This window comes from Nicotiana tomentosiformis, chromosome 2 (assembly GCF_000390325.3).
Source record: "Nicotiana tomentosiformis chromosome 2, ASM39032v3, whole genome shotgun sequence".
NCBI classification, from domain to species: Eukaryota; Viridiplantae; Streptophyta; class Magnoliopsida; order Solanales; family Solanaceae; genus Nicotiana; species Nicotiana tomentosiformis.
In genome coordinates this window covers 105604039-105676127 of record NC_090813.1, presented here as the reverse complement: position 1 = coordinate 105676127, position 72089 = coordinate 105604039, and positions in this window count along the sequence as shown.

Genomic DNA, 72089 nt, shown 5'->3' with positions numbered 1-72089 from the left:
GAAGGAGCTAAGTGGGCATTTCAAAAGAATGGTGAAATTCCGGATAAAAGTTTTATTTTATTTTTTCATTTGAAAATTAAAGTTATGTTTGGGCATGAACATAATTTGGAACAGTTTTTAAACTTTTACGAATTATTTGAAGTGAAAACTTTAAACAATAGTTTTTTGGAGTTTTTCAAATTCCGAAAACTTTTGAAATTTAATTTCAAAGTGAAATTTGAAATTTTCTTTCCCAAAACACTGATTCCCGAAAGAGTAAAAATTTTCGAAAAAAAGTACTTTAATATTTTTTATGGTCAAATAAGCCCAAGTGTCAGCCAACATTAATTGCTGATGTGATTTAAAAATTATGCTGGTACTATGAATGGGGAGAATTTCGGTCACTAGTATGCCTCTACTTGATTAGTTTTTCTAGAAGGATTTGAAAAATATGACTCTTCTTCACCGAAAGCAAATTGATGAAATAATCACTTCGTGCAAATCATTCTTCACTCGGGCAGTCTCCTGGTTTGTTGACTTATTAGATATCTGCAATGTAAAATCAAATTTAAAATATATGTTATAAAATAAAAGTAACTTAGTAAAACATGAACAAGATATGTTGTTATGAAATAAAAGCAATTTAGTAAAACATGAACAAGAAATAGAGATAGAGAGAAGGAAGAGATTTTCTTCTTCAATTGTGTGTATTTTCCTACTTATTACAAGTCCTTTATATAGGCATGAAAAGTGAAGAAAAATATGTCATTAAGCATAGAAATATGTCATTGAATATGTCATTAAACATTTGAGAAGATCATGGAGGAAGAGTAGACATCCACCATAATTTGATTTTTCTTATAACACTCCCCCTTAGATGTCCATAGATAATGTGCCTCGTTAAAACCTTATTAGGAAAAAACCCTATGGAAAAAAAATCTCAGTGAAGGAAAAAGAGTATACATGTTTAGAAATACGCCTTTTGGTTGCCTCGTTAAAAACCTTGCAAGAAAAACCCAGTGGGACAAAACCTTGTAAGGAAAAAAGAGTACAACGCGTATTAACTCCCCCTGATGAGAGCATCAATTCACATCCTTGAGCCTTCGCATCCCAATCTTGTACACTAGTTTCTTGAAGGTTGACGTCGGTAGAGATTTGGTGAACAAATCAGCCATATTATCACTTGAACGGATCTGTTGCATATTGATATCACCATTCTTTTGAATGTCATGTGTGAAAAATAACTTTGGTGAAATGTGCTTTGTCCTATCCCCTTTTATGAATCCTCTCTTCAACTGGGCTATGCATGCTGCATTGTCTTCATACAAAATTGTGGGTAGTTTGTCACACTTCAAACTACATTTGTCTCGAATAAAGTGTATTATAGATCTCAACCATACACATTCTCGACTTGCTTCATGAATAGCAATTATCTCAGCATGATTAGATGAAGTAACCACGATTGATTGTTTAGTCGATCGCCAAGATATGGCAGTGCCTCCATATGTAAACACATAGCCTGTTTGAGATCGAACCTTTTGTGGGTCATATAAATACCCATCATCGGCATAACCAACAAGATCAGGACTGCAATCATTGCCATAAAATAATCCCATACTAGTAGTCCCTTTTAGATACCGCAATATATGTTTGATTCCATTCCAATATCTCTTTGTAGGAGCATAGCTATATCTTGTTAAGACATTAACTGAAAAAGTTATGTTAGACCTTGTAATATTAGAAAGGTACATTAGTGTACCAATTGCACTAAGATATGATACGTGGGGACCAAGAAGCTCTTCATTATTTTCATGAGGTCGGAATGGATGTGCTTTATCCATATAAAATTGCTTTAAAATTATTTTAGTGTATGTTGATTAATGGACAAAAATTTTATCTTTCATATACTCAATTTGTAGACCAAGACAAAATTTTGTCTTTCCAAGATCTTTCATTTCAAATTCTTTTTTTAAATAGTCTACTACTTTAGGAAGCTCTACTGCTTTAGGCAGCTCCCTATGAGTTCCAGTGATATTTAAATCATCAACATACATGGTGATTATAATAAATTTAGATCTAGATCTTTTTATAAAGACACAAGGACAAATTGAATTATTCTTGTACCCTTCTTTCAACAGGTACTCACTCAGGCGATTATACCACATGCGCCCTGATTGTTTCAATCCGTATAAGGATTTTTGAAGCTTTATTTAATAAATTTCTTGGAAACCTTAATATGCTTCAGAACAATTTAAATCCTTCAATGATTTCCATTATACGCATATCATGTTTTTCTTGTATTGCCAGATTAAAACCTAAAATGGCGACATCCACCACAGGAGAACATGTCTCTATAAAATCAATGCCGGGATATTTACAAATCTTCTTGTGACACAAGTCGTCTTTATGTCTATCGACTTGACCCTTTTTTTTTTGCACAAGAACACATTTATACCTCCACTGGCTTTATACTTTCAGGTGTTGGGACTATCCCTCCAACTTCATATTTTTCATGTGAAATCAATTTTCATTGCGTATTTTTCATTTGGCCAATCATTTATCTGTCCAAATTTCATGACAGATTTGAGCTCAAGATTCTCGTCAATATTAATAATATTGAGTGCTACATTATATTAACAATATCGTCGACGATCATTTTGTAGCGGTTCTACTATTACCCAATAAAGACATAACTTATTGAGATCTCTTTATCTTATTATTTTCAGGTACCTGAGCCTCTCCCATGAGGTCTTATCAAGTGTTATGTCATGGTGCTCTTCTAGAGCACTTGCCTCCTTATTATGACCATCTTGAACATTTGCTCCTCTCCTTCTTCAAGGAGTTTTATCTTTAGAACTGATTAGTCTATTATGCTTTATGCATGCCATGAACTCTATTCATTATGAACATTTATTTTATTTGGAGCATTAGCAGCTGAATATGATATTTAGCTTTGGGTCAGCAAATACGCCTGGTAATATTTTACAAATGAATTATCACTTGAACTTCAAGTTCACATTTTCTCGTACGAGGATCTCGGTGTACTCATAATAATTCATTATATACATTACTTTTTCAGCTGCCCATTTTCTCCCCTATTGTTGGGATCACCAACACATATCCCTAGCCTTATTTGGGGATCCATCTTTGTGCATTGTGGTGGAACAATTAAATCATATAGCACATTCATATTTCTAGATGGAAATTATTTGGTTCCTGGCCCTGAACCGATTGTGATAGGAAGAACTTATTATAACTTGGCTAGATGCGTACAAGTGTTGTTGTATATTAAATAATACATTACATACCAAATTTTATTTTGGCAATTTTGTTCTCATAACCAATGGTTTAGATATAATTTGAGGCATACAATTTCTGTTAAAACCAACTTGGATTTAAACCAGTATTATCAAAATAAATCATCATAATTTATATTCTAGAACTCTGCTCTAATAATTTAAGCAATCAATCTTGTAAAAGCCAAACTACAAATTGATAACAAATGCACATGTGACCATAGAATAGATGCATCTATTAAAATCATATAATAGTAAACGGTCCACATGGAAGGTGACAGGGCCCATATATTTATCACCTTTTATTCGTTCCAAAAATCAAGGGATTCAATCCCAACCTTAACTGGTATATCATGAGAATAAGCAGCACAAGAGAATTCTTGAAGAATCTTATATTTCTTCAGTATATGCCATTGTAATTCTCAATTAATTTTTTCGCATCATAATTGAACTGAGATGGTCAACCGGTCATGCCAACTAATATTTATTTCATTAAACCTCTAGTTTACTTGTGGCTTGTGATTGCATCATAATGCTTATACTTGTGTAGTATAAATAGAAGAAAAGTCAGGTAACCTTTCATATTTACTCGGTATGATTATAGTAATATAAAGATATTCAATCTTCTTTTTATTTATAGTCTCAATATGCCAACCACTTTGGCTAATATATTTGTAAATCAAAATATTTCTTTTGAGACTTACTACAATATTAATGTCATGAATAATTTCATTCATCCGGGTAGTAACAAATTAGTTTTTTCAGAGCTTTTAACTGTTTTTGTATTACAAGATCTTTTGTCACACCATCCATATAATGAATGTCTCCTTCACAAAGAAAATCATATCATAATAATTGTCATGTTCAAAATCATCACAAGCAAAATAATTTCTTACTTTAATTTTGCTTTTAATAACTTTCATAAGGCATGACAAAATATTTTTGGCGTATCATATGCATGCGACCAATGATATATTCATGTAACTACACAATAATATTCTTTATCTTTCTTTGTCTCAAACCTCCCTTAGAGGTGAGTTGTAGTATTTATCCAACTATGCACAAGTACATTATTATGCATAATCTTTATCATATATATATTTTCACATTCACTTTCAGGAATGAGTATACAATCTCAATGTTTATCACAAGTCACATTCTCTTCAAAGAATTTCTCCCTTTTTATAATTACCATAGTGATAACTACTATTATTTTGGCCTTTCGCACGCCCACATTCATTGGTCAATCACTTGTCTTTATTTAGACTTATCATGCACTGCTATTACATTCACTTCAAGAATGGAGCAAATCAAGTGGGACAAGCTTCATGCTTTTTCATGAAAATTACATTATTTTTTCTTTAGTTATTATTATTATCAATATGGTGCATTAGGACTCAAACCCAATGCCTTACCCATATAAAGGCATGCTAGGCCATAATGTGTTGGAACTTGAATCCAACGTCTTTTCATCAACATAGTGCGTTGGGACTTGAACCCATCGTCTTACCCTCAATCTTTGGCATAATAGGCCAAAATTCACTAGGACTCGCACTCGAGCCTTAAAAATATTATTACTTCATAATTATAGGCATAAGTAAATTAACTTTCAAGAAGACATATATAACTATTTCAACCTTGAAACAGTTCCTCTGCAACAAAAATGCTAGTTAGGATATATGCCAATTTTGCTTTCAATGAAATACATCATGTTATGGTAAAAATATTATTACTAAATTACCTTAATAATTATCTATCATAGTATGTAAAAGGTCAGAACATATATATGTTGGAATATTATCGTTTTCCTATAAGAGATATAGAAAATAAAGACATACCTTTCCAATTCTTTATTTCACTGGATACAATTGAAAAAAATATTTTTACTAAACACTGCACATAAAGTTAATGCAAATATATGAAAGTATGAATGGGTTTAGATGGATATAAAACTTATCTTTGTATTATCATCCAAGATATTTTTTATTGTACTTGATCTCATTGTCTATTTATAATTTACATAGTCTTGATGTAGAAGATCATGAAATGAGAAATTCGTGCTGATAATGTGTTATAAAATAAAAGTAACTTAGCGAAACATGAACAAGACATGTTGTTATGAAATAAAAGCAATTTAGTAAAACATGAACAAGAAATGGAGATAGAGAGAAGGAAGAGATTTTCTTCTTCAATTGTGTGTATTTTTCTACTTATTACAAGTCCTTTATATAGGCATGAAAAGTGAAGAAATATATGTTATTGAATATGTTATTAAGCATAGAAATATGTCATTGAATATGTCATTAAGCATTTGAGAAGATCATGGAGGAAGAGTAGACATCCACCATAATTTAATTTTTCTTATAACAATATAGACTTTCATCAACTGTCATGAATAATCCACTATTTATGAAAAACAATATATGAACGAGAGTATACAATTATACTGACACTCTAAATAATTTCAAAATTCTCTGCAAAGATAATCTCCATTTCTGCAATTCCTTTACATAAACTTGAGTATCCTAATCGAATGTTAGTGTTTTAGGTGTTTACCCAAAAAATCGGATAACAATTAAATTTGTAAGTAGTTTTGAAGATACGCAAATTTGTTTGACACGAAGCAGCAAATAAAGACAAATTAATTAAATAAGGAGAAAGTAAGCTCAAACCACACAAGTATGATGATTTAAGTCTTAATAAAGTATTTGCCCTCGATATGGACTCGTAACAACAAGCACGAACGAAAGCAGAAGAACTAATAACAGAAAGTAATGATATATTGCCTTGGAATGCGTGTTACCATGTGTTTTATGAATTATAAGACCCTCTTTATATAGTAGAGGAGTCCTATTTTAGTTACAACTCTATAAAAGGTAAAAAATTTCTTGATTTACTGATTGTCGGTTCCTTATTGATACGTGCTGAGATTTTCGCCGTAATATCCGATCGGTCATAGATATTTCGGTCTTCTGTTGGCTATGCTAACAATGTTTCTTCGAGCTCGTTCGAGGCTAGGATCGATTCCGGGATCACGGCCTCGATATTCTCGAAGGCAGACGTTCTGCCCCCGGGTTCTAGCCCGGTGGGACTTGGGGTCGATCTTCAGTCCTTTATTGCCATGTTTCGAGCTTGACCTACCATGACGTAGGCGAGCTCGATTTTGATCGTATACAAATAGTCCCCTCATTTTTCGGAGAGTAGACGACGAGAAACGACATGAGATTCCGATTCTTACTTCGATTCCCCGTGACAGAAATGACAAAATAAACGAAACATCTCGCCAGTCAAGTTTTAATGACATTAAATGCATGTCAGTCGCCGGTAGGCCATTCCTGGTGTGAAGTGCCGCTGAAATACTATAAATACCTCTACTTTTGTTCATTTAACTTTACATTCAAATCTTCTACCCTCGTGTCTTTGAAATTTCAATACTTTCCAGCAATTATACTATGGTTTATTTGAGATCATTTGCAAGAACTTTTGTATATCTTCATCTCAAGCCAACAAGTGCACTCCTTCAACTTTCTCTCTTCCTCTATTTTTCCTCCATTTTTTAAAGAAATGGCAAAGTCTTCAAAAACCGTTCCCCAAAAAGAAACACCTTCTACTTCGCGGCCGGCTACTGAGGCTGAAGAAACTGTTTCGCGTACTACCGTCGATGAACCAGTACCGGAACCCCCTTTGAAAATGTTCGTCCCCGGAAGATGCTCAGTAACCACCGATTTCAAGGTCGAAAAACCTTCCTCCGTACAAGGCCGGTGTGAGGAGGTCTCGAGATACATATGCTCGATCACTGAAGAAGTCCTCCCTACAGTCCAGAAAGACTACAACTGGGCTGGTAAGGGCAGAGTGATCCCTGACCCAGATGAAGCCATCACCACCCATGTCGAGGGATACCAAAGTGTTTACACTTATCCATTTACATTGCGCCCGTTGGACCCGGTCATCATTGAATTCTGCAAGAGGTACGAGGTATACCTTGATTTGATTCATCCTTCGCTCTGGAGGATCGTGATCCTCCTCCGGTTCTTCGTGAGCAGAATCGATGGTTGATCGTTCACCGTCGACCATTTTCTACGCTTGTACAATCCCCGAATCTTTTGGGTGAGACTGATGAAGCTCATGCGCCGGGCCAGCAAGGCTCCATTCTCGAGTATTGATGAAGACTGGGATTGGGGCTGGGAAGGCTGTTTTGTCCGAGTGAGGACTTCGGACCTGATCCCAGCTGAGCGCATGCCATTCCCCGATAAGTGGAATACATCACGTAAGTATTTATTTTTAAAATTCAATTTCATATGTATTTCCTTCTTTCTTATCAGTATTTTGTGGTGGTGCAGCCTTCACTCGGGTCCTAAAAGCTGTCCCTCGACTCAAGGAGTGGGTTGAGGGCATCGTATCATAGATGACTTACTCCGAGCGCTCATGGCGCAAACTCTCGAAGGGCTGTTGGGAGGCTCGTTACCATGGTGAGACTCCTTTCGTGAGTAGGTAACATTTGGATTCCTCTTTTATCATTAAGTCCTTACTCCCTTTACTTCTTTTCGAAAGTTTATCCAAGGATGTCGAACTAAGGCCTCCAGTCGGCAGCGAGGACTTACCTACCGAGTCCCCTGCTCCGAGACAGGCCGAAGAGAAGAAAAGAAAGAGGGCTCCGAGTTCTCCGAGCTCGGAGAAGAAGAAAACAAGAAGAAGGCTGGTGCGCAAGTCCAAAGAAAGTACCAGCGCTCGAGCACCATCCTCGGATTCACTCTACTGACTGAGGGATGAATCTGAAGAAGAAAGAGAAGCCTTTGATCTGGTGGTCCGCGTGTTGTCGCATCTTGAGGGGCAAAGGGCATCCAAACTAGAGAGAGGCAAGGTCGATCTGCCTTAAGCTAGGAAGGCCGACGAGGAGGCCGTGGCTGAGGCTTCCCGGGATATGACCAATGCCCCGAAAGAAGCACACGACATGATAAACATAATTGAGTTGCCCTAATTCACTGAGTCCATGTATAACGAGGCTCAGACGGTGAAAGAACGTCAATGATGGGCCCACGGGGCGGACGACCCCTTCCGCGACTTCTTTGATGGCGTGGATTCTATCGCCACGGAAGACGTCACCAGGTTGAGTGACTTAGAGGTGCCGAAGAAGAGTCCATCTTCAGGGGCAAGCAGGCCTTCCCTAAGCCTGAAACTGATCAACCGGTTCCCAGCTCCGAGTGTGGATCCTGCCCAGAAGCGATCGATCGTCATCTCAATTCCGGAGGTTGCCCGGGTCCTCTCTGTCCCCGTAGGCGTGGCCAGTTACCTTCGATGTTTGGTGACCGAGGAAGACCAGGCCAAGATGAAGGAGGTAGATGCGCTATGCCTGTTCAACGATGCAAAACAGGTGCTAAATCGGGTAACTTCAGATATCTCTTGATGACTTTAATTTGTACTTAGACTAATTTATAGATAACCCTAACATTTTTCTTTGTGCCTGTAGGCCTCGGTGCTTTATCATGAAACTTTTCTTCGATATCGGGACGAGCTGAACCAGCTTGAAACTGAGGTCTGAGGGCTCGCCGAGAAGAGAGATACATAGAAACTTCTCAGCGAGCAGCGTGAAGGGGAGGCTAAGAGCCTCCGAGCTGAGCTAAAGGTGGCTCGGAAGGAGCACGTCGACCTGGTCGATCAGGTAAAAATATTTGAAGTTAGTGATAATGAGCTAGACTCGGTGACTAATGGTCGTAATCCGCAGGTCTATCAGAAGATCGATCGGATCGACCAACTCCGAGCTGAGATAGATGTAGTCAAGGCTTAGACCGAAGAATGGAGAGGCAGGATGAACCACATGGCTTCGAAAAAGGAGAATGCTCAGGCGCAGCTGACTTCGGCTAAGGTACAACTTCGAGCGGCAAAGGAAAAGGACGAGGTGGGGACCCAAAATGTTGAGGAGCTCCAATCTCACCTAAGCTTGGCCGTATCTGATCGAGAAACTCTTGCCAAGGAGCTTGAAACGGCCAAGTCGGTGGTTGTGGTGGTCAAAGCCAATGCCGGCAAGATGGTGTCCCAATATAAGGCTAATTCCGAGGTGGACCATGATCGACTGAAGGATATCGTCGAGCACGCGAAGCATCGAGCACACAAAGCGTCAATCCCGAAGGGAGGCCCTCGAGGAAATTCTTGCTCGGGGTTTCGACTTATCAGCCGAAATTGAGAGTGCTAAAGGGCTCGAAGCCGAGGCCGAGGCAAAAAAGTTGGCGTATCCCAAGGATGAAGAAGACTCTGAGGGTTTGAGCGGATCCCAGGGTAGAGGAGACTCCAAAGACCCTGGAGACGATGCGGGCTTCGGTGAAGACCAAGCCATTTAAGTGCCTTGTACATTTTCCTTTGTTTTTTTGTGTTTTTGTACTTTTGTACTTTTTTGTCAAGGCAGTTTGGCGTTTGGAAAGACTATATATATATAAGGCTTCTTTTTCCCTTCGATAATCTCTAAGTTTGTTTTCCTTTGCTTTATTCTTTATGTTTGCAAAAATCAAAATATCGTAACATGAAATAGTTAGGTCATGTTCGTATGTTTGAACAGGCCTTTCCTTCGACATTATTTTGTTTAAGGCATCGCGGGGGTTCGGTATGACCGGAAACTTTTCCCCAAAGTACTTATAATTTTTTATATTATAGTTTGCCTAAGGTAGCCTTTACAACCGGTTTAGAAATTTTGAAGGCCTTATTTTTTTATTTCGGGTCTCGGACGTCTCCAAGCTGTTTTAATATGGTCGTAGACTTTTTAGTTTGGGTGTTTCCCGGTGGGCTTGTTATCCCGAGGTATCCGGGCTTGCCTAAGATAACAGTCCCTAGGTGGGGATCGCCGTAGCCTGTCAGGTTCGGGCGCTGCCTAATAGGTCTTGTGCCCCCGGGCTCTGATAGCCCGGGCCGTCCGAGTTTGTCTTTGGACGGCGGTCCTCGAGTGAGAGTGATCCTTTGAACCCGGATAAAGGCGACCCTTGGGCTCGATATCTTTAGGGGGTCGAATGTAGGAAATTCCTTAAGAGGAAAAGATTTTTAAGGGACAAGATATTTATCTGCAAGGTAGAAACTTCTTCTTATTTCTGTGCGTAATATATACGATTACACATGTGTACAAACTTTATGTCAGGGCTCGAGCAGTCTATGTGGGCACGGTTCATTCAACCATTTCTCTCTTACAGTAAATCCTATCGATCAAGCCGAGACTACTCGGTCACAAAGTTTCTTTCCTTGCTAAAGTTATTGTTCGAGGGTGATGCCCCCCAGTTTTCGAGGTCGACCATGGAAAAGCCTCAAATACTATTGTTATGTTCTTCAACACCGGTTCGTAGTCGGCCTTCAATTCTACGTTAGCATGATTTACTGTTGCCTCGTTAAAAACCTTGCGGGAAAACCCATTTGGGACAAAATCGGTTCAAGGGAAAAAGAGTGCAACGTGTGCTTTCAAGACTAAAAATTGTGTCGTTCTTTGACGGTCACCTGCAAGTGTTAGTTCAAAATACACACAGGTAAAAGGAATGAATGGGGTCATACCTTAGCAGTAATATCGCTTCAAGTGTGTTATGCTCCAGTTGTTCGGTAGTTGCTCACCGTTCATTGTCCCGAGTTTGTATGATCCTTTTCTGGTGATCTCGATAATTTGATAAGGACCTTCCCAGTTCGGCCCCAACTTCTCTTCGTTTGGGTTCCGGTTGCTTATCGTGACCTTCATTAACACCAAGTCCCCAATATTGAAATGTCAAAGGTTGGCTCTTCGATTGTAATACCTCTCGATCCACTGCTTTTGGGCGGTCAACTAAACAAGGACAGCTTTGCGCCTTTCATCCATCAGATCCAGGCTCATATTCATGGCTTTGTCATTTGATTCCTTGGTTGCATATCGGAACCTGAGATTTGGTTCTCCGACTTCGACCGGTATTAGAGCTTCGACGCTGTAAACCAGCGAGAATGGGGTGGCCCCGGTACTGGACTTCGAGGTCATACGGTATGCCCACAGGACTTCAGGAAAGATTTCCTTTCATTTTTCCTTGGCGTCGGTCAACCTCTTTTTGAGGTTTAGGAGTATGATTTTGTTAGTGGACTTTGCCTGTCTGTTCCCACTAGGGTGGTTGGGTGTTGATAGGATCCTTTTGATCTTATGGTCCTCGAGAAACTTGCTTACTTTACTGCCGACGAACTGTTTCCCATTATCGCATGCGATCTCGGTCGGCATTCCGAACCGGCATACGATGTGGTCCCAAATGAAATCGATGACTTCTTTCTCCCTGACCTTCTCATATGCATGGGCTTCCACCCATTTAGACAAATAGTCATTCATAAACAATATAAATTTAGCCTTACCGGGTGCCCAAGGAAGGGGGCCAACGATGTCCATCCCCCATTTCATGAACGACCATTGTGACAAAACCGAATGCAGTAGCTCCTCGGGTTGATGAATCATCGGATCATGTCTTTGACTTTCATCACATTTTTGTACGAACTCCTTCACATCCTTTTCCATGTCGATCCAGTAGTAGCCGACTCTGATTATCTTTCGAACCAATGATCCAGTGCCTGAATGATTTTCGCAGGTGCCTTCGGGAATTTCCCTCAGAACGTACTCGGTATCTCCTGGTCCTATACATATCGTGAGTGGGCCATCGAATGTTCTTCTGAACAGGGTTCCATCTTCGAACAAGCTAAACCTGGGTGCCTTCATATGCAGGTCCCTAGATTCTTTTGGATCCGAAGGCAGTTTTTCGATATTCAGATATTTTATATATTTGTTTATCCAGTCCCAAGTCAGGCTCGTTGAGTTTATATCGATGTGTCCTTCTTCCACTATCGATCTCATGAATTGTACGACCGCCCCCGAGTTGAACTCATCGTCTTCGACCGACGACCCCAAGTTAGCAAGGGCATCGACCTCACTATTTTGATCTCGAGGTACGTGTTGTAGAGTCCACTCCTTGAACCGGTGTAATGTTACCTGCAACTTATCCATGTACCTTTGCATTCGTTCCTCTGTGACCTCAAACATCCCATTAACTTGGTTTACTACAAGGAGGAAGTCCGACTTAGATTCGATTACCTCCGCCCCAAGCTTTTGGATAGTTCGATACCTGCAATCATGACCTCATATTCGGCCTCATTGTTAGTCAATTTTACAGTCCTAATAGATTGTCTAACTACACTGCCTGTTGGTGGCTTCAATACGATGCCAAGTTCAGACCCTTTTGCATTCGAGGCGCCGTCTGTAAAGAGGGTCCAGATCTCCAAAGAAGTCCCCGAGTTCGACAATAACTCTCTTTTGACCTCAGGTATTAGGGCTAACATAAAGTCGTCCACAAAGTTTGCCAAAATTTGAGACTTAATGGCGTTCCGGGGCCAATATTCAATATCGTAACCGCTGATCTCCACGGCCCATTTGGCCAACCGTCCCGAGAGCTCGGGTTTATGCATTACATTCCTCAATGGGTAAGTATTCACAACACTTATGGGGTGACATTAAAAATATGGTTTCAGCTTCTTGGAGGCGCTTAGCAAAGCGAGTGCCATTTTTTCCAAGTGAGGGTATCTAGTTTCGGCCTCGCGTTCGCCTACAGTCCTGCTAACATAGTAAATTGGAAATTGCGTACCTTTCTCTTCCCGGACTAGGACTCCGCTTACTGTTATCTCTGATACTGCCAGGTACAGGTATATCTGCTCATCTGTCTTTAGCGTGTGGAGTAGCGGCGAGCTTGATAGATATCGCTTGAGCTCCTCCAAGGACCGCTGGCACTCCGGGGTCCACGAGAAGTTATTCTTCTTTTTCAACAGTGAGAAGAACTGGTGGCTCTTATCGGAAGACCTCGAGATGAATAGCCCCAGGGCGGCTATGCGTCCGGTTAATCTTTATACGGCTTTCACATTGTCCACAACAGTGATATCTTCGATGGCTTTGATCTTATCGGGGTTGATCTCGATTCCCCAGTTGGATACCATGAATCTGAGGAATTTACCAGATCCGACTCCAAATGCACACTTCTCCAGATTCAGCTTTATATTGTATTTCTTCAATATGCTAAAGGTTTCCTGCAAATATTTTAAATGGTCCTCTTCTCGCAGGGACTTAACCAACATATCATCAATGTAAACCTTTATTGATTTTCCTATTTGTTCTTCTAATATCCGGTTTACTAGGCATTGGTAGGTGGCACCAATATTTTTTTAGTCTGAATGACATCACGTTATAGCAGTAAATGCCATACTTAGCGATGAAGGAGGTTTTTTCTGATCGCTCGAGTTTATCCGTATTTGGTTGTACCCGAAATAGGCATCGTGAAGACTGAGGATCTCGTGGCCGTCCGTCGCATCGATCATATGATCGATGTTGGGCAAATGGAAGGAGTCCTTGGGACATGCCCTATTCAAGACTTTATAATCTACACACATTCTTAATTTATTCCCTTTTTAGGGACTACCACTATGTTTTCTAACCAATACGGTTATTTAACCTCCCGAATTGACCCTATTTTAAGGAGTTTAGATACCTCATCCTTGATGAAATCATATTTGACCTCGGACTGGGGTCTCCTCTTCTGCTTGATCGGGTGGAACTTCGGGTCCAGGCTTAGCTTGTGAGTGGTTATTTTCGGCGGGACCAAGCGAAACAATCTTAATTAGCTATAAGGAATTGAATGATTTTTTTCCTGATCTCGGGGCTTAACCACATGCCCAGGTATACCTTTCACCCAGGAAAGTGTTTGATTAGTACGACTTGCTCCAGTTCCTCGATCGTTGATTTAGTAGCGTCGGAATCGTCGGGTGCTATGAAAGATCTGGGAAGTCCGTAGTCGTCATCCTCCTCTACCCCTTATTTCTCCGGTTCTATCGAGGCTGGTACTAGTAATTGCTATTTGGTCTCGTCTTTAGCCATCGGATTCGGACCCTTCGATGTCGAGAGTGTGGATGTCGGGATCACCTCATCGATCGCAAACATTTCTTTGGCGGCCGGTTGTTCTCCGTACACTGTCTTGATTCCTCCGGGTGTCGGGAATTTCAGCACCTGGTGTAGCGTCGAGGGTATTGCCCTCATGTTGTGAATCCATGGCCTCCCGAATAAAGCGTTGTATCTCATATCTCCTTCGATTACATATGTAGCGATCCGGCCAGTTGTTTTGAGAGTTATAGCCCCGATCCCCTGTTTACTGCTTTGCCCGTATATCTTTCTGCTTATGTGACTTGCCGGGAGGTTGTTGTTGTGGTTTCGGAGTGAATTGAGACACTTAGTCCCTAAACAGAAGCTTAAGTCTTAGTTTTTTACTGTAGTCGGAACTGTATGAAGATGACTCCGAAATAGAGTTTCGCCGGTTCTGTTAGCTCCGTTGGGTGATTTTGGGCTTAGGGGCGTATCCGGATTATGTTTTGGAGGTCTGTAGCTCATTTAGGCTTGAAATGACGAAAGTCAAATTTTTGGAGATTTTGACCGGTAGTGAACTTTTTGATATCATGGTCGGATTCCGATTCTGGAAGTTAGAGTAGGTCCGTAGGGTTGAATATGACTTGTGTGCAAAATTTGGGGTCAATCGGACGTGGTTCGATAGGTTTCGACATCGGTTGTAGAAATTGGAAGTTTCAAGTTCATTAAGTTTGAATCGGAGGGTGATTCGTGTTTTTAGCGTTGTTTGATGTGATTTGAGGGCCCAACTAAGTTCGTATGGTATTTTAGGACTTGTTGGTATCTTTGGTTGAGGTCCCGAGGGCCTCCGGTGTATTTCAGATCATTATCGGATGCGTTTTGGACTTAGAGAAATAGCTAAAGTTCTATGATCTGGTGCATCTGGTTTCCTTATACGCGATCGCGAGAGAGGGGCCACGATCGCTTAGGCTTAACTAGGCAGAGGAAGTTTTGTTCTTCACGTTCATGGGCAGAAGGATGCGAACGCGTAGTAGTATGAAGTGGTGCTTCGCGAACGCGTGGCCAAGGTCGCGTTCGCATAGAGTTAAGGAGGCTAAAGTTGGGCCACGCGCTTTGCTCATCGCGAATGCGTAAGTCTGAGAGTCAGTACATCGCGTTCGCTGGTGTTTTACGCGTTTGCGTAGGGTTAAATCCTGGGGCAGTGAAGTTGTTCTTCGCGATCGCGAGACTATTTCTGCGATCACGATTAAGGAATACTGGGTAGACATATATCATTTCAAAACGAGGGTTTTGCCATTTTTATAAAAACTTGAGTTTGGGAGCTCAGATTTGGACGAGATTTTGAAGGATTTTCAGAGACATCGATTGGGTAATGATTCTACACTCCATTTTGGTTATATCCTACTAATCTATCATTAATTAATTCTTTAATTTTAGATTTAGGTTTGAAAAATTAGGAAAAATAAGAAGTAGTTCTTTAACTAAAATTTAGAGTTTTGAAAGGCGATCTGAGGTCGGATTTGAGTAATTCTTATATGGTTGGACTCGTGAGTGAATGGGTGTTCATATTTTGTGACTTTTACCCGATTCTGAGACGTGGACTCGGGGAGACTTTTTGGGACGATTTCCTAATTTCTTGCTTTAGCTTAGATTTCATTGATTAGATTAGTTTCTTATAGATATGTTTATGGTATGTAATTGATTTAGGCTAGATTTGGGTCATTCAGAGTCGGATATTCGTGGGAAAAACATTTATACCGATTGATTGAGCTTTGTTCGAGGTAAGTGGCTTGAAAAACCTGGTGTGGGTGAAATCCCCATAGGATTTGGTACTGATATTGATATGTGAGTGCCGTGTACGCGAGGTGACGAGTGCGTAGACAGGCTATTTGTTGCAAAACATAATTTTTACTGAGTAATTACCTGTTTTCACCTTAATTAAGTATAATAGCGTGTGTAGTTACCTTATTAGCTTAGAATAACATGTCTATGTGTCTTAATTGATCAGCATGCTTAGTGAATTCCTGCTTTATCGACTTGTACTTAGTCTAAACTGTAGATTCTCTTGTTGTACCTATCATCTGTAATTATCTGTGCTGTGTATTTACTTTGGGACTGCGGGACGGTATCCCGGGAGATCCCCCTGCATATTTACTTTAGGGACTACGGGGCGGTATCTCGGGAGATCCCCCTACATATTTACTTTTGGGACTACAGGACGGTATCCCAGGAGATCCCCCTGCACATTTACTTTTGAGACTATGAGGCGGTACACCGGGAGTTCTCCCTACACATTTACTTTTGAGACTACGAGGCGGTACCTCGGGAGTTCTCCCTGCATATTTACTTTTGGGACTACGAGATGGTATCTCGGGAGATCCCATGTTGTTTATTTTCGCGTGTTGTACTGTTATTTCATTGTGTTTTCCTTTGTTGAACTCCAGTCTCTTATTATACTGTTATATTCCCCTACTTTATTTATTATATACCGGTGGGCCTGACTTGACCTCGTCACTACTCGATCGAGGTTAGGCTTGGCACTTACTGGGTACCAATTGTGGTGTACTCATGCTACTCTTCTGCACATATTTTGTGTGTAGATTCATGTGCTCGTTACCAGCCGCATTATCAATGAGTCGAGATAACTTTGGAGACTTCAAGGTATATCTGCCGCATCTGCAAACCTCGGAGTCCCCTTCTACTCTTCCCCATGTCAAACACTTCCTATATTTCCTTTTATTAGACTCTGGAGTATAGAGATACCATTTTCTTTCTGTAGTTTGTGACTCATGATGTTCCGCGTTTTGGGAAAGCTATGTACGTCTAGCATTTTGGTTATTGTACATGCCAAGTAGTATTGTTATTGGTTATTCAGTATCTATTGCAGTTAGCTGTTAAGATTTGATTCCATTATTGATATTTCCACAATCTGTTAGGCTTACCTAGTCGTAGAGACTAGGTCCAGTCACGACATATTTTGGAGGGATGTTTGGGTCGTGACAACATAGAACTTGGCTTCCTGAATGGTTATGGCAATGTTCATTAGTAATGTTATCTCCCTTTTAGTGGTTCACATACCATGTTGAACCCGTTCAGGACTCGGACCACAGGTACGATCTGATCTTGTAGGCCGGATTGTTCCACGACCCTCGATTTGATGATGTTGGCTGAGCTACCTGGATCAATTAACACATGCTTAACTCGATTTATGAGGACCGATATTACCAGTGCATCATTGTGGGGATGCACGATCCCTTCAGCATCTTCATCATTGAAAGATAAGGTTCCTTCCGGTACGTAATCCCGAGTCTTTTTTCCCTTGTGATGGATACTTTGGTACGCCTCAGCATCGTCCCCTAGGGAATATCGACCCCACTGATGATCATGTTAATGACGTACTGAGGTTCCTCCTGCTCGGTCTGTTTACTATAATTCCTAGAGGTTCTTGGACCGATAACTCATGATCTCTCGGAGATGTCCGTTGTTGAATAGTCGGGCTATCTCATCTCTTAATTGTCGGTAATCTTCAGTTATGTGGCCATGAGTGCCGTGATATTTGCACATTAGGTTAGGATCCCTTTGGTCTGGATCAGACTGTACAGGTCGAGGCCATTTCGTGTGTTTGATGCGTCCGATGGTAGATACGATAGCGGCGGCATCAACGTTGAAGTTTTACTCTGATAATCTTGGTGCTTCTTTAGGCCCGACGAGCCTGTCGAAGCTATTTTTTCTCATGAGTCCCCGGTTGTTTTGACCTCGGTCATTCCTCCTTTCATTTCTCATAGGATTTCACCCGGAGCCACTGCTTCTTCGGTCTTAATTGTATGGCTGATACCAATCCCTATTTAATCTTGGTTTACAATCGATGTCTCTTTTGACTCTGTTGATGGTTCTGACGGGATACACGGACCCGGAAGAGTCCCCAAGTTGATCATCTTCGACCCTGATTTTTGATTGATACTAGTTGTGGAAATAGGCCCAAGTGATAGCTGGATATCCTACCATGTTTTGCTTCAACTGCTACGAGGCCAACGAGCTTCTAATGTTGAGTCCTTGGGTGAAAGCGTGAATGGCCCAATGATCAGCGACCAGCAGCAGGTCCATCCGTTCCATTTGAAACTGGGACACGAACTCTCTGAGCATCTCATTATCCTTCTGTTTTACTTTGAAAAGGTCTGACTTTCTGGTCTTGGCCTTGATAGCCCCGACGTGCGCCTTTACGAAGGAATCTGCAAGAATAGCAAATAAGTCAATAGAATTAGGAGGTAAGTTGTGATACCATATCATAGATCCTTTTGACAGGGTCTCCCCAAACTTTTTCAACAGGACAGACTCGATCTCATCATCCTCCAAGTCGTTCCCATTGATGGCACACTTATAGGAGATCACATGCTCATTTGGATCGGTCGTTCCGTTGTACTTAGGAATATCGGGTATGCAGAACTTCTTAGGGATCGGCTTAGTAGCCGCGCTCAAAGGGATTTTAGCATATTATTTGCTCTCTTTTACTTAGGTTTTGGGCCAAAAATGCGTGAAGGTATTCCCGAAAACTAACTTAATGTGCTTGCTTGCAGGGTTTTGTTCGAAATGAGACAAAGAAGCAATAACCAACTCATAAAGGAGTCAAACTTGAACAAAAACCAAGTCTCGACCAATATTGTGGAACGCGGACCGCGATAGAAAAGGGCGGCCACGAAATTATCATCACTGAGGCAGCCATTATTCCGCGGACCGCGAAATAGAGATTCAGAGAGGCTGTTTTGAGCACTAAAATAGAGCGCTGAGAGCGGCAGAAAGGCGCGACCGTGAAGTGACTGGCACGGCCGCGGTTGGAATTTAGCGGACAGAGTTTGTCGAGTTTTAGAGACTTTGCAAGATGGGCATAAATGAAGATGACGGTCCGCCTCCAAATTACCCGGTCGTGAAGGAATCTCACGCGGACGCGGTGAACATTACGCGGTCTGCGAAACGAAGATCTACCTAGGCCCAGATATGAAGAAATGCGGACCGCGCTCACTATTTTGCGACCGCGAAAGCCCAAGCACGGACGCAGTCAGAATTACGCGTCCGCGAAACCTCCACAGGGGCATTTTTTTCTGGAATTTTCAGCCTAGTATAAATAGATCCCTTTATCAATTTTAGGTTAAGTTTTGTTTAGCAGAGCACGTGAACGGCTGGTTTTTTCCTTTTTTGGGAAATTTTAGTGTAGATTTACCTTCAAACTTTAGATTTCCATCTTGTACTTTAATATTATGGCTTATATTTCATCTTTATCTTTGATTTCTGCTGTTATTATGAGTAGCTAGACCCCATAGCTAGGGTTGTGACCCAACCCTAGTGTGGGTATTTAATGGGTTTTAAATTTTAGGGCTTAATTATTTATGAGTTAGTGATATTTAGCCTAGTTCATGCTAAAATTGTAGAATTAGTGGTTGCAAATACTGACTCATGCCTTTATGACTTAGGCTTTTCTTGAGAAAGAGGGACTAAGTCTAGGAAAATTAGGCTAACAAGGAATTGGGGTGAACTCAAGAGATTGATAGCCTCAATTAAAGGGTTAAACCTAGATATAGTAATGCCCGACTTGAGCCAATTTTACTTGTATTGTATAAACACCCATTTGGGATTGCGAAAGCCAAATCGGGCAAAGTCACTCAAACTACCAAGAGGTATAGAGTGAGCACTTATGTGTGATGGTTATATCACGAACCCAATCATAATAAGCTTGTCCTAGATTCTTGATACCCATTATATACTCACCTAGGCGGAGGTCACTTCCCTAGTGCCTTTTAATACTTGAAAACTTTCACCAAAAATATTGTACTTAGCTTACACTTAGCATACAATAGTATAAAATTGAGTAGAATCAATCGCAACAATGTTTGGAAGTGCAATTAGGAAAAACACGCACATCTAGATTAGTTAGATACCCAACTCCAAGCCAAATTAACTCCCTGTGGAAATCGATCCCGATCTCGTTGGGTAAAATTGCATCGACCATCCTCGCTAATCTATAGTGGTGTAGGTTTAGCCTCGATCACTTTTTGGCACTGTTGCTGGGGAGTTAGACGGTGTTGGCTATCTATCTAACTATTTGTGTGTATTATGTTTCTTTCCTTCTGTTTTTCTAACTTTTGTGTATCAATCGCTTTAGGTACCAAACGACTCATAATGATGCTCTCGGACATGTTCTTCCGGGGGAGGAGGTAGATAACAATGGTGAGGAGGAGGTTAATCTAGAACCTCAAGTCTAAAGAAGAGGCCGTCAGGCTAATGATAACGTTCCAAACCCTTCCCCACCTCCTCCACGGGCAGCACACCGGGTGCTACCCAATGAAGGTTACGCAAGTGCAATTGTCCCGCCCCGGATTCGGGCAGGCAATTTTCAAATTACTAATGTCATGCTGACCCTATTGGAGCAAAGGGGCTTATTCACTGGAGCTCCTCATCAGAACGCATACAAGCATCTAAAGGGTTTTGTAGACACATGCTGGGAGAGCAAGCAGACGAACGTGTCGGAGGATGCTCTGAGATTGAGACTTTTCCAATTTTCACTTAGAGGGAAAGCTTTGGACTGGCTCGAGAGGCTACCAACCACTCCATACACACGTGGGATGAGTTGGCAGAAACGTTTATAGCTATGTTTTTCTCATCGGGTCATATGGCAGCATTGAGTGATGAGATCTTAGCCTTTAAACAAGAACCTAATGAACCCCTACATGAAATCTGGGAGCGATACCGGACAATCGTCAAGGAATGCCCAAACAATGATATGAATGAAGCAATGATTCAGCAGACATTCTATAGGGGCATCAACATGACCAACCAGTGTGTGGTGAATCAGCTAGTTGGGGGAAATTTTATGAAAATACCTTATGCCGATGCTTGTGACATACCTGATGAGATGGTTGACACACCCTCAGCTTGGCAGAGTCGGGAAAATGTTCCTCAGGGTGACCCTAATGTCATCCATCTTCACAAGAAACTTCATGACCACGGACAAGCCATAGCCGAGTTGACAACTACTATGAATCAGTTAGCAAAGGCCCAGCTTCAGCAAGTTCAAGGGACAAAGCAAGTAAATGCCATGGAAGGGGTAAATATCATGGCCAACAAGAGGAGACAGCGTGGTCAACAAGTGCAAAACAATCAAGATCAATATGAGCAAAGTGGTAGTGGTTACAATCAAGACGATTCTTATGATGATCAAAGTGAGGAAGTGTTATATGACAATAACTACCAAGGTCAACGGAGCAATGCTCCAAATCAACAATGGAGATCGCAAGGGAACAATCAAAATTGGGGCAACCAAGGCCAAGGGAATTGGAACAATGGCAACAACAACAACTCGAACAATTGGGAGAACAACAATCAGAATTGGGGGAACAACAATAACAATTGGGGCGGAAATGGAAACCAAGGGGGTTGGAATAATAATAATCAAGGCAACTAGGGGTCGGGCTTTCAAAGGCCCCCGATGTATCAACAACCCAATAATCTGCCTCAATATTCATCTCAAGGCAAAGTTCTTCAAACAATGAGATGGGGCGGATAGAGAGTATGTTCAAATAAATGATGGAAAGGAATGTTGACTCCGATGCCCAAATAGCTTCCCATACTGCCTCTATTCGCAACTTGGAAGTACAAATGGGTCAAATTTCTCAAGCATTGAATACTCGCCCTAATGATGCACTACCAAGTAATACGATAGTAAACCCGAAGGGTGGGAACAATACAGGCCATGCTATGGCGATGACCACAAGAAGCGGTAGAGGTGGAGATACAAGTACCTATAATCCAAAGAAGATTGTGAGTGATGATGTTGTGTTGTAAGAAGATGATGAGATTCAAGCCAATGATTAGAATGTGAATGATGAAGTGAGGATCAATATTGATGACAACATGGAGAAGACACAAAATGATGTGAACCTCTCTAGGGAACACGTGATAGACATACCGGAAACGGTAGTGCCTAAAGCCAAGGCCCCTTTTCCAAGGCCTCCTCAACCGTATCCTCAAAGGCTTGCAAAGAAAAATAATGAAAACCAATTTAAAAAGTTTATTGAGATGATGAAAAGTTTGTAAATCAATGTGCCCTTGGTGGAAGCTCTCGAACAAATGCCAGGATATGCCAAGTTCATGAAGGATTTGGTAACTAAGAAGAGATCTATGAATTGTGAGACCATCAAAATGACTCATCAAGTGAGTGCCATTGTGCACTCGATGGCTCCAAAGCTTGAAGATCCCGATGCCTTTACAATTCCATGCACCATTGGTAGCGCCGATTTTGCAAAAGCCTTGTGTGATGTGGGAACAAGTATTAATTTGATGCCATATTCTGTGTTCAAGACACTAGGTATTGGGCAACCAAGAGCTACTTCCATGATATTACAAATGGCGGATCGGACAATGAAAAAGCCGCTTGGTATTATTGATGATGTTCTAGTCCGGGTCGACAAGTTTATTTTGCCTGCTAATTTTGTGATTCTCGACTGCGAAGTAGACTATGAGGTGCCTATTATATTGGGGAGACCTTTCCTAGCAACAGGGAAGGTATTGGTTGATGTGGAAGCAGGGGAGCTCACCTTCCGAGTGGGCGATGAAAAAGTTGTATTCCACGTGTGCAAATCAATAAGGCAACCAAATAGCAATGAAGTTTGCTCTTTTGTGGATCTTGTGATGGAGGTGATAGTTGATGGCATGAGTGCCATGATCAATGTGGAAGACCCTTTGGAAGTTGTGTTTTTAAACCATGAGGATGATGAAAAGGAAGGCTTGGTTGAATGTGCAAATGCGTTGCAAGGAATGGGATCCTACTCATATGGCCCCCGAAAACTTTCCTTGGACTTGGAAAACTGGAAGACTCTACCAACAAAGCCCTCAATCGAGGAGCCACCAACATTGGAGTTTAAGCCTTTGCCTTCACACCTTAGGTATGAATTCTTAGGCCCTTCTTCAACATTACCTGTTATTCTTTCTGCTTGCCTAACTAACATGCAGGTAGACTCCACCCTTGCGGTGCTTCAAAGAAGAAAAAAGGCAATTGGATGGACTTTGGCTGACATTCAGGGTATAAGCCCCGCCTTTTTCATGCACAAAATTATACTAGAGAATGATGCCAAACCCTCCGTAGAACATCAAAGGAGGTTGAACGAGGCTATGCAAGAGGTCGTCAAGAAGGAAATTATCAAGTGGCTTGATGCAGGGGTTGTGTACCCTATTTCGGATAGTTCATGGACTTCACCGGTATAATGTGTGCCGAAAAAGAGGGGTATGATTGTGGTCACAAATGAGAAAAATGAGTTGATCCCCACTCGTACTGTCACCGGATGGAGGGTATGTATGGACTACAGAAAGCTGAACAAAGTGACCCGCAAAGACCACTTTCCATTGCCCTTTCTTGATCAAATGTTGGACAGACTTGCCGGGCGTGCCTGCTATTGCTTTTTGGATGGGTACTCAGGGTACAACCAAATTCTCATTGCACTGGAAGACCAAGAGAAAACCACCATCATATGTCCGTATGGCACATTTGCATTCTCACGGATGTTGTTTGCTTTGTGTAATGCACCGGCTACCTTTCAGCGGTGTATGATGGCATTATTTACAGATATGGTGGAGGACTTCCTCGAAGTGTTCATGGATGATTTTAGTGTTATGAGGGACTTATTTGAAGAATGCTTGGATAGTCTTGACAAAGTGTTGGCCCGATGTGAAGAGACCAACCTAGTGCTTAATTGGGAAAAAGGCCACTTTATGGTCGAGGAGGGCATTGTCCTCGGCCATAAGATCTCAAAGAACGGTATTGAAGTGGACAAAGCAAAGATTGAAGTTATTTCAAAACTCCCTCCCCTACTTCCGTCAAGGGAGTTAGGAGCTTTCTTGGGCACGCGCGGTTCTACCGAAGGTTCATCAAGGATTTCTCAAAAGTGGTGAACCCCTTGTGCAGGCTGCTAGAAAAGGATGCAAAGTTTGTGTTCAATGAAGATTGCATGAAAGCTTTTGAGCTTCTCAAGTATAAATTGACAATCACTCCCATCATTACCGCACCCAATTGGAGCTTACCATTTGAGCTCATGTACGATGCTAGTGACGTTGCGGTAGGAGCGGTTTTGGGGCAAAGGGTCAACAAGATATTTCATCCGGACTATTATGCAAGCAAAACGATGAATGATGCCCAAGTCAATTATATGGTGACCTAGAAAGAGTTATTATCCATTGTCTTCGCCATGGAAAAGTTCAGGCCATATCTCATGGGTGCCAAAGTGATTGTGCACACCGATCACGCGACACTCCGTTACTTGATGACCAAAAAGGACTCGAAGGCTAGGTTGATGAGATGGGTTCTTCTGCTTCAAGAGTTTGACCTTAAAATCATTGATAGAAAAGGAACTGATAATCAAGTGGCGGACCAGTTATCCCGCTTAGAAGAGTAGGGGAGGCCCCACGATGGCCTCAAAATTAATGATTCATTCCCGGATGAACAACTCCTCTGCGTGTCTTAGAATGGTATGCCTTGGTTCGCCGATGTGGCTAACTTTCTTATGACCGGCATTATCCCGAGTAAGCTCTCTTCTAACCAAAGGAAGAAACTCAAATGGGACAGCTTGGATTATTATTGGGACGAGCCCCATCTTTTCAAGATTTGCAATGATTGAGTGATCCGAAGATGTGTCCCGAAAGAGGAGCAAATGAATATTCTTGATGCTTGCCATTCCTCGCCCTACGGTGGTCATCATGGTGGGGCGAGAACTGCTTCAAAGGTTCTTAGCTGTGGATTTTATTGGCCTACCCTGTATAAAGATGCAAGTGAGCTTGTTAAGAGGTGGGATGAATGCCAAAGAGCTGGTGGAATTTACAAGAAGGATAAAATTCCTCTCACCATTATTCTTGAGATCGATATTTTTGACGTATGGGGCATAGACTTCATAGGGCCATTTGTGAGTTTCTGTCGTAACACTTACATTCTGGTTGCTGTTGATTATGTTTCCAAGTAGGTTGAAGCTGTAGCTTTGCCCAACAATGAGGCATAGAGTGTGGTGGCTTTCTTAAAAAAAATATCTTCTCAAGGTTTGGCACTCCTAGGGCGATCATCAGTGATAGGGGTTCTCATTTCTGCAACAAGGCCTTCGACACTTTACTTTCCAAGTATGGTATCAATCATAAGGTGTCAATGCCTTATCATCCCCAGGCTAGTGGACAAGTTTAGGTCTCTAACAGGGAGATAAAGAGAATATTATCAAAAACTGTCAATGCAAACCGGACGGATTGGTCAAGGAAACTTGACGATGCTTTGTGGGCATATAGAACTGCGTACAAGACTCCAATTGGTATGTCTCTGTACCGGTTGGTATTTGGGAAAGCATGCCATCTTCCGGTTGAGTTAGAGCATAAGGCCATGTGGGCGCTCAAGAAGTTAAACCTTGAATGGGATGTAGCAGCCAATCTCCGGGTAGAGCAACTCAATGAACTTGATGAATTCCGGTTTCATGCCTACTCCAGCTCGTCCTTGAATAAGGACAAGATGAAGTACTTACATGACAAATATGCCCGGAACAAAGAATTCAAGGAGGGTGACTTGGTTCTTCTATTCAACTCTCGGTTACGACTGTTTCCGGGAAAGCTCAAGTCAAAATGGAGTGGCCCTTTTGAAGTAGTGCATGTAACTCCGTTTGGTGCTCTTGATTTGAAAAACAAAAATGGTAAAATCTTCAGAGTTAATGGGCACCGAGTGAAGCACTACCACGACAAATTTGATGACAGCCACGTGATGGCCTTGATCAATTTCACATGATGATGGTAACATGCGTCGTGCCGCGACGTTAAATCAGGCGCTTCTTGGGAGGCAACCCATGTGTTTTTTTTTGTTTTTTTTTTGGATTAGATTAGGCATTATTTTGGACTAACTGGTTGTGAAGTTTGTGTAGGAATTGGTTGTACATTGCAGGACTTTGACAGGGAGAAATCTGACTAAGTGTACGAATTTCGCGGACCGCGCTCAAAATTTCACGGTCCGCGTTAGCATTTCGCGGTGGCACATTTTATCCACGGACGCGTACTTGAAGAGCCCAAAATATCAACTCTCTGAAATTGAGTTCGCGTCCGCGTTCAAAATTTGGCGGACCGCGGTGACATTCGCGGCCGCGCCCAGTTTTTCGCGGACCGCGCCCAGGATTTTGCAGCAGCTCCTCGAAAGGTAAAAAGTGCGGACCGCGGTAGAATTCCGCGGACCGCTCTAAGGTAAGTCGGTGGGTCCCCATCGGTTTGGTATAAATAGAAAGTCCTTAGGACTTTTTACACTTTTCGAACCTCAAACTTTCACCACATTAGAGCATTGTTCATCTTCCTTTTCTTCGACTGTCAATCTCATTTCATATCAATCAAGAATACATTTTCCTCTACAATTTCACAACTGGTATGCTCAAATCTTTGCATTGATTTTATCTCTTTCTTTTCTTTTCTTCTAGTTTTAAATTTTCTTTTTAGTTAGGGTTTAATACATGCCACAATCTCAAAATCATGCTTAAATTTAGGGGTGTTCATGGTTCGGTTTGGGTCAATTTTTCTCTAAAATGAAACCAAACCAAGTAAATCGATTTTCCAAATATGGAACCAAACCAAACCAATTAAGTCGGTTTTTTATTGATTCGGTTTTTGTCAGTTTTTCGATTTTTTCGGTTATTCATCGGGTTTTTCTTAAATACGAGACATACACTACCAAACGCATATTCCGGTGACTACATTTTTAATGTAACATTATCAAATCAATTGTTCTTTGAGAAATCTATCATTTATCAAGATATATTGATGATAATTGAATCAAACAGTGGTGAATAATAAAAATACTCAATTAAAAATCGATTATTTTTAACATGAAATAAATTTTTGTACTAAGCAAAAGAAAACTACCAATCAAACTAGAATGTAAAGGCAAAGAATTAGATTATTATAATAGCAAAGAACTAGACTAAAAATATAAATGACTAATATGTACCATAAAATTTAAGAAACTTTATATAAAAATATACATATATATTGATGTAATAATAAATTTAAATAGCTACTTTTATAGTCGGTTTGGTTCGGGTTTTTTCGGTTATTTTTTAATTAAAACCGAACCAAATTTGATCGGTTTTTAAAATTCAAAACCAAAACCAAACCAAACCTAAAAAGTATCGATTGTTTTAGTCGGTTTGGTTCGATTTTTCGGATTTTCATGAACACCCCTACTTAAATTCATGTGGGTAATTATTTTACATGCGTAATGGGGGATAGAGTTATTAACTATGCATGTTAATTGCATTAATTTTTTTGCACTTAGTAAAAACCCTAGGTTTCAAATGTGCTAGTGCCCGTTTTGTTTGAACTCCGCGGACCGCGGTCCATTTTACACGGTCCGCATTCTTTAATTTGTGAGAACTTACGCGGCCGCGTCCAAAATTCACGGTCCGCGCTCATGAGTTTCAGAGAGTTTGGCAATTCCTTCTGTGGCCGCGTCCATTTTTACGCGGTCCGCGTTTGATCTTTCGCGGCCGCATCCCAAATTTTGCGGTCCGTAAAAGACCATGATCAGAGAGTTGGTAGTATGAGTCCAACCTCCTCGCGGCTGCACCCATTTTTACGCGGTCCGCGATGGCCCTTCCGCAGCCGCGCCCATTTATTCCGCGGTCCGTGGTGCACTATTTTGGGAAGCACTGTTTCATTTTATCTGCATTTCTTTAAGAATTCATTGAACCACAATACTAATGATCTTTCACTAATTGTGTGTGCAGATAATTGTGCGATATCGTGATGGTCCTGACAAATCAAAAGGGAGGGGAGAATCCTCCTGAGGCCGAGGCAAAGGGAAGCAGTCTGCACCCTTAGCAACGCAGAAGATTATTAGCAAAAAGGCCCCACCTGTGACACCTCAAGCTGACTCCTCGGACACTAGTGAATACCTCCCTTCCCGGGAGATTTTCGAGGGAGAATCTGCACAATAACCCGAGGCTCAATCTCAACCTTTCCGTCTCGTCAATCAACCCACCTCCTCATCTGAGTCGTCTGATGGCTCAAAAGGAGGTAGTGAGACTTCAGCACCATCTCCCCCACCTGCTGCAACTCCGGCCTCAACATCTGCTCCTATTGATGTTGATGATGAAGAAGAGGTTCCGGATGACGGGAGAGGAGGTGATACCTATGAGGGGGGTTGATTAGATCAAGGAAGCCGGCAGTGTGGCAAGATAGGTTCTTGAGTGAGAAGGCCTACCACAAATTCCAGGAATGGTGGCCATAAAGGTCGCTCATCCTTGAGCAACATTTCATAGAAAGAGACCTTCTCCCTCACAACCCGAATGTGAAGAGACAATTTGATGAAATATGGGGTGGAAATTCTTCACCAGCAAGCTGCCGGAAGCAAATGAGTACCTAGTCAAGGAATTCTACGCCAATGTTGCCCACATCTAAAAGGGTACCTATTTGACTAACGTACGAAATAAGAAGATCCGATTCGATGGAAAAACTTTGAATACATATGCCAGGTTTGATGATGTAGATGCTGCTCTATACATACAGAAGTTGGAATTAGATGAATCATCCCGTCCATGGGTAGTAGAGGTGATAGCCATACCAGGGACAACACCGGCCTGGCTTACACCGGGAGTCTCAATTTCCAGAAACACCCTTAGCTTTGAAGCCAAAGGGTGGTGCAGCTTCGTCTGCAGTCGCCTTGATCCGTGCCAGCATGACAGTGACATTCCACTCTCCCGGGCGATTCTCATAGCGTCCATCATGGCGGGGTACCCAATAAATGTGGGAAACCTCATAGCCCAGAACATATCTAAGGCAACCAGAAAGGAAGAAAGGTCCTACCCTTACCCCAATTTCATCACCATGTACCTAGAGGACCAGGGGGTTGAGGGGAGACACTTTGACACGAAGGTGAAGCCGAAAAGCCCCTTCTCTTGGTACAGCCTTCAGAGAGCAGAAAACCCGACGTCCAAAGGCAAAGCCACTACCTCCACTGGCCAGTCTGAAGAGCCAAGGGTAGTGGCCACTGGTTCCGAGCCTTCCACATCTGAGGGTTCTTCGGCTGCTATGCCACTTCCCTCATCCGGGCCATCAGTCACATCCCCATTATATGTGCCCTCATCTTTCGCATATCCTTATACTTCACTGTGGGTCTCTCATACGCTATCCAGCATCAACAACTGGTTGCAGATAGCTACATCAAAGTTATTTGTCTTATCCAGTGCAGTCGCAGCACAGGCAGTCCCAGCACAGCTTTAGGTACCTCCATCAGTGGAGGATTCATTGAAGGAGCTTTTGGACAACCAGAAGAAACTCCTGGACAACAAAAAGAAAATCCTGGAGACATTAGATACTCATGGGAAGGTGATCAAGGAATTGGGCAAGCAGGTCAAAAAGATAAAGAAGACTCAAGATTCAAAAGAGTCAGTGGAGCTGCTGAAGAAGGAGGTAGAGAAGTTCACTTCTACCAGAGATATTCCACTGGACCTGCTTGTGGAGGAGACTGCCCCTGCAACACAGACAGCACATGCATCAGAGCAAGAGGCTGATAGAGAGCCGGTGAGAGAATTTGTGGTGCCCCAATCAGAGAACCTGGAGATACAGTTGGAGGACCCGGAGGGAGTTGATGATCCTATGCAGTCCGAGGTCCCCACTAGTGAGCCTGACCCCATGCAGACAAAGACCACATAGGGAGTTTTCTTTACTCTCTATACCTTCCCTAATCTTATTTTTGCTTTTAGCATTGAGGACAATGTTATCTTTTATTTGGGGGAGTGGTCTTATTTTGATTTGATGACTGGCATGTAATAATTATGATACTATTTTCCTTTATTTTTACTTATCGTTATTTTCACTTTTGTTATTTTTCACTTTTGGTATGTATATAACTTTACCATTCCATGTATATATTCATCTTCATTTTATATATATTCGGTTCACTCCATTATTATACATATTCATTTTACTTTCCGTAGTTTACTTTATAACTTCTTTTGTATTTTTCCTTAATAGCTTAGCTTCTTATTTCCTTTAGTAGCTTTTTTTGAGTTTTTAGCTTCTTTTCACATTTTTGCGTGATCAATAAGCCTTTGGTTTTCTTAATGCCACGGTTTTTTCCAAAGGTGGATATTGTGTGAACCGGGTGGCTCTTCCCAACGATGGATGTCGTGATAACCATCTTAAGGGATTGAGTTTGTTTTTCTTTTTGCTATGATATGTAGTAGTAATGAATAAAAGTGTCTCAAGCAGGATTCACTTGGTACTAACACATTTACCTTCGACCTCATAGTTAGAAATAAGTTGATTGACAAAGAATAGCTCTAGTTGTAACCTTTAGACTCTTGAGTTGACTAAAACTATCATCAAGTGGTTTCTTTGAGCCATCTGTGATCTTCAATCTTATCTAGGGATGTTGTGGGCCTTTGACTCTATTCTCTTTAACAATCCATTATCTTGAGAGAGAGGTGAGGTATTGAATTGCAAGTTCAAGCCCCGTGCCAATAAGTCTAGAACTTGCCCTGAATGTTTGTCTAGGCGAAATTCTAAGTGTAGCTCGACTTGAAAAGTGATTGTAGGCTCTCCTTGATCCCATTTAAACTGTGAAAGCTTCCGTAGCCTACCAATATGATATCCCTAGTCAACCCATTTGAGCCTAAGCCTTTTTCATTCAATAGCCACATTACAAGCCTTCATCCATTTTATAATGACCCTCTCTTGGCACCCAATCTTTCCTTAGCATTCATGATGAGCAATTAGCAAAAACATAAGTTTGGAGGAGAGACGAGGAATTTCAAAATGATGAAAGGTACAAAGAAAAAAAGGAATTTATGAAAAGGAAAGGCAAAGAAAAGGATGAAGCGTTAAAAAGAAATATGTCAAAAAGAAAGAAAAGGTTGAAGGGATTCAAAGAAAACAATGTTGAAAGGCATGGAATGATGAGAAAAGGAGAAAAATGATTGTCATGAACAAGAAAAAGTGACAATGTGTCTTTCTAGATCCCATGAGGAAGAAGAAAATGACTCAAAGAGCCAAGAAAGTATGAACCGAAATGAGAAAATGGAGTGCTTGAGGAAAGATGAAATCATCATAGTTCATTATGTCCTACCTTGATCCAAAAAGCCTTCATTACATCCCGCTAAAGCCCTATATGATTTCAAGTTGAGTGAGATTATATTAGTGGTGATTTACATAAGGGGCAAGCTTATGGTACTTAGAGCAGGACTTATGGCATTCTTTTGAGATTGATGAGCGCACTTCTTTACAATCCTTGTTTTGAGTGTCACATTCTATAAAGTGAGATTTGCTCATGGAGAGCAGAGGAGGAGGAGTTTGGGATCCACAATGACCTACGTGAGAGAGTGAGCTTCCTTGATGAATTGAGTCAACTCTTGATACTTTTGTGTCACATTAGAACTATGTAACTCAAAAGGTCATAGCATGATGTTGTTGATAATGCATTTGTGTTGAGGGTAATTGTTAGTCCCAATTGATGCTTGATGAAGTCACCTTAGGTCAGCTGAAATTTTCATTTATTTTTCTTGTGGAGGTGGGAATTACCTTGTTTGCTTGAGGACAAGCAAAATCTTAAGTTTGGGGGAGTTGATAAGTAGGGATTTTAGCCAATTATTTGCTCTCTTTTACTTAGTTTTTAGGCCAAAAATACGTGAAGGTATTCCCGGAAACTAACTTAATGTGCTTGCTTGCAGGGTTTTGTTCGAAATGAGCCAAAGAAGCCATAACCAACTCATAAAGGAGTCAAACTTGAACAAAAACCAAGTCTGGACCAATACTGTGGAACGCGTACCGCGATAGAAAAGGGAGGCCACAAAATTATCATCGTCGAGGCGGCCGTTATTCCGCGAACAGCAAAATAGAGATTCAGAGAGGCTGTTTTGAGCACTAAAATTAAGCTCTGAGAGCGGTAGAAGAACGCAACCGTGAAGTGACTAACGCATCCGCGGTTGGAATTTAGCGGAAAACGTTTGTCGAGGTTTGAGACTTTGCAAGTGATGTTTTTACTAATATTTTCATATATTTTTATTGTTAAATTGCAGGTTCAGGACGGGTAAGCAGACTATGAAGATAATCACCAATACGATCAAAAAGCTTTATGATGGCCCATATGCGACTTGGAGTGATTTTCCATACTCGCTGAAGGAGCAAATTTTCAATCAGTTTAAGGTATAAATGTTCTTTTAAGCAGTTTAATAATTTATATTTATGATGTTTCCATCTAATAATTAACTTTTAAAATGCAAAGTAAGTGTGTATGGAAAGACCGCTATAGAGAGAGGTGGGTACAAATTTTTATCTTAAAGCTCGCTAGAGATTGACAGATCATTTCTCAGATGGTAGAAAGAAGAACAAGAGGACTAACTGGTGTCTGCAACATTTATGGGATGATTTGTTAAGGCAATGGCAGACCGAGCAATTCTTAAAGAAGAGCGAACTAGGGAAGAAAGCTCGCTCATCCGAGAAGGGAGGCTCCTTGCACACTGGGGGTGCTATCAGCATCGGAAAAATAAGAAGAAGATCGGTAATTGCTTAAATTGTTACATCTTTACTTTTCTAAGTATATCAATTCTATTTATTAACCAAATTAATTTATTTTCAGAAAAAGAAGTATGGGCGTCTAATTCACCATGATTAGCTATTCAAGGAGACGCATATTTTAAAAAAAAGAAAGAGGGGGATGCAGATAGGTGGGTCGAGGACCGGGCAGAGACTACATAAGTAAGCTTTCAATTTTCCTTAAGTGATATAATTTACTTTTATAAGATTTGTATATACTAATTTAATTTAAAATAACGTAGGGTCGCTACCAAAGCAATATGGAGAACTTCATTCATAGTCAGCCAACTGGTGAATCGGACGGGCCAAAAAAGGGGAAGGTATACGGTCTTCCTGAGAAAACATTCCATCGCTACAAAACTCTCCTTTCTACTGGAACTTTTCCGTTGCCCCTGTCTCGTGAGTCATCGCTAGAGGCTCGACCTCCACGTGAGCGTTCCTCTCGTCCTCCCCCTGATCGTTCTTCCCGTCCTCCGCATGATCATTCTTCCCATCTTCCGCATGACCGTTCTTACCGTTTTGTGGATGAAAGTTCATCAGATAGTGGTGATGATGTCGAAAATACCCCTTGACAATACTTTGATATACTTGAACTAGACTAATAGAACTTGCTTTGAATTAGAATGAACATTTTTTAACTTGTTGTAATTACTTAGTTTTTGATTGGTTTTGAATTGTAATATTTAATTGAACTTGTTAGTTTTAAAGTATTAATTGGATGTTTGGTTGGATTTGTGGTGAATTAGGGGTTGTTTGTGGTGAATTGGGGGTTATTTGATATGAATTGGGAGTATTGGTATGCTGTTTTTATTTGGCAGGTGGTGTAGCTACCAAAAAAGGTATTTTCCGCCAAAATTATTCCCAGAAAACCGACCGACCTTGATCATTAACTAAAAATATTAAATTTCAAAATACCGACTAATGTTGGTCGGTTAATGCACATTGAATTCTCAGAAATTCAACATTACCAACCAAAGCCAGATTACCGATTAACGTTGGTCGGTATTATTAAATTTTAATTATTTATAAAAAAACTATATATTTTCTAATACTGACCAACATTGGTCGGTATACAAAATATTATATGATTAATTTATTTTTCATTACCTACCAAAGTTGGTCGGTAACCAAAATTATTAAATTTAGAACACCGACCAACGTTGGTCAGTAAAATTATATTATTAAAATAATATTCCGACCGACTTTGGTCAGTAATTTTCGACCAATTTTGGTCGGTATGCTCTACAGACCTTCAAAATACCGACCACACACAAATGGTCGTGTTTCGGACGATTTTAAGCATATGCTTAGTAGTGTAACTCACAACTTCTACCTAGTGTATACGAGCAAAATCGAGCTCGCCTACGACATGGTAGGCCAGGCTCGAAACATGGCAATAAAGGACTGAAGATCGACCCCAAGTCCCACTGGGCTAGAACCTAGGGGCAGAACGCCTACCTTCGAGAATATCGAGGCTATGATCCCGGAATCGATCCTAGCCTCGAACGAGCTCGAAGAAACATTATTAGCACAACCAAAGAAGATCGAAATATCCGTGACCGATCGTATATTACGGCGGGAATCTCGGCACGTATCAATAAGGAACCAACAATTAGTAAATCAAGAGATTTTTTACCTTTTATAGAATTGTACCTAAAGCAGGACTCCTCTACTATATAAAGGGGGTCTGATAATTCATAAAACACATGGTAACAGGTATTCCAAGGTAATATATCATTACTTTTTCTATTATTAGTTCTTCTACTTTCGTTCGTGCTTGTTGTTACGAGCCCAGATCGAGGACAAATACTTCACTAAGGCTTTAATCGTCATCCTTGTGTGGTTTGAGCTTAATTTATCCTTATTTATTTAATTTGTCTTTATTTACTGCTTCGTGTCAAACAAATCTATGTATTCTCAAAACCACTTACAAATTTAATTGTTATCCGATTTTAAGGATAAACAGTTTGGCGCCCATCGTTGAGCAGAGGATAATAGTGGTTGTTTGATACAAATTTCTATAATGCACACTTCTTTACACTTGTTCTTTGGAGTGTCTCTAATTTCAGGTTAAAGCTCAAAATGTCAAACTCCCAATCAGCACCTCTACATGTTGACGATAGGTCCGGTCATCACGGCGAAAATAACATAGTGCTCAGTGGCGGGACACCACCCGTTGATCCCGTCGGAATTCCGGTCGCTGACCCGATTGACACCAACTCGCATATGGTAGATTGAGGCCAAACCTACACCACTATAGAGTAGCGAGGATGGTCGATACAGTTTTACCCAACGAGGTCGAGATCGATTTTCACAGGGAGTTAATTTAGCTTGGAGTTGGGTATCTAACTAATTTAGATGTGCGTGTTGTTCCTAATTGCACTTCCAAACATTGTTGCGATTAATTCTATTCTAATTTTATACTATTGTATGCTAAGTACAATATTTTTGGTGAAAGTTTTCAAGTGTTAAAAGTCACTAGGGAAGTGACTTCCGCCTAGGTGAGTATCTAATGGGTATCAAGAATCTAGGACAAGCTTGTTATGATTGGGGTCATGATATAACCATCACACATAAGTGCTCACTCTATACCTCTCGGTAGTTTGAGTGACTTTGCCCGATTTGGCTTTCTCAAGCCCAAATAGGTGTTCATACAATAAAAGTGAAATTGGCTCAAGTCGGGTATTACTATCTCTAGGTTTAACCCTTTAATTTGGGCTATCAATCTCTTGAGTTCACCCCATTTCCTTGTTAGCCTAATTTTTCTAGACGTAGTCCCTCTTTCTCAAGAAGAGCCTAAGTCATAAAGGCACGAGTCAGTGTTTGCTACCACTAATTCTACAATTTTAGCATGAACTAGGCTAAATATCACTAACCCATAAATAATTAAGCCCTAAAATTTAAGACCCATTAAATACCCACACTAGGGTTGGGTCACAACCCTAGCTATGGGGTCTAGCTACTCATAATAACAGCAAAAATCAAAGATAAAGATGAAATATAAGCTATAATATTAAAGTACAAGATGAAAATCTAAAGTTTGAAAGTAAATCTACTCTAAAATTGCCCAAAAAGGGAAAACCCAACCGTTCACGTGCTCTGTAAAACAAAACTTAACCTAAAATTGATAAATGGATCTATTTATACTTGGCTAAAAATTTCAGACTAAAATGCCCCTGTGGAGGTTTCGCGGACTCGTAATTCTGATCGCGTCCGCGCTTGAGCTTTTGCGGCCGCGTAATAGTAAGCGCGGTCCGCGTTTCTTTATATCTAGGCCTGGGTAGATCTTCATTTCACGAACCACGTAACGTTCACCGCGTCCGTGTGAGATTCCTTCACGGCCGCGTAATTTGGACATGGACCGCATTCTTCATTTACGCGCAAAAATAACAAACAACTCTTATCTGTTACCCTCAGGGACTATGATGATCTTGCCATAGTGATCATAATGCACTACCTCTAGACCACCATCCTCAGCATATGTATCATAAGCATGTGTAGACAGTGTAGATGGGGGCTCAGAGCTACAGTCTCACAGGCGAAGTCCTGAAATGGATAGTCGATGATGAAGATGGGTGCGATCCTTGTGACTGCGACATAGCTGGATGCGATCCATGTGGTTGTGATACAGATGGTTGTGACCCATATGGATGTGATATGGATGGCTATGATCCATGTGGTTGTGATATGTAGGGATGTGATCCCCTTAGCTGTGATGCAGATGGTTACGATCCATGTGGCCGTGAGATAGCTGGACTGTATATCGTACGTATAGTCCTATGGCCCTGTGATGGAAGACCCTGTGTCTGGATGAAGGTATAGGCCTCGTGATTCTGTGATCTCGGTATATCCGTATGGTGGAGGATAAGACATAGGCATCTCTGAAGAGGGTGGAAATGAGGGAGTAGTATTATCCCCAGATTCTACCCTCCTCTTCCCCTTCCTAGTCTTTTCTCGATCCTGAGAACTAGTAGGGTCATTTTTACCTTGACCCTTGCCTGTCATCTGCATAATATAATACATATTTAGAATGAAACTTATACGAAACTAGTTATAACACGAGAGTGCTTTAAAAACCAACTTTTTAATCCCCGTCGACGTATTGTTCCTCGTCCGAGAATTCCTCGTGCTCACTTGTTTCAATTTCATCAGTTGATTCTTCGTTCTCGTTTTCTATAATTGTTACTTCATTTATATCAACTTCTTCCAATATGCGTTCAGGATGTTCCAAATCATTTTCTAACAGATCGTCCACTATTTGGTGAACATTGGAGATATCGTTTTGATATGCAACATCTAACACATTCTTGACTTTCACCCTACCTATAGGCTTAGTTTTGATTACAACCCACCAATCGGACTTATTCCGATGCAATGGATAAGGAGCATAATATACTTGCCTCACGTTATGTGCAATTATGAAAGGATCATAGCGATCATATTCCCTCGTATGATTAACTTCAATTATGTTGTATTGGTGGTGTACTTTTGCACCTCTTGTTGGATTTGGGTCAAACCACTTGCATCTAATGAGTATCAATTTCTTATATTGCCAACTTGTATATTCTAGTTGTAATATTTTTTTGACCACACTATAATAATCAATATCTCCAACTTGGTTGCCATCACCACCTTGAACCCACACCCCGTTGTTGTTGCTATTATTATTCTTAGAGCAATCCTCTGTATGAAACTTAAACACACACACACACACACACACACACACACTATAAGCATTTATTTTATTTAACTATACAATTATTATAAATAATTATAAACTATAAGCACAATCTTTATAAATAATTATATTAACTATTTACTTTTAATAAATTATAAGCATATATTTTATTCACACATATATATAAATATAATTAATAAACAAATAAAGGTATATATATGAGACATTTATTTTATTCGAATTTCACATTCCGTCTTATATATTCATTCATTTTATAACTATATACAAATCACATAGATTAATAAATATCAGTTAAGACATTTTACCTTTTGTATTCATCTATCTAAGTTAATTTTCTAAGTTATAATTAAGTATATGAGTCATTTCACACACACACACATACATTATATTGTAATTGATGATCAATCACATACGAAAACTTGATCAATTGATGAATTGGTCAACCAATATTATTCTATTTTAAATATGTTTAGTCGATTGTTATATTAACTCATTTACTTAATGCTAATAGTTTATATATATATATATATATATATATATATATATATATATAAAAACTATTAGCATTGTCAAAGAAGTTTAGTATTGTTCTATATTTCATTCATTCATCACTAATAATGCATGACATAGATTAATCGATATAGGTCGAGATGTTTTGTTTTTAATATTCATCGATATAGGTCGAGAGGTTTCGTTTTTAATATTCATCGATGCATCTAAGTAAGTTATAAGTCGATGAATCAATTTACAAATAGATATATTTGATGATGATCAATTATATATACTAATTAGATTATTGCTTCTTCACAAGTCTATCCCCAAAAAAACCCGATCATGTGGCCCTAGCGCTTCGCATTCTTAGAAGCGGCATATATATATATATATATATATATATATATATATATATACAGACACACACTGCGTTGTACTACATTAACTATATATAGCTTATTATAGTATATGTTAGTGCATTCATTAGTTGTATTACAAAATAAAGTGTTAATGGATCATATTTATATTACTTAGATAGTAAATTATAATGTGATTCAAAAGTTTGACCATGTTTGACCTATGAACCGACCGAAGTTGGTCGGTTATTTTTCAGAAATTATAGCTACCGACCAAAGTTGGTCGGTAAAATCTTCTCCTGTAATAACCGACCGACTTTGATCGGTAACTTCAACTATAAATTTTATAAAATATTTTAAATAATAATATAATTATTAAAATTTAAAAATATGAGTCCACCTTACCGACCGATGTTGGTCGGTAATAAAAAAAGTGCTTTGACTAAGCAAGTCTGACCATTGTGGTTAAATATTTAACCAATATACCAACCGATTTCAGTCGGTATGTAATTTTTAAAAAAATGTAAAATATTTTTTTGGTAGTTTCCGTCCGCTTTGGACTGTTTTTTTTTGTCGCTTTTGTTGACCGACCAACGTTGGTCGGTTCGCTTCGGTCGAATTTTCCCGAATTTCTAGTAGTGTTAGGTGAAGTGCCGAAAGGAAACTCTAAGGTTTTCTTGTTGGCCGCAAGCAGATTATGTTAAAACAAGCAGATCATTGTCTTTCTCTTGATTTAGTATAGTGGACAAGTAAAAGTGAAAATGTATTTTTAATATAGTGGACAAGTAAATGTGAACGAAGGGACCGTACACAAAAACAAATCGTGCTATATGGATTAGCGCTAGCATGTCTTTAGTACAAGTTTAATGTTAAGGACACAATTTATTTTGTTCCACCACCTTGAATAGCTAAACCCTGTTTATATTTTGTGAAAAATAATTTTAAATCGGAGCGACATGAACGATTATTACTCATATAACCGACTTGACTTGCTTGGAAATTGGAATTGAGGTATAATATTGTTGTTCCAAACCTGCACCCCTACCCCCTACGTGTTCAATCTAGAAATTTCAAACTTCTATTGAAAGGATTCGAGAATGCTGATTTCCGGAATAATGAGTCACCAGACCACAAACAGACCTGTATGGTTATCCACTCCTTATTTTTTATCATTAAGTTTGGGCCCCGAGTTGGGATACAGAATTATTGGGCTTGGACATTTGGGACCAATAATCGTGTAAAGATCCCTTTATATTTTAGCCATTTGTTGTTGGATTATTTTACATAGTATAGCCGCCTCAGCAAAATAATTGCCAATAAATATATATTAATATATAATATAAAAATTAATACTCATATTTTATATATAATATAAAAAAATTTTTATACTTGACTAGCGCCTGTAATTATTTTTGGCCGACTAGCCAAATGTGTTAAAAGCCTTTTTTGTTCTAAGTATGGAAAATAGAGAGAAAAAGTTTGTGACACTCGAAGCTTACAGCCATAGGATAGAATTGTATATTGTGTCACTGAGTTACTACTTAGTCCAGGAATAACTGATCAATCTGAGTTCTAATTTTCTTTTTCTTTTTCAAAAAGAACTATAGTTCCTAACAAGTTTCAAATTCTCCTTAATTTAAAAATGTCACATGCAAACAAGAACTTATCTTCAATTTGGTCCATATATCAGAGAGCCCCAAGCTGCCAAACTCCAACATAGAGTAAAAGGACGAAGCAGAGGAGCTCAGGTCAGTCAACATTGTCTGCTGAAGTGATTTTAAGAAATAATAATTGTTCTATGAATTGGATAATTTGGGGTCAAGTTTGATGCATCTACTTGATTAGTTTTTCTAGAAGTTATTTGACAAAGATGACTTCTTTATGCAAAAAGCAAATTTATGAAAGAATCATTGCGCCGAAATCATTCTCCACTTTAGTCTTTGTTCTAAAGTACTTTAAGCATGTCACTTCGGCATGTTGTGAATGGCTGATCAAATCAAAAGCAATCTCTTCACCTTTTGTTACATACACTAAAAATTAAATTTTTTTCCAAATATCACAGCCTCAATCATCAGCACGCACAAATGACGGAAAAATTTTCGTATAAAACTTTTGAAAAACATCACCACTATTAAATCTAAAGTACCATGTTGAAAAAAGAAAAAAAAAGAAAAAAAAAAGAAAAAAAGGACCACAGGGTGACTAGAGAGTTTACCTCCCACTAAACAATTGTAAACTGGAATATCTTTGTACTGATTGCATTTGGTTAGCTTAGCGTAAGTAATTATAAGAAAATTAAAGCATGTGACTAAAGCATAGTAGATGGTCATTGACTTCTGTGGCAGGAAAAGACGGTAGATTAGCAGCTACCAATAAGGGGCAATTGTTAGTTGAACTACTTCTAGTTATAGGTTCCTTCCTTTTCTTTTTCCTTTCTCCGTATCCTTCTTGTTCTTGTTGTCAAAATCATTGTTTTTGAACTACCAATCCTTTCTTTCCTTTTTTGTGATTGTTGAAATATGTCTATGGGAATTGTCAATTTGTCATTTGCCAAAGCGCCATCTGATGAAGACCATGCAACTTAGCTTTTTAGCCCACGTTTGCTTAAAAAGTATTTGGTTCCTAGGTTTTGAAGCCCCACAAAAAGAATGTGTGTTGCAAATTTATAACATATAAATGGAAGTGTTCATACAATTCAATGAAATTTCAGAGTAGGTAAATGTTCTAGATATGAGCTTCCGTTTACTCATTAACAGGAATATTTTTACATCTAAAAAATAAAAAATAAACCCGTACGTTAGAAGGTCTTAGACCTATAATAGAGAACTAAAAGTGATCACTCTCAAGGTTTATATTTATAACGGAATTGGGCCAAAAATACCCCTGAACTATTGAAAATGGAGTAAATATGCCATCCGTTTGCTATTGGGCACAAAAATATTCTTACCGTTAGTCAAATGGAGCACATATACCCTTCTCCACTGACAGACTCCACATCAGCTATAGATTCACTTTCAGAAGTATTTTCTTTACTGATTTGGAGCTCCACATTAGATTTGTTTTTTTTTATTTAGGAAAATTAATGACATCCAAGTTACCCGTGTCTTTTCCCATTTTCCACAATCAATGGGTTAAAATGCCTCGATCAACGAATCCTATCAGAGACCGATTGTATAATCAATTATGCTGCTCGGTGTTTCCATTTTTTGCTTTGTTTCACTATTAACTCATCAAACTTCCATAAACACTGTCGAAATAGCCATTCCAGAGTTCAACTTCATTTTATTACTGCATGACCACCTGGAGAGATTAACATAGAAAGAGAGAGATTAATTGGTGTTAGAGACATAATTCGCTTCTTTTTAAAATTTATTTTGTTTAATCCTTCTGCATTTCTCTCCATTTTTTTGTTGTCGTTCTTCACAAACCTTAATTTTCAAGCCTCTATATCATCTTTTCCCGTTTTGAAATCATTTGCAGAGGTTCAGATCTAGATTTGGATTTTTCTATACAGGTTCTTTCGGGTTTTTCTATACAGATTTCTGAAAGGAAAAAAAGCATATCAGGAAAAAATGGACTACTGGAAGAGTTTCCGATAAAGTCCAACGGGGCTCGCAGGTTGGGTTTTTCGGGATAAAATTCTGCTACATAAGGGGTGGTCATGATTGATGAATAATTGAGAAAAGTGGCGAGGGGGATGGAGGCAAGATGTTCGTGATATTGGAGAATTAAGAAATTATTTGGAGGGTATTGTTTTCCAAGGAGTTCCAAATCAGCAAAGAAAATACTTCTGAAAGTGAATCTATAGCTGATGTGGATTCTTATAGTGGAGAAGGGTATATGTGCTCCATTTGACTAATGTGGTAAGGGTATTTTTGTGCCCAATAGCAAACGGAAGGCATATTTGCTCCATTTTCACTAGTTCAGGGGCATTTTTGGCCCTTTTTCGTACTTTTAAATAATGTGATTTGCACTATCCAATAATATGACTCTGATTTGTTCAAACCCGGATTAATATTATCCTTCCCCACCAAAAATAATTTTAAAAAAAAGAAGAAAAATCTTCTTGATAAATTATGACCCGTTTGGCCATAAATTTTGCCAAAATAAACTTGGGTTTTATTTGGCAAATACATGTTTGGCCATAGATTTTGCCTGCATTTTGGCCAAATTCCAAATCCCAAAACCAACTCAATAGCTGGTTTTGGGCCAAAATATCACTATTATATTTTTTAAAAATTGCCCCAAACTTTTGTATTTTATAAAAGAGCCCACCATTTATTATTTTGTAACGATGTTGCTTCGTCTTTTCGGTTATCTGATAGTGTATCATGTAGTTCATTATAAAAATGATAATTTTGTATTAAATTTATTTATATTTAGGACTATAGTTTGCGATAATATAATGAATGTTATTGATAATGGTGTTGTTGGGTATTTGTGATAGTTTTTAGAACTTGTGGGTATAAGTCATGTTTCATATTTTTCCAAACCAAACTTCATCCAAAACAGATGTCCAAACACATTTTCATCTTCAAACGAAACTTCACCCAAATTAAATTTTTCAGAATAAATTTGAAAATCTATAGCCAAACGCTAGCTTAGAGTTTATCATCTTTCTTTGAATGGTGCGTTTGGTTTAATTTGTCGGCACCCTAATTATTTTGTGTGATATCTACTACCTCAATATCGGGTAATTCTGTGTACTTAGTAGTTAGTACTTAGACAAAATAAGGAGAAATCATTGACTATTTTTGTCTATACTGAAATTTGAGTTATGATTTCCAAATATTTCACAGATCATTAGACCACATTTCATTAATGATTAGGCCACACTTTGGTCAGTTCTATCATGGTGCGAAATTGCTCCTATTTCCTCTGGATATGTTGCAATTAAAGGTGTGTATGGATCTTTAAAAACCGACTAAATCGATCAAATCGAATCGTACTGAACCGATTATTAGGTTTACTTTAATAAAATCGTAGGTTATTATATAAATTTATAGTTGTACCGAAAAATAGGATAAGTTTTTTATTTTATAAAAATAAACTAAAAAATATCAAATCGTACCGACTAAATTTATATATGAAAATATATTTTATATTCATTAATTTTTTGTCTTGGGTCTTGGGAATATGAAAATAGCTACAAGTGACCAAATAATTAATATCCAATGTCCCAACTTCCAAACCTTCTAATACTCATATATCGAAACTAAATTAGTTCTAACATCTTGAGTAGCAAGCCATTAGGTATTCCAGCGATATTCAGTAGCAAGCCATAATGTATTGGATATCTTTTCTCTTGTATAAATTAGATTTCTCTTGTTGGATACTAATCTTTTAATAAGCTCTATTCTTGAGTCCCAACTCAATTAGTATCCTTCCACTAGTATAATTTATATTTTTCTTGTCTTTGCTTAATTTATTTTGCGCTACCATAGAATAGTGGGATGAATCTCTATTCTGGACATCTTTTATGTTCCTTTGATCATCACTCTTAAAATCGTAAAAGATATCTAGAGAGCTTTGACAAAGTCCTATGCAAGTACACATTATCGAATTCTAACTTCAACTAGCGACTCTGCAATGACATTTTTAAAAAAATACCGAAAAATTAACCGAAACGTACTGATACTAAAGAGAAACCGAAATGATTGAGACGATTCTGAAAAGTCTAATTTTGATTATATAAAATGGAATAACCAAAAATTTAGTATGATATAAATTTTATAAAATAATCATCCGAACCGAACCATTGATAACCTTAGTTGTAACTTTAAATCAGCAATTTTCATTCAATTTTTCATCAAGTCATGGAGTTTTGCTCGGGCTGTGGGGGTGGGGAGTGGCAATCAAATCTTTTTCTTTTTTGTTGGATTGTAATTTAAGGATTTGAGCTTTTCATGAATACTAGTAATTAATTCTATCCATGTAGAAAAATTCTAGAGAAGTAGGGAGATACTCCTATTATTTCTGATTGGTTTGGCGGAAAAATATTTTCATAATTTTTATTTTCACATGGTTTGATGGGAATATTTTCACAACTTTCAATTGAAAAGGATTGCTATTCTAAAGAAATTAATTTTAGTTAATATGGAGAGTTGACACGTGCAAACGGACAGTAAATGGACTACAAATGAAGACCCTCACCTCTTCCCACCCACTTATAATTACAACTTGAAAACATTAGTCAAAGTTTTCGAACACCGATGGCTTTCTTAGTTACTCGTAAAAATTAATGGCAAAAAGCGGCAACTAATTTGCTACTCACTCAAACTAGGCTTAGTATTTCACTTTCACACTAAGCTACATATGCTACCAACCTAAAGCCTACACTACTAAATATTTCTACTAAACAACTTACTCGTCACGGCGACGTCGAGTTGTTTTGTCTTTACCCTCCTTTCAAAACCCCTTAATCACTCTCTATATAATAATAGATTTAAATAGAGTACTACTTATTAGCATTTGGCACCGCCAGAGGCGGTTCCAGGAATCTAAATTTGCGGGTGCCACCATGTTATGCATATAGTATATATGTCAATAGTTACAAAGATATATTAGGAATAATGGGTTGGTTTGATTAGTTTTTGATTAATTTTTATAGGTCTTTCATTCACAAAGCAAATAAGTTCGATTTTAGTTCAAAATCTTTAACGCTTAATTTAAACACATTCTAAATAAAAATGCAAAAGAAAAATAACATTTCATGAAAGAACGCCTCCAATATAAATATTTGCTTAAAGAATACTTTAACTACACTATATATTCTTTGTTTGACTAGATTAATTTACTTGTATTGTTCTTTATTTATTTTTCCATTTTAATTGTTGACTTATATGACAATTATTTTTAAAGAAAAACCTTCAACATTCAACCTATGATATTCTACTCAAAATGACTATCAACCAAGCCATTTAATTTTTTTTTCAAAACACAATAGAAGATATTGCTCAAATTATATTCCACTATATAAATATAGAAAATAATTGTTCATAAAATAAGGTATAATGATAGAAACAAAATGAGAAATGGAAGTTTAAAAAATGAAGAAGAGAGACTTAGCAAGTAGTAAAAGGAGGGAAAGAAACGAAAAAGAAGGAAGGGCTCAACCGAAAATAAAAAAAATTTAATAAGTAGAAAAAAGGAAACACAAAGGAGCTGCTCCAACAGGGAATCAAACTCGCATTCATTAGGCCAAGGAAAGCCTTCAAAGGGATGGCTAAACCAATGACACCCACTTTCAATTTGTCATTTTTAGATGTCACTCTATCCATTTATACGTTTCTTCACAGAGATATTATGTACATAATAAGAATTTTAGCGAATCAAGCGGGTGCCGTAGTACCCCTACCTCGTAAGATAGATCTGCCCCTCGACACAGCTGAATTAAAAAAAAAATGATACAGTATTTGACACAACTTTTAAGAATCGGTTCTTGAAACCCATTTCTGGATAATATTTTCTAGAGATTCTTGCCACTTGCCAATTGGCAGTAGTTTGAACAAAGATCGTCTTTTAATGTGATTTTCTGATTAAAGGGCTCAAAATCCTTCCCTTTCATCTATTTATTAAATTATAATTAATATATTTTAATATTACTACAAGTTGGAATATGTATTTCAAAATAGCTGTGAAGTATTTATGAAATTCTTGGCAAAAGTTTAGCATTTTCCTGATGATGACTTGAGAGATTTTTCAAGCTACCCCTTCTATTATATTTAAGTATTGTAAGTTTCACACTTTCATCTAATTACCAATATTTTAATATTTTGTCTTAAAGTTTGGTTTCAATCTCACTCAAATAATTATTTAATTGACTCCTAGTGAGAGAGAGTGATTATTGATGAATCATACAAATGGAAGTGTGTAAATTCAGATTTTCAAGCAAAGAAAGCTCCAAAAAGAGAAAAGAAAGATATGTTGGCAGGGAAGCAACAAATAATTAACATGCAGACCAAAGGGTGGAAAATAATCAAAGACTTTCGATAGCTTTAACGTCCAATAATGGATTGGTCTAAGTACAAACTACAAAGTCAGAATCCATTAATAGAGCTCTTCTAAAGCACACGGTTTAAAAAGAGGTCTAGAAAAAGTAGGGTAAAAAAAAGTAGTTTAACTTAAATTTCATAGTTGCCGATTGCCTATATTATATGGAGTTAAATAGCCTATTACACAAAAGCTACTTATAGTGCATTTTAGGCTTTTCGAAATGTTGCAAAAAGCATTTGCAATCAGTAATTTTTATTCCATCCTTTCAAATATGTCTCAAATTTTAAAAAGAAAAACACACACACACTCTCTGTCATAGATATATGAGAATATACACGAGTACCATGCGAAATAGAGTTAAAAGTTACAAAGGCATACGTTGGCATCACGTTTCTTGCATTTTCACGTAGGGGTGTACAAACCAAACCGATAACCCGCACCAATCCGAAAATTTGAGTCAACCCGAAAGAAAAACCCGACTAGTGATTTGGTTTGACTTGGTTTGGTATTGAAAAATAAAACCCGACCATAATAGGGTTGGTTTGGTATTAACTAAAAAAAGTCAAACCGAAACCAAACCAACCCGACATTACATGTATACATATTTTATATATTAGATAGATAAAAATATCTATTAGAATGTAAGTTATAAATATTTCTTAATTTCTTTTATAATTTCTGTATTTAGCATAATATTTTAAGTTGGTTTTATAGCCCGTATAAATGTTTGTTTTTGTCTGGCCCATAAAAGAATAATTGAGCCCAAACTAAAACCTAGTCCTAAAGCAAAACTAGATTAATCATAAAGCTGTTCTAAAATACTTAAACAATTGAAATTATTTTGTCTCTTCTCCAAAAGCAAGAAACCCTATCGTTCCATTCCAAAACCCCCAAATTAGCTCAAACCCTATCAACTCTCTTTTGCTCTCATCGATAAGGCTTTTCTCTTTCTCATTTTATATGTTTTCTTTTAACTGCATACATACGCCTTGCTTTTTTCCAATTAACTAAGATTTTTCTTTTTTCGATTAGCGAGTTTTTTTTGCAAATCTATTGTATTCCTCCCTATTATCGAATTCATTTGTTTATTTTGTTTCTCTTAGATGATTAACATGAGTAATTGACTGTTACTTAAAAAGATATTGAAATATTTTTATTTATATTTTGAATCATTTGGTTAAATAATATGGACTATGTAAAATTAAGAGTGATGTATTTCCTACATTATTTCTTACATTGATATATTTCCAAGGAATATATGTTTGAAAACATGTTAGAGGAAGTCCAGAAAATTGAGCAAGTTGAAGAAGGTAATAATTTATATTCAATTGTTAATGAGTATAGTTATTTTTTTATATTATTTAATATTAAATATGTTAATTGTTTCTTTTCTTTCGGAATATGCACACTCACCTTTGAGGATTGATTAGAGGGATAGTTAACAACAATTTGCTTCATGATTATTTTTGAAATCTTTAATACTTTAAGGTAATTAATTAAAAGAAAGTTGGTGCATGGTTTTTAATCGATTAAGAAGCTTTTGTATTACATTGTTTCTTTAAGGTTCAGTTGATTTGACAGTTGGAGAAATTAGACTTTTTACAATATTTAAAAAAATTGATTTGTCCATGATACTCCAACCTGCTCTTTCTAATTATTTATCTAAGGTTCAATTGAAGTTGGACATGTCACTTGCTTTAACCTTTTATTAGCATTTTAGTGTAAAGTGAAAAATAATTTATAAAGTAGAGACCTTTATAAAGTGGAACCATACAACCTATTGACTAGCATAATTGAGGTCAATGCTAAAAAATGAATACATGATTGTTATTGGTAAAATTGTATTTAGGACTATAGAAATATTTGGAGCACAAATTTATCGAAAAAAACCCCGAAAAATCCGAAAAACCAGAGAAACCCGAGAAAATCCGATATTGAAAAACCCGACTTTTGTTGGTTTGGTTTGGTCTATAGATTTAAAAATCCGATATAATTGGTTTGGTTTGGTAATTGCAAAATCCGAACCAACCCGACCTATGTACACCCCTATAATTCCACGTATGCCTTTGTATGTAAACTCCACCGATTTTGTGAATTGAATTCAACTGCGTGATATGAGTCGGGCCCGACTAAATTTGGATTGGCACAAAAAAATTCTACATTAAGGATAAAACACTCCTTAATTAAGGTGACTTGGTACCTATGACTCGACCTCTCATGCAGCCTCAAAGACAACGAGGCGGAGCCAATGTCCATTAGCAAGATAAGCACAACAACAACCCCTCCTCCTCCCCTTATCAATACACCTCTAAAGTCAGGAGATCTCGCTGGAGAAGACACAAATTAACATGACTACATGTTCCAACATTGATAATAATTAAACTATCTTTCCTTGATAAACTCAAAGCTAGTTTAAATAACTCACACAACAGAAACCAAATTTCAGTCCAGGGAAACATAGAGGACCTAGACGCAGAAGATGAGTCGGAAAACGCATCTGAATCAGACACTTTTATTCCTATCACCTCATCAGACAAGGAAAGAATATATAAAAACTGGGCCAATGCACTTATAGTCAAGATCTTTGGTAGGAGAGTGGGATACCAATTCCTACAGCAAAAATTGCACGCCATATGGAAACCCACAGAATCCCTCATTCTAATAGATCTTGGCTTTGACTACTACTTGGTAAAATTTCTAAGAGAGGAAAACTATAACAAGGCCTTCACGAGGGCCCTTGGTTCATAGGTAACCAGTTCCTTACAGTAAGAAAGTGGGAGCCAAGATTCGTGGCTTCAAAGGCTTCGCTTACTTACTCTGCCATTCGGGCAAGACTACCTGAACTACCCACGGAGTTTTATGACTATGAAATACTCCATAAAATAGGAGAAAATCTTGGACAACTAATACGCACTAACTCTTGCACACCGTCTGCCCTAAGAGGAAAATATGCAAGACTCTGCGTAGTGGTTCCAATCGAGAAACTCATTAAGACCCATATTGTGATAGGAAAACACCTCCAACAAATTACCTACGAGGGCTTCAATGTTCTTTGTACTAATTGTAGGAGGCTAGGGCACATCCACAAAAACTGCCCTAGCAATAAAACCTCATGCAACACCAGCAGCCAGGAAGACACAAGCACATCCAATGGAATAAACTCCATAATTAGCAAAGTCGACCAATGGGCTATTGTATCTCATCAGAGAAAACAAAAGAAAACAGGAGGAGCCACCGGCAAAGAGGGAAAGGGAGTTCAAACGGGGAAAGATATCCTCAGCAAGTCTCCGGCGAGCAACCCAACACCAAGGACAAAGGCTGAAGAGAGCCAAACTCAACACAATAGCCAAAAGGCTAATACAGGCAAAGGAAAGAGTGTTTATCCAATAGGCAATAAACTAAACCCTAATGAGACCACTAATCAATCAACCATAGCATTAAATTCTACCTCGACAAACCCTAATGTCAAATCCTTAAGTCAAAATTTGGTTAACCAACAGACAAGTGTGGACAATAGGGCTACGGGGGGTATTAACCAAAAATAATTTCAAATGATCCCTAGTACAGAGCACCCCCATAGCGTTATTAACCCTCAACGTGGATCAATAACTCCTAATAATAGCCCAATCATAAACCAAATAAATACCCTAGGCGACAACATACTCCCAATACCACATGACTATGCACCGGTTTCCACGATGGATAAAAACTCCCCCTCTAAACAAACTCCAAACCAAAATTCTCATGTCTCTATGGAGGTAGAAACCTACTCCTACCCCCTAGCTGCCCATAAGGTTTTTAATGCCGAAAAGATACCCCCTCCCATCAGGAACAACATCAACTTACAAAACTCCTTTAGCTCCTTAATTGATTTACCTGGTACAAATCAAATAGACAACTTCCCTTCCACAAGTCACGTAGTCATTAATAACCTAGAACAGTCTATGAAGAGACCCAAAAATACACACTCAAACCATGATACCACTATGGAAGAGGTTAACGGATATATATAATCTTCCTTACAAGAACTAAGTCTCACAATAAACACCACTAACCTAGCAACCTCCCTAAACCAAAACAATGTCAAGGCTACCAACGTACTACAACAGGAGACAACAAAGGCCATGAAGGAATGTATGGACAAGAGACAACCATTACCCATCCCCATCAGGATGTCCACCCCCTCTGCCACACCACTAGTATACTCCACCAGACCCTTACCAGTGAATCATGTTCCCCAGGCATGGCTGGAACACGGGCTAACTAGAACGACCCGGCCGGTCGTTTCGAAAATTTAAGTCCCGTCCGGTGGCATAAGACCAAGAGCAACTTCATATTATGTGTATTGACTTGCGTGCGTGGTTGAATTCAGTTACCGGATAATTCAGAGTGACTTGGGACACTTAGTCCCTAAAACGGGAGCTTAAGTCTTAGGATTTTGACCGTAGTCGGAACTATATGAAGACGACTCCGGAATAGAGTTCTGTCTGCTCCATTAGCTCCGTTGGGTGATTTTGGACTTAGGAGCGTGTCCGGACTGTAAATCCGAGGTCTGTAGCTGATTTAGGCTTGAAATGGCGAAAGTCAAATTTTTGGAAATTTGGACCGGAAGTGGACTTTTTGATATCGGGGTCGGAATGCGATTCCGAGAGTTGGAACAGCTCCGTTATGTTATTTGGGACTTGCCTGCAAAATTTGACATCATTCCGGGTTGATTTGATAGGTTTCGGCACGAGTTTTAGAAGTTGAAAGATTTAAAATTTATAAGTTCGATTCATGGTGCGATTCGTGGTTTCGACGTTGTTTGATGTGACTTTAAGGCTCGACTATGTTCGTATGGTATATCAAGATTGGTTGGTATGTTTGGTTGAGGTACCGGGGGCCTCGGGTGAGTTTCGGGTGCTTAACGGATTAAAAGTTTGATTTGTGTTACTATTAAGTCTTCAGGCTTCTGGTATTTTCACACCTGCAAAAGAAAAGACCGCAGGTGCGAGAGCGCACGTGCGGAGAGGCAAGCACAGAAGCAGAAAAATGAAGGAGGGCCAGGGGTCGCAGGTACGAGGAAAATTCTGCATCTGCGATTCCCGCAGATGCGAAGATTGAGGCGCAGGTGCAATAAGAGCTGGACTTGACAGTCTCCGCAGGTGCGGAGAAATTGTGCGCATCAGCGACTCCGCAGAAGCGAATTTTTGGCACGCAGAAGCGAGAGGAAGCGCAGGTGCGGTTGGACATGCGCACCTGCGGTCGCGCAGATGCGTCTATTTATGCGCAGGTGCGGTCACACCTGGGCAGAAAAAAGAAATCCGAGGGTTTGGTTTCATTCTTCGTTTTTGGACTTGAGAGCTCGAAATTTGACGATTTTTCGAGGGTTTTTCAGAGGAAACTTTGGGATAATGATTCCTAACTCATTTTTGGTTGTTTTCAATTAATCCATAGTTCTTTTCTCCATTTAGTTTTGGGTTTGGATTGAAAATTTAGGAAAAATGGGAAGAAGTTCTTCAACTAAGAGTTTTGAGTTTTGATTGGGATTTAGTCATCGGATTTGGATAATTTTGGTACGAGTGAACTCGCGAGTGAATGGGTATTCGTATTTTGTGACTTTTACCCGATTCCGAGATGTGTGCCCGGGTCGACTTTTTAGGGCGAATTTTGGAATTTTTATTAAATATTAAATTCATTGATTATATGAGTCTATTATTGTTTTAATTATGATATGCAATTATGTTTGGTTAGATTTGGACCATTTGGAGTTGGATAATTGAGGGAAGGACATTCTTACGGACTGGTTGAGCTTGGTTCAAGGTAAGTATCTGGTCTAACCTTCTGTGGGGGATTTTTCCCTTAGGATTTGAGTCTTCTATGTTGATTGTAGTCCATGCATGCGAGGTGACGAGTGCGTGCTCGGACTTATTTGTGAAAAGTTGGCCTTTTAGGATTCTTAGGTCCTTATATTCATTGAGTATGAAGTTGTTCTTGATATGATTAAGTTCCTATTTACTAGTTTCACCTCTACATGCCTTAATTAGAATTAATTGCTTTTAGGATTCACTCTTATTGCCTATTTGACTCTTATTTGACTTAACTGAAGATTTTACCTCCTCTATTGTCATGCTATCTTTTCATAACTGCTTATCTTTATTTGAAATTATTATTATATCATCTTATAATTTGTTCAGTCTTAATTGAGGTTATGATTATCTTTTCGCTGCTTATCCTTAATTAAATTATTGAAAATCCTTAGTAATTTCTCAACCTTAAAAGAAGTTTTAGATATCCTATATCTTAGTCGACTTGTTTTATTTGGAATTATTTGACTCGTGTTAGTTTTTCTGTTGTTGAAATGTATATTGTGGGATCGTTGATACACATTAATTTTCCTTTGTTGAGTTGTTCTCTTTACGCCTAGCATTATTTACTGTGGTTATTCTTTGTGATTTGGTCCCACATTTTCCTATGATTTTAAAAGTTCTTGAGTTGATTTACTTGTCGTACTTTGTATTATTGCCATTGTTGTTGTTATTGTATTTGCTGTGGTGATGCACGAGGTTTCTGCCGTGCGGCTGTTATTATTGTGATGCACGAGGTTTCTGCCGTACGGTTGTTGTTATGGGGTTGCACGAGGTTTCTGTCGTGCTATTGTTACTATTGATTTTGCACATGCGGCGTGACAAGGTGGGATATATATATATATATATATATATATATATATATATATATATATATATATATATATATATATATATGTATGGGTTGCGCATGTGGCGAGACAAGGTGGGAACATTATTATGCACGTGTGGCGAGACAAGGCGGGCATTTATGTTACTATTGCACACGTGGCGAGACAAGGTAGGCTGTGCCAGGGATTGATTTGTGATGATTTATGGCCTGGGGGCATTCTTGTTGTTGATATTTGTGTAGTGGTATACGTAACTGTGTGAGCATTATCTTGTGAAAGCTGTGAGAAAATATTCTACGCGTTGTCCGTTCTTCTTCTTCCTTATGCTTATTTGCTGGTATGGACTATGTTAGGACACTTTCACAAGCATACACGTAGTTAAGCACTCTTATCGGATAAGAGGTTTTCTTGATATTGTTGAGCATAGATTCTCACCCTTGTTTACTTGCCTTTTATGTGAGAATGGCTCTATTGGGACGTGAGTCGTCACTGTGGTTATGATGTGTTATGAGGGCACATGATGCCAAGTGTTAGGGTTCAGGTATTAAGACCCGTGAGATTGTAAATTGTCCGAGGTTCGGTACCTCGTGGAGTTGTTGACTAAAACCAGATGTAAAAGCGATTGTAATTACTGAGTTATTACTTGTCCTTGATGTATTCGTGATTCCGGATTTAGGTTGTGTTCCATACACTTTGTCTACGTCATTTTCATGATATTCCGCGGATACTTGTTGTTTCTTTCTTTAATGCCATTACTATATTGTGAGTCATATTGCATAGTCTTTATGTAGATATCATACTTCTGTTATTCATGTACTTATATCTGTTCAGTTTATTAGACTAGTGGGTGTCTTGACTGTTCCTCATTACTACTCCACCGAGGTTAGTCTTGATACTTACTGGACACCGTTGTGGTGTGCTCATACTACTCTTCTGCACATTTTTGTGCAGATTCAGGTACTTGTTCGTTAGCTAGCTGGGTGGATTGTTGCTGCTGAGACTCAAGGTAAATCTGCTGCTGCGTTCGCAGGCTTCAGAGTCACCTTCTAGTTTTTGTTTTGCACTGTTTATTCTTATTTCTAGACAGTTGTATTTAGAAGTTTTCTAGCAAACACTCTGTAGAGCTTATGACTTGTACTATCGGTTTTGGGAATTTTAAGAGATTCTATTTAAATAATGTTGTTGTTTTAATTATTGTTAGGCTTACCTAGTCCCTAAGACTAGGTGCCATCACGATACCCAACGGAGGGAAAATTGGGTCGTGACACTAACGGGCTATGCCTTGGGGATCAATCTACAACTAAACGGGCAGGACATCCTAATTCAAATAGAGGACCCTTGCTATCGTGCTCAAATATTAGCAGAGGGTCTTCGACTGGGTATGGACAACATCATGAATCATCCATGGATAAACACCAACTTCAACCAAATAATAGGACACCCTCTCTACCCGACCCCAGGAACCCACCCATCCCCATGGACCCAACAAGCCTGGAGTCACCAACACATACAGCCACAACAACCACCCAACTTGTTCACCTTGAATCTTCCAATGTTCCTAAACCTACAAGACCTTCCCCCCAGCCCCAGCACCAATGTTCCAGCAAGAGAACCAAGTCCAAATACAACACCATGCGACGTAGACAGTGAAACCATTTCAGGAGATGACCTACAACCAAGGTCTCAACAATGCAAACAACACAAAAAACAATATCCTACGGGAAACTCCTTCACTGAATCAATACCAAACACATATGGAAGAAGAGGAAGAACTTCCAACAGAAAGAATAGTGGAACATGGGGTCTTGAGAGACCCAAGAATGCTGGTATTTAGAGCAAGAAGAGAAAAAAGATTCATCTTCAGTTGCCCAGTGGATTTGAGGAAATACTCAATAACTATCAGACAAATCCTACAACCGAGAGTGCATCAATATGCAGTAGTGATTGTGCCAACAATGCTAATGCACTTTTGGATGAACCAGAAGGGAAGCTCGAGCCATCAGACTCTATCTCCCAGTCGAGTGAGGAAAGCATCCAACAGAAATTTTAGCATGAATCTCATAATCTGGAATTGTAGTGGAGCAGGGAATGCTGATTTTAGAAGGAACTTTAGGTCAATGATAGACTATCACATGCTTAGTCTTGTTGCTCTACTAGAAACCAAGCTAACGGACCATCACAATCTCGTGCACGACTTTGGCTTCACCAGTCTAATCAAAAAGCCGACAAATGGCAACTCAGGTGGTATTGTACTCATGTGGAACAATGAAGATGCAAACGTTGACCAAATTGGAGGCACTGATCAGAAAATACATGTTATGGTAAAGGTAAATATTTCCTTCTCAACATGGATATGTTCTATTATATATGCTAGTTGCTTACTAGAAGAAAGAATGATATTATGGAAAAACCTAAAAATAGTAGCGGATAACTTTAAAGGTCCTTGGCTAGTAATGGGAGACTTTAATGAGGTTACAAAAGCTTCAGAAATATTTGGCGGTCTACCAGTCAATAATAATAGGATAACAAAGTTTTTAGACTGTATAAACCGTTGTAGATTGCTAGACCTAGGGTTTAAGGGGCCAAAATATACCTGGACAAGTAAAAGGAAAAGTCTAAACCACTCATTATGGAAAGACTAGATAGATGCATGGCTAATATAGAATGGATTAATATTTTTCAGTATGCAAGTGTAAACTATTTAACAAGAATTCACTCCGACCATTGTCCTATTAAGCTAGAACTCCACAAGAGAACTGCTAAAGATAATAAAATATTCAGAATTGAATCCATGTGGACAATGCACCCTACTTTTAGAAACCTAGTCCAAGAATCCTGGTCAAACCAAATTAATATCCTGGAGGCTATAGACAACTTCACCAAGAATGTTCTTGTTTGGAACAAGAATACCTTTGGTAATATTTTATATAAAAAGAATAAAATAATGGTTAGATTAGAAGGAATATAAAGATCTCCTAAGTACACCACTAGCCAATTCCTGATCAACCTAGAAGCAGAGCTTTTAGAAGAGCTTAAGAACACACTTAAGCTAGAAGAGGATTTTGGAAACTAAAATCAAGAATTCAATGGATCCAAGAAGGAGATGCCAATACAAATTTTTTTCCACATATCCACTATGCAAAGAAGGAGAAAGAATAAAATCTTTAGTCTAAGGGTTGAGGCGGGGAACTGGTATCACGATCAAAAAGATATCAACTCCATAATTACTAACTACTATAAGAATCCTTACTCCTTGGAACACAATATGTCTTATTGGAAGAATATCCTATGACATATAATGCCACTATAGAGAAAATAGACAGAACCTCCCTTGCCAGAACCCCTTCAGTAGAAGAAACCAAAGAAGCTCTCGATTCCTTTAAACCTTTTAAATCCCCAAGGCCGGATGGTCTATATCCTTTTTTCTACCAAAAATTCTAGAAAGAAACCAACAAATAACTAATGGATTTCTGCAAGGGTTCTTCATCAACAAAAAAATCCCAGAAGAATTAAACAAAACCTATATCTGCCCATCCCTAAGTGCCAGAATGCTTAAACTATCAGACAATTTCGACCAATTAGTCTGTGCAATACAACCTACAAAATTATTACCAAAATTATAGTTAACAAAATTAAGCCTCTCTTGCCCAAAAATTATCCATCAATCGCAAACTAGTTTTATAAAAGGTATAAGGGCCTCGGATAATGCAATAATCGTACACTAGGTCGTCGCTCACTATAAGGCCATAAAAGGCAAAAAAGCAAAAATGTTGGTTAATATCGACCTTGAAAAATCCTTCGACAAAATTGATTGGTCCTTTGTTAGATTCTCCCTAATTTCTCTAAAATTCCCTAAAGATTTAATTGACTTAATTATGTCTTGTATTTCAACCACAAGTACTTCCATCCTATTTAACGATTTAGGAACTGAGTACTTTACCCCAACTCGGAGGATAAGACAAGGAGACCCCTTATCTCCCTACATCTTTATTATCTGCCTAGAGATGCTATCTAGACTCATCCATCGTGAAGTAGATTATTGTAGATGGGACCCGATTAAAATATCAACCAAAGGTCCCCCCTTGTCTCCTCTCCTTTTCGCTGATGACCTTATCTTCCTTATGGAAGCCAACCAAAAGAGCTGTAATGCACTCATTGACACCCTCAATAAGTTTTGCGATGTTTCTGTCTAATCCATCAACTTCAATAAATCCAGCATTACTTTCTCTAATACTATTTTAGAAGCCAATAAAAACCTGCTCAACAATTGTCTCGCTGTGAAGCACACTAACAACCTAGGTAAATACCTAGGATTCCCCATGATAACTAAAAAACCTACAAAAAAAGACTTCCAATTTTTATTAGACAGGATCAAGAATAGACTAAAAGGTTGGGAAACACCTCTCTTTAGTATAACCGCCAGAACTATGCTCATTAAATCAATTCTAGCATCTATTCCCAACCATGTCATGTCTATACAACTTGCCCAGCACCACCCAAAATTCTATTGACTTCATCCAAAAGAAATTCCTATGGGGTAGCACTAAAACAAAGAACAAATGGCATCTAGTGGGGGTGGGATAGAGTAACTAGACCAAAGAAAAATGGGGGGCTAGGACTATATAGGACCAACTGGAAGAACTTCTCCTTCCATGAATCCCTAGCCCAGCGTTACAAAAAAGAAAGGGATAATCTTTGGGCACAAGTTCTCTCTTCAAAGTAATGAAAATACCAAGAGTCCCAATAAGGCAGACCGTAACTACAACTCAAGTTCCCATATTTAGAAAAACATCATTAAGGGTTCCAAAATATATATGAATGGTACAAAATGGGTGGTTGGAGATGGAAAACAAATTAATCTTTGGCAAGATCTGTGGATTATCCAACTAGTCCCACTTAGACAACATATAGAGGGCCCACTGATGCAATATGAGATAAAACAAAAACTACAATCCATTATTACAAATGGAAGCTTCGATCTTAATAGACTATCTATCCATATCCCTAGTAATATTACCCAGAAAATATATAGTACCTATATTCCTCAAGTACACGTGGGTAATGACACCTTATCCTGGAGTTCAAAAAGCCACAGCTACTTCTCCACAAGGGCTGCCTATAACATTCTTGCTGAATTGACAAACCACACTCCTGATAAAAAAGATTACGAATGGATATGGAAAAATAATACCCTTAATAAATTAAAAATCTGCATATGGATTGTGGCTCTTAATAGATTACCCACAAAAAGTATGCTATATCGAAGAAACATTTGTCCTGATGATACATGTAGTATCTGCGACATGGAAAGGGAAGACATGGAACACATGTTGTTCCAATGCACTCTTCCTAGCCAGTTATGGACCCAACTGAAGATCCGTCATAACTATCCCCAACGGGTTAGAAGTAACGATACAATGTTCTACTGACTAAAAGGACAACTTAGTACCAAAACACTCTATAACAGCTACATCAAATGGTCAGAGTTGCTCTCCTTCCTGCGGTGGTACATATGGACCCGGCGCAACGGGAAGATCTTTCGAGAAAATAACCCCAAACCCAACATTAGTCACCCTATCATTAGTACTATGGAATATCTCCTCTTGTGCAAAACCAAGCTAAACAAACCTCCCAAGTCCTTAATTTATGTTAAATGGGAGCCCCCAGATGAAAATTTCTATAAGCTCAATATTGAAGGCTCATGCATGGGAAATCCGGGCAAGGAGGGAATAGGAGGAGCTTTTTGGAATAGTAATAAAAATTGGATCTTGGGTTTCAACATGGGGGTCACACACGCAACTAATATATATATGGAGACCCTAGCTCTCTTTCACAGAATAAGAATTGCTTTGGATAGAAACCTGCTCCCCTTACAAATAGAAACTTATTGCAAAGATTTGATCAATATGCTTGCTAACAAGGATGGACTATTTCAAAACTTAATTGATGATTGTAGGTTCCTATTAACGAAGGTGGATAGCCCAACCTTGTCACGACCCAATTTTCCCTCCGTTGGGTATCGTGATGGCACCTAGTCTTAGGGACTAGGTAAGCCTAACATTTACTGAATAACAACAATAATAAATAACATCTAACAACTTTTGAAATAGAAATCTCTATAAAATTTACAATTCCCAAAATCGGTAGTACAAGTCATAAGCTCTACAGAGTTTGCTACAATTCTTCTAAATACAATTGTTTGAAATAAAGTAATATTATGAATATAAATCAGAAGGTGACTCCGAAGCCTGCGAACGCAGCAACAGGTTTACCTGGATGAGTAACAATATGAATACAAATGAGTCTCCACAGCAACAATCCGCATAGCTAGCTAATGATCAACTGACTTCGAAATACCTGGATCTGCATAAAAATATGCAGAAGTGTAGTATGAGTACACCACGGCTGTACCCAGCAAGTATCATGACTAACCTCAGTGGAGTAGTGACGAGGAACAGTCAATACACCTATTGGACTAAATGACCTGAACAAAGTATAAGTATAGAAATAACAGAGTATAATATCTATATAAAGACTACGTGATATGACTAACAATACAGTAATTGCAATAGAAAAGGACAACAACAAGTATCAGCGGAATACCATATTAATGACACAGAAGGGTGAACGTAAATACAACCTAAATTCGAAATCACAGATACAACAATAACAAATAATAACTCAGCAACAACGACCGCTTTCACATCAGGTTTTAGTCAACAAACTCCACGAGGTACCGAACCTCGAACAAATCACAACTCACGGGTCTCAATACCTAAACCCTAACACTTGACATCATGTGCCCTCATTACACCTCATAACTGCACTGACAACTCGCGGGCCAAATAGAGCCATTCTCACATAGAAGGCAAGTAAGCAAGGGTGTGCATTTATATTCAACAATATCAAGAAAATCTCTTATCTGATAAGAGTGCTTAACTACGTGTATCCTTGTGTCAGTATCCTAACATAATTCATACCAGCTAGTGAGCATAATAAAAAGAACGGACAACACGTAGAATATTTTCTCACAACTTTTACAAGATAAAGCTCACACAGGTAAGTGTACCACTAGACAAATATCAACAAAAAGAATTCCCCCAGGCCATTACAAATCAATCCCTAACATATCCCACCTTATCTCGCCACGTATGCAATAGTAAAGTAAATGCCCGCCTTATCTCGCCACACATGCATAATAATGTTCCCACCTTGTCTCGCCATATGCGCAACCCACATATATATATATATCCCGTCTTGTTACGCCGCATGTGCAAATATCAATAGTAACAATAGCACGACAGAAACCTCGTGCAACCCCATAACAAAGAGATGTTAACAAAGGGAACTCCCGAGATATCGTCTCGTAGTCCCAAAAGTAAATGCTCAACAGGGGATCTCCCGAGATATCGCCTCGTAGTCCCAAAAGTAAATATGAAAGACATGGAGGGATCTCCCAAAGTATCACCTCGTAGTCCCAAAAGTAAATATGTAAGACGGGGGGAGCGCTCCCGAGATACCGCCTCGTAGTACCAAAGTAAATATGCAAGAACAACAAGTACAACAGCAACAATAACGATAATACAAGGGTACGACAAATAAATCAACTCAGAAATTTCAGAACTCAAAGGAACGGAGGAATTAATTCACAAGGAGTGGCCACAATAGAGAATGCTAGTCATAATAAGAACAGCTCAACAAGAAAGGAAATATTATATAAGAACGGTCCACAATGTACAGTTCGACAACGAGGGAGCTAACACAAGGCGAATAATTCTAAATAAGGACAAGTCAACTAAAATGTAGTATATCTAACTTCTTTTAAGGTTGGCAATTAAGAAAGAGATACAACAAATTCAATTAGGGATAAGCAGCAGAAAGATAATCATAGCTTCAATTAAGGGTGAACAATTACAAAAGAGATAACAATTTCAGTTAAGGCACATATGACTCAAATAAGCATCAAGGGCAGATCATGAAGCAATTAATTCTAATTAAAGCAGGTAGAGGTGAAACTAGTAATTAAGAGACGTATTCATAACATAACAACTGCATAATCAGTGAATACAAGGACCTAACAACCCTAAAAGGCTAACTTTTCACAAATAAGTCCGAGCACGTACTCGTCACCTCGCGTACACGGACTACAATTAGCATAGAAGACTCAAATCCTAAGGGGTAGTCCCCCCACACGAAGTAAGGCAAGATACTTACCTCGAACCAAGCTCAATCAATCGGTAACAATGCCTTTTCCTCGATTATCCGACTCTGAATGGCCCAAATCTAGCCAAAAATAATTACATATCATAAATATAACTATAATAAACTAATCTAATTAATGAAATCAAGACTTTAACAGAAATTTCAAAAATCGTCCTAAAAAGTCGACCTGGGTCCACGTCTCGAAATCAGGTAAAAGTCACAAAATACGAACACGCAATCAACCACGAGTTCACTCGTACTAAAATTATCCAAATCCGATATCAAAAATCAAATCAAAACTCAAAAACTTAGTTGAAGAACTTCTCCCATATTTTTCCAATTTTTCAATCAAATTCCTTAATTAAATGATGAAATCAACTATAGATTAGTGGAATATAACCATAAATGAGTTAAGAATCGTTATACAAAAGCTTCCTCTGAAAATCTCCCAAAATATCGCCCAAATCCGAGCTCTCAAAGTCCCAAAATAAAAATGAAACCAAACCCTCAAAATTTTCTCGTTTCTGCCCAGCGATCTTGCACTTGCGGACCCATAGTCGCATCTGTGACGCCGCACCTGTGAAAATTCCATCACAGGTGCGGACTTTACTTACACACCTGGGTCCACTTCTGTGATCAAATGGCCGCATCTGCGAGTGCGTGCCTGCGAACAAATGTCTGCTACTGCGGACTGCCCCTTCAGCTCACTCTCCGCATCTGCGGAACTTCAAGCGCATCTGCGGGCTCACAGATGCAGAACTTCCCTCGCACCTGTGACCCCTGGCCATCTCCTCAATCCCGCTTCTGCACTTGGCCTCTCGCACGTGCGTGTCCGCACCTGTGGCCACCCCACCGCAGGTGCGATTACAACAGAAGCTTGAAACCTTCGGCAATTACACAAGTCCAAATTTCGATCCGTTAAGTATCCAAAACTCACCTGAGGCCTCCGAGACCTCAACCAAAATAGCAATCAGTCCTATAACACCATACTAACTTAGTCGAGCCCTCAAATCACATCAAACAACGCTAAAAACACGAATCACCCTCCAATTAAAACTTAATGAACTTGAAAATTCAAATTTCTACAACCGATGCTGAAACCTATCAAACCGCGTCTGATTGATCCCAAATTTTGTACACAAGACATATTCAATATTACGGACCTACTCCAACTTCCGGAATCAGATTCTGACCCTGATATCAAAAAGTCCACTACCGGTCAAAATCTCCAAAAATTCTACTTTTGTCATTTCAAGCCTAAATAAGCTACAGACCTCCAAAACACAATCTGGACACGCTCCGAAGTCCAAAATACCTAACGGAACTGACGAAACTCCATTTCGAAGTCGTCTTCACACATTTCCGACTACGGTCAAAATCTTAAGGCTTAAGCTTCCGTTTTAGGGACTAAGTGTCCCAAATCACTCTGAATTATCCGGTAATTATATTCGACCACGCACACAAGTCAATACACATAATACAAAGCTGCTCAGGGCCTTATGCCGCCGAATGAGACTTAAATTCTCAAAACGACCGGCCGAATCGTTACAAACCTTGAAGCACATATTCAAAAAAGCTAATGGAGTTGCAGACCAATTAGCTAAGAATAGTTGTAGTTTAGACGTTTTTGATATCCCCATGTACTACACATCCCCACCCCCCACCCCCCACCTCGAAAGAGAGGGAATAGGCACTATGTTGCCTAGGCTAGTCTCTAGTTGTAATAACTCTTAGTACACTTGTCGTTTTAAATAGAAAGTCTTCTTAACCAAAACAAAAGTGTTAATAATTATGTTATTATCAATTTCTTTTGAATTTTTTTGAATTGACAATATAGCTAATTAGTCACATGACTAAATAGTTTTCTTTTAATTTTTTATAAAAATCTTCTAATTTTTACCTTAAATATTAAATATATAATGAAAAAATTAACTATAAAATCTATTTTTAATGAAAATTGTGTTATTAGCTGTGTTCGAAAAATAGTTTTTGCAAAATAAAATGAAACCAAAAATAAAAAAGAAATAAAATTAAATGAATAAAAGTTCTGAGCCCAACAGAAAATTGTGTTTCCTTAAGGAATTAAACCCCCTCGTTGTTGCCCAAGGTTATTGAATAATTTCTCCCAGGATAGAACGGAACAACTATTTTATAATACCGGCAATCAAAATTACAGAACTTCGTCAAACTCAACAAACGACAGTAAACCACAATGATGCTTACGTTTTGCTTTTGAAAATAATGCAGAAATACATAAGAGAGAGGGGAGGGTATGATGATTTTCGGTGGTCAGAAAGTGAGGCAAAACCTCTTAATTTATAGTCAAACTTCCTAGGTTGAATAGGTGCGAAGGCACCTTTTCACATAAGGTACCATTTCGGCAGAAAATATTTCTGTTTGGTCACGAATTTTAAATTCAAAATGACCGTTAGACCATTAGGAAATTAACAGCGAAATAAAATCCACGCGAAAAACTACCAGGAAAAAGAAAATAAATAACGAAAAACGGGAAATAAATTTGGTCCACAATATTATCAATCAATTATATCAATTGACCAAATCCGAAGTCGGAGCCGAACGAGCGTCGCCGCCGTCGACGACGACGGCGCGAGGCACCACTTCTTCTTAACTCTTTAAGATCTAGAGAAGTGTATTTATCTATATAAGAACAAAGATTTCCTTTCTATTTTCTGATGATGGATAAAGTGTCTTAGTAAAAAGAACACTTCAAATTTTCCATTTCCCTCCAAATATTTTTCCTCCATTTCCCATTCACACCTCTTTAATTAATAAAAACCTCAAAAATCTCCAACATGAATGAGGAATGGCTATCTGAAAATATGTATGCATGAAAGATTATGTGTTTTACAAGCAAGAATTAATCGCATCTGGATAAGTAGGTTTCCCTTTGAATATTTCGAAATGAACTTATGTCGGATATACTCGGCAATCGTTAGATTTGATATCTTTGAACCGTCGATTTTTTGTGTATACCTAGACAACCATAAGTCACATAATCAACCTTTTAACCCTTTTTGGTTCTCATTGTTGTGTTCGTTTCAGCCATGAATACCGCATGGTTCATAAGTGCGTAGAGAACTGGCCTTACAGAATTCTCCTTGAAGCGGCTTACACTTCACACTTACATAGGTGAGTCCTAAACGTGTTATCCCATAGATACACTATTTGATATACTCCGCATTAAACTTAAAAAGCCTTAACACTTTATCCTTGGTACTGAACATTGTCTTTATCACGAGAATGGATCAAAGTTTTATTTGACAATAATAACCTGTCATTAGTGACTTTGTTTGATCTCCTTGAATCTAGATCTTGGGATATCTGGTCTTTTAGGTATAGTTACCACCACAATGTCTTGTCCTCGGTCATTGTCCCATTCCCATCGATGATTTATCAATCGCCTTTCTATTTAAGCCTTTTGTAAGAGGATCTGACACATTATCTTTTAACTTTACGTAGACAATTATGATAATTCCACTTGAGAGTAGTTTTCTAACAGAATTATATCTTCATTGTATGTGACGATATTTTCTGTTATACATAATGCTTCTAGCCCTTTCTAATGCCGCTTGACTATCGCAATATATGCATATAGGAGCCACTGGTTTGGGCCAAAATAGAATATCTTCCAAGAAATTCCGGAGCCATTCAGCTTCTTCTCCAGCCTTATCTAAAGCTATAAACTCAGACTCCATTGTAGAGCGAGCGATGCATGTCTGTTTGGATAATTTTCAAGAAACTGCTCCTCCACCAATAGAAAAACATATCCATTTGTGGACTTTGTTTCTGATGATCCAGTGATTCAATTTGCATCACTATATCTTTCAATTACCGCAGGATACTTGCTGTAGTGCAAAGCATAATCTTGGGTATGCCTTAGATACCCCAAAACTCGTTTCATTGCCATCCAATGAGTTTGGTCGGGATTACTTGTGTAACGACTCAGTTTACTTACTGCACAAGCTATATCAGGCCGTGTACAATTCATGATGTACATTAAACTTTCCAACACTCGAGCATAATTCAGTTAAGATTTGCTCTGACCTAGATTCTTTGTAAGAGCAACATTTATATCAATTAGAGTCTTTGCAACTTTGAAATCTAAATACTTGGATTTTTCAAGTACCATTTTAACGTAATGAGATTGAGACAATGCCATACCTTGAGAAATCCTATGGATTTTAATTCCTATAATTAAATCAGCAGCTCCTAAATCTTTCATATCAAACTTGCTGGCAAGCATACACTTAGTAGCATTTATATACGCAATGTCTTCGTTCATTATTAACATATCATCAACATATAAACATTCAATGACTATGTGATTTGGAGAGTTCTTAATGTAAACATATTTATCACACTCATTAATCTTAAACCCATTTGCCAACATTGTTTGGTCAACTTTCACATGCCATTATTTAATTGCTTGTTTTAGTCCGTAAAGTGACTTAACAATTCGACACACTTTCTTTTCTTTTTCGGGAAATATGAACCCTTCAGGTTGTTTCATATAAATTTCTTCCTCCAAATCTCCATTTAAAAAGGTTGTCTTCACATTTATCTGATGGATTTCAAGGCCATACACGGCAGCCAATATTATTAACATCCCAATATATGTAATCCTTGTTACCGGTGAGTATGTATCAAAGTAGTCAAAACCATCTCATTGCCTAAATTCTTTAACAACTAATCTTGCCTTATATATGTCAATAGTATCATCATCTTTCATTTTTCTTTTGAAAATCCACTTAGAGCCCAAAGGTTTGTTTCCTAGAGGAAGATAAACCAATTCCCAAGTATGGTTACTTAATATGGATTCTATCTCACTATTGTCTGCCTCTCTTTAATATTGTGCTTCTGAGGAAGACATTGCTTCTTTAAACGTTTGAGGCTCAGTTTCCAACAAAAATGTCAGAAAGTCTGATCCAAAGGAAGTAGTTGTCCTTTGTCGTTTACTACGTCTTGGATTTTCCTTATTAAACATATTTTCCTTTGTTTCTTCTCGAGGTCGCTTAGATTTTTTACTAGACGACTCACATTTATTTTTATACGGATAAATATTCTTAAAGAATTCAGCATTATCAGATTCGATTACTGTATTACTATGAATGTTGGAATTTTCTGATTTATGAACCAGAAAATGATATGCCTTACTATTTCTAGCATATCCTATGAAAATGCAATCAACGATTTTTGGTACAAATTTTACCCTTTTGGGTTTAGGAACTTTCACTTTATCCAAACACCCTCACTTTAAAATATTTTAAGTTGGATTTCCTATCTTTCCATTTTTCATATGGAATGGATTGTGTTTTTCTATGAGTAACTCGATTGAGTATTTGGTTAGCTGTAAGAATAGCTTACCCCACAAGTTCTGGGGTAAACCCGAACTTATCAACAAGGCATTCATCATCTTCTTTAACATTCTATTCTTTCTTTCCGTAATTTTATTAGATTGCAGTGAGTAAGGGGTAGTTGTTTGGTAAATAATGCCATGTTCCAAACATATTTCTTCAAAAGGAGATTCATATTTGCCACCGCTATCACTTCTTATCATTTTGATCTTTTTGTTTAGTTGCGTTTCAACTTCATTTTTGTATTGCTTGAATGCCTCAATTGCTTCATCTTTACTATTAAGTAAATAAATATAGCAATATCTAGTACTATCGTCAATAAAAGTTATGAAATACTTTTTTCCACCGCGAAATGGTATTGACTTCATATCGCAAATATATGTGTGAATTAAGTCTAAAGGGTTTGAATTCCTTTCAACTGACTTACAAGGATATTTAACATACTTAAATTCCACATGTATATGACATTTCAAATTATCGCATTCAAATTTTGACAATACTTCCAAGTTAACCATTTTTCATATAGTTTTAAAGTTGACGTGACCTAAACGTGCATGCCATAAATTATTTAACTCAAGTAAGTAAGAAGAAACTTGAACTTTATTGATACCAATAGCTATTACATTCAACTTGAAATGTCCCTCAGTTAGGTAACCTTTTTCTACATACACATCATTCTTACTTATTACAACTTTTTCAAAAATAAACACACACTTAAATCCATTCTTGAAAAGAAGTCCAACAGAGACCAAATTCTTGCGAATTTCAAGAACACGGAGAACATTGTTTAGAGTCACAACTTTGCCCGAAGTCATCTTCAAAGATATCTTCCCAACTCCTTCAATTTTTGCTGTTGCGGAGTTTTCCATAAAGATAGTCTCGTCGGGCCCTGCGGGAACATAAGAGGCAAATAACTCTTTGTTAGCACAAACATGGCGAGTGGCTCCAGAATCAATCTACCACTCCTTGGAATTTCCTACCAAGCTACATTCAAATAGCATGGCACATAAGTCCTCCATTTCATCATTCTTTTCAACCATGTTTGCTTGATTCTTCTTCTTGTCCTTCTTCGGTGCACGGCAATCCAGAGCCTTATGTCTAACCTTTTTACAGTTGTGGTAATTACCTTTGAACTTCTTCTTGCTCGGGTAATTCTTTGGTCCAGACAACTTCTTTCTCTTTTTGTTGCTTGTATATGCTTCTGCAACAATATTTGCTCCCATTATTGTTGTGTTTCCACGGGACTTCCTTTCATCAGCCTTGTTTTCCTCTTCAATTCGTAGATGAATAATAAGGTCTTCAAGCGTCATCTCCTCGCGCTTATGTTTCAAGTAATTCTTAAAGTCCTTCCACAACGAAGGTAGCTTTTCAATGAATGGCACAACTTGAAACGCTTCATTTATGACTATACCTTCAATCATAAATTTATAATTAGTAAAATAATCAATATCTTGAATAAAAATATTGACTCGATTTATACCTTCAGCAAGGAGATCATGAACAATAACTTGCAGTTCTTGGACTCGCGTTATGATAGATTTGCCGTCAACCATTTTGAAGTCCAAAAATTTGGTGGCCACAAACTTGTTAAGTCCTGCATCTTCAGTTTTGTACTTCTTTTCAAGAGCATTCCATAACTCTTTTGATGTTTTCATGACACAATAAACATTGTACAAGCCTTCTTCCAAGAAACTTAAAATATTATTTTTGCATTAGAAGTCAGAATGCTTCCATGCCTCTGTGACCACAAATCGCTCATTGTTAGGAGTTTCTTCTCCCAATACTGGAACGTACTCGCTGATAAAGCGCTGCAAACTAAGTGTGGTCAAGTAGAAGAATATTTTCTGCTGCTAGCGCTTGAAGTCCACGCCGGAATACTTTTCAGGCTTTTCTGCCGGTGCCATCGCCGGTGTAGGCGTTGTGCAACTTGAAGATGCAGTAGCCATTGCAGCAGTAGTTGTCCCAATAGAACCATTCTATTGTTCGTTATCTGTTATCATTTTTCTGTCAAAGAATTTACATAACAAGAAATTAGTAAATCGGTGAAGTTTTTATATCTTCAAACCGAATAAAAATATAGAGTAGAAAATCCGAAGATTTTAATCTCCAACCAATGGAAGTAGAAAATTACTAGGATTTTAATCTTCCAAAACAGAATATAAAATGAACACAGAATAAAATTAAATTTTCTTAAGCTTGTTATTCACTATGTTCGAAAAATAATTTCTGCAAAATAAAACGAAACCAGAAACAAAACCGAAATAGAATAAAATGAATAAAAGTTCCGAATCCAACAGAAAACTGTATTTCTTTAAGGAATTTAACCCCCTCACTATTGTCCAAGGTTATTGGATTAATTCCTCCCATGATAGAACGGAACAACTATTCTATAATACCAGCAATGAAAATTACCGAACTTCGTCGAACTTTACAAACGGCATTAAACCACACTGATTCTTACATTTTGCTTTCGAAAACAACGCAGAAATACAGAAGAAAGAGGGGAGAGTATGCAGATTTTAGGTGGTCATAAAGTGAGGCAAACATTTTAATTTATAGCCAAACAATCTGGGTTGAATAAGTGCGAAGGTACCTGTTCATATGAGGTACCATTTTGGCAGAAAACATTTCTGTTTGGTCGCGAATTTTAAATTTAAACGACCATTAGACCGTTAGAAAATTAACCACAAAATAAAATCCTTGCGAAGCCGAAGCTAAAGCCGAGCCGAGCGACGATGACGACGGTGCGAGGCACAACTTCTTCTCAACTCTTTAAGAGCTTAAAGATGTGCTTCTCTATATAAGCACAAAGATTTTCTTTTCATTTCAATGAGGGACACAATGTCTTAGTAAAAAGAACACTTCAAATTTTTCGTTTCCCTCCAAATCTTTTGCTTCCATTTCCAATTCACACCTGTTTAATTAATAAAAAAAACCAACAAATTGGAGTCCTCGAAATTTTGGGGCCCAAAGCGCTTGAGATGGCACTATTCTAGTTAAGGATGAAAGAGTACGTTGGTCTCCACTACTACCTTCGTTGGTTAATGTAAACATCAACCATAGGCTGACACTACTAGAAATCCGATAAAAATCGACCAACATTGGTCGGTAATAGCCAAAAACCGACCAAAACGCGACCATTTACGTGTGGACGGTATTTTTGTGGTCGGAAAGGAATACCGACCAAAGTTGCTCGGAAATTACCGACCAACTTTGGTCGGTCAATTAAATTCAAAAAACAAAAATTGCAAAAAAAAAACCGACCAAAGTTGGTCGGTATTTTAATTATGTAATAAAAAGATTCACCATCTGGGAATCGAACCGGGGTCTTTACTGTGGCAGGATACTATTCTATCACTAGACCATTGGTACATTTTGTTTTAAGGCTGTCTTCTATTTGATTTATACTCTTTAATTGTATTTTTGCACGAAAATAACCGACCAAAGTTGGTCGGTTTTATTAAAAAGTAAAATTACCGATCAAAGTTGATCGGTTTTTTTAAATGACCCGCCGAATTAACCGACCAATTTTGGTCATTTTTTAATATTAATTTTTATTTATTTTAATTAAAAAATCGACCAAAGTTGGTCGGTTTCTTGAAACATAAATTTTGCAGGACTCAAAAATAGTTTCCCGCATTTTTGCGCCAAAGAAAATCGACCAAAGTTGGTCGGTTTCATAAAAAAAAAAATATTTTGAAAAACCGACCAACTTTGGTCGATTTTTTGACCGACCAAAGTTGGTCGGTCGACCTTGATCGATTTTTGCCGAATTTCTAGTAGTGTATATAGTCCCTGCCCTTTTTCCTTTTCTTCTTTCCTTTTTTTGGGGTCAAATCTATGAAGGTAGTGGTTTGAAACATCTCTAGTAACTTTTATCCACGAGGCTTTTGGACTGGATAGTAGAATTGTAGAAGTGTCAAAATCCTTGAATCTTCGAAATATAATTGCATGCCTTGAGGGTTGGTTAATTTTATTTGTATTATTTTTTTATTTTTTATAATAAAAATTACATAAAAGTACTATAAGTCACATAATTAAATTAGTTAACATATAGGTAAAATTATTTGTTTGTAACAAATTTGAGCAGAAAAATAAACTGCAATCACAAATAATTATTAAAAAAAGATGTTATTGATAAACATCACGGGTTACAACTCTGCCTCTCTCTTGATTCTTCCATCCGATTTGTTTTGCATGATTAAAGGGCTAGATCAGCATATTCTCGAACGTAGGATGATGCGGACATCTATGAATTATTGGATTTCCATGAAATTGAATCATTGTGTGGATGTTCTTCTTGAAGTATTTGATTATCAAGAATAACATCTATAGATCACGATATTATTTTATGCCTTGATCCCTTTGTGAATATCCCGAGAATTTATGGGATTTTTTGAGATAACCTCAATTTGCGAGATGCTTCCAAAGGGAATACGTAACCCTTTTTATAGAAGCAACCTAGGGTTAGGATATAGTAGCCTCCAAGTTAGAGATTTTGAGAATAGCCTCCAAGAAACTCTAATAGACTTTTAGAATTGCAAGAGTCATTTTGTAGTATCTTGAATTTAGGATTTTGCTTGATCCGTTAAAATTTTGATATTTACAATTGCTCCCTACTTCAAGGTTTGTCGGGGGTGTAGGCTTGGCGAAATTTGAAGACGAGACTTGAAGTACCCGGCCATGCAATAAATTATTTTGAAACTTGTAGTTTTTGATTTGCAGGAGGAAAAGATGAGGGCAGAACTGGTCCCACTGGGCATGCCAATTTGTTTGTAATAAATTTGTGCAGAAAAATAAACTGCAATCACAAACAGCTATAAAAAAAGAATTTTATTGATAAATATCGCGGGTTACAACTCTGTTTATCCCATGATTCTTCCCTTCGATTTGTTCTACATGATTCAAGGGCTGGATCAGCATATTCTCGAACGTAGGATGATGCAGACCTCTATGAATTATTGGATCTTCATGATAGTCGATCATTGTGTGGATATTCTTCTTGGACTTAGGAGCGTGTTCGGATTTTATTTGGAAGACCGTAGTTATGAAATAGCTAAAATAGGAATTTAAGTTTGGAAGTTTGATCGGGGAGTAGACTTTTTGATATCGGGATCGAAATCCAGTTTCGAAAATTATTATAGCTCTGTTATGTCATTTATGACTTGTGTGCAAAATTTGAGGTCAGTCGGACTTGATTTGATAGGTTCCGGCGTCGTTTGTAGAAATTGAAAGTTTCAAAGTTCATTAGGCTTGAATCTATGTGTGATTCATATTTTTATTGTTGTTCGATGTGATTTGAAGACTCGACTAAGTTCGTATGATGTATTAGGACTTGTTGGTATATTTGGTTGAGGTCCGAGGGCCTCAGGTGAGTTTCGGATTGTTAACGGATCAAAATTTAGACTTAAACAGCTGCTGGAATTTTCTAATATTTGTATCTGGGATCCTTATACGCGATCGCGTGAATGTGTCTGCGATCACGTAGGCTTAGTTGGGCAGTGGAGATTTTATTCTATGCGATCGCGTGGGGATATCTGCAACCGCGTAGGGTTAATTAGGGGGCTGTT